Raw genomic sequence first — 72089 nt, 5'->3', positions numbered from 1 at the left:
CGACGTTTAAAAAATTCTATAGGTTGCATTTTTTGAGCTACAGAGGAGGTCTAGGGCTAGAATTATTGCTCTCGCTCTAACGATCGCGGCGATACCTCACTTGTGTGGTTTGAATACCGTTTTCATATGCGGACGCTACTCGCGTATGCGTTCGCTTCTGCGCGCGAGCTCGTCGGGACAGGGCGCTTTAAAACTTTTTCTTTTTTTTCTTATTTATTTTTATTTATTTTCTTATTTTTTTACACTGGAAATTTTTTTTTATCACTTTTATTCCTATTACAAGGAATGTAAACATCCCTAGAAAATAGAAAAAAACATGACAGGTCCTCTTAAATATGAGATCTGGGGTAAAAAAGACCTCAGATCTAATATTTAGACTTAAAAGCAAAAAAAAAAAAAAAAAATGTAAATTTTGTCATTTAAAAAAATGACAACAAAAAAATTGTCTCTTTAAGACGCTGGGCGGGACTGACGTTTTGACGTCACTTCCGCCCAGCAATGCTCTGGGGACGGGTGGGGGCCATCTTGCCCTCACTCGTATTCCCACAGAGCAGGCTGAAGCACCTGATCGCCTCCGCCGCTACCGACGGCTCCGGTAAGCCGTGGAGGGCGCGGGAGAGCGGCAGGAGGGGTGGGCCCCTCCCACCGCCGATAACGGTGATCTTGCGGCGAATCCGCCGCGGAGACCACCGTTATCTTTTACAGGATCGCTTACACTAAAGATGGATACCTCGGTTGTGGCAGCAGCTGCTGCCATTACCGAGATATCCATCTTTAAAGTGCCGCCGTAAAAAGACGTAAGGCGGTCGGCAAGTGGTTAAAAAAAAATTATGATTTTTTATTTTTTTTAATGAGTTCCAGGAGAACTCATACATGAAATGTTATTGCACATTGCATCCGCTGATGAGCATGCCATTGAATCTCCTCCACCACACATTCCTTACCTCTATATATGAGACTTGAGAATGATCTATTGAAGTTTAGGAAGTTTTTAAAAACTTTTTTATTTTTCCAAGCGTCTGGCCCTATTTAGGGTCAGACATTAGTATTGTTTTTAAGTCTTTTTTAAATTTTGTTACGTGGTTTTATGATTGTTACTGTCTACTAGAATGAGAGATCTTTTTCTGTATATGGATATGATGGTTCTATGAGCGCATCGAGGCCTTTGGGTAAAGACTGCGCTGTCAATAAGCATTTTAATAAAAAATAAAATAAATAAAATTGTAATACTACTCTACATTCTTTCCCTTCTACACAAAATACCCGAAAAAAGGGCGTCATTTTGGAACTCTGAAATGTTCTGGCTATAGTACATCTACAGACCCTTGTGTATACATTTAAATGACTTTTTACATTTATGTTTTGCAACACAAAGACAAACAACATAACAAAAAAAAAAAATCACTACTACTACTTTGAGTTAAAAAAAAATAAAAATATTGTTACTGTGGATGAAAACAATACACTAAAATGATAGAATGATGATTCTAGTACAAAGCAATGCAAATGTATTTACAAATAAAACATGTTTTTATTATTTTATTTATTTTTGAACTTTGCACTTGTTTTTAATGCAACAGTAAAATAAAATAATGGGAAAATAAAAAAAGGGCATTAATGGTTAGAAAAATAAAAAGAAGAAGAAAATAATAGTAACAGGGAGCAAAGGAAAAGTAGGTTATTTAGGCCTGAAAAGAGAAAAATTAAAGGTAAACAAGGGTTTAATACAATCACATTTTATTAAAATTTTTTTTTACTTGTCAGGTTGCTTTAATTGACATTATATGCAAATTGAAGCTCATCCTGAGAAAGGTGGTGATTTACACAGGAAACTTTTTAAAAGGGAATTCTTTTGGATATACGGATTGGGTACACAAACCCCTTCTGGTCTTAACCATCGCTAGGATCAAAATTTGTTTCATAAAAAAAAGTGGCGTTCCACCCAAAAATGGAACTTCTGCTTTTATTTAAAGTGACCCCCTGACGTGAAACATTTGGCATGTCATTTTTTTGGAGGGGGGCAGATACCCTCTTTTTAGAGGGACACAGCTCCCACTTCCTCCCGGGGCACCGCAGCACCTCTCCCCCTCCCTCCCTGCAATCTTCGGGGACATGTCACAGGTCCCACACACAGCGTGCAGCGCAGCTCACGCATGCACAGTGCACGTATGGCTGTGAAGCCACAGCCGGGTGCCCACAGTCAGAATGCCAGCCCTGTGGAGAAGTGGGGGAGAGAAGCGGGGCTTCGTACTCTCACTTTGCTGGACCGTGGGACAGGTGAGTGCCTGATCATTAAAAGTCAGCAGCTACAGTTTTTGTAGCTGCTGACTTTTATATGGGTGGAACTCTGCTTTAATTTATTATTTAACCACTTAAGGACCAGGCTTATTTTTCAAACTTTTTGTTTACAAGGTAAAAAACATTTTTTCTTTCTAGACAACTTAGAACCCCCAAACATTATGCCCGTCCATATGGGGCGCAGGGGCACCGCCCCCCTATTCCATCTGCCTGGCTCCTAATCTACATGCAGGGTGCTGAACGCATGGATTCCAATGTTTTTTTTAAAGAAGCACATGATTAGAGCCTGAAGTTCTAATTGGCTTCAAAAAAGGGTGGGGTCGGGGCCCAGAGCACTGCACCCTGAGCCCACCCAGTTGTGTGAAAATAGTTTGGCCGAGAGGACAAGCGATCCTGTTGGCCGCCTAGGAGGAGGAGATGCACGGCTGAAGCCGCCATGATCTAGGAGAGGAGGAGATGCAGGGGAAGCTGCCGCCCACCGCACAGAGGAAGTGCTTACTGCGACCTAGATGGGGTAAGTGCGGGGCTGGTGACCGAGCAACTGACCACCTGGGGGGTGTCTGTGGGTGTATTGTTTGCTGCCCCCCAACAAAAATATACCACCAGCTGCCACAGTGTGACCCACATAACTTCTATCGGAGACCCAACTTTTTGACACTGGGCCCTACATTGCACCCCAATGGCAGCTGGTGGTATATATATTTTTTTGGCTGGGGGTGGCAAACAATGCATCCACAGACACCCCCCCAAAAAATATACCATCAGCCACCACTGTGTAAGACTCCTGACCTCTGGCGGAGACCCAACTTTTTGACACTGGACCTTAAATTGCACCCCAGAATTCTTTGGTAGTCTTCAGCTTTCATAATGCCATGCAAGCAGTCAAGACATCCAATGCCTGAAGCAGCAAAGCAACCTCAAAACATTAGGTGCGTTATCCAAGGTGACCAGATTTTTTAAATGAAATTCGGGGACATATTTTTTTTATTACTAGTAAGGGCGACAATCAGCGACTCTCTGCCTGTCACCGCCCCCCGCCTCACAGCCTCTCCAGTCTTACTCTCTGGGCCCCTGGCTACTACTGGGTGGGGAGCAGAGGAAGATCACTCTCCCAGGGAAGGCAAGGAGATAGGCAGGTGGCTGGCCGGGACTTGAGCCAAGGCAGAAGAACATGCGAGCGGAGCTAAATGGGCATACACCTGAAACTGAAGACATATTCCCTCCTCTCCGACCAGCACATGATCATCAGAAAGGGGCACAGATAATGGTAAAAATACAACCCCCTAAGCTAGTAAGAGCGGCAGAGCAGGGGTGTGTAATTCAGTTTTTTTTTATTCTGCACAGACTGTCTTTGAAATTTCACCAGTCCCTGTTCAAATCCAATCCGGTGACAAAACCGGGGACAGACTTGGTCCAGGGACAGTGTCCTCAATAAGGGGACTGTCCCCGGAAACCTGGGATGTCTGGTCACCCTAGCATTTATCTGACAGTAATGCAGGGGTGGCAAGATTTTTGACTGTAGGCGCTGCTTGTTTAAACAAAAGGAAAAGAAGGGTGCACCGACTGTGCATTACCGATAGCAAGGTTTATTAAAAATGTACAGAGATATTGGCTACTCACAAACAGCTAGCATTTACACCACTCAATGGAAATGTGTGTGTGCGTGTTTACAGTCACAGGTCTAGGTCAACGCCCACCACAGGCCACCACACCCCTTATTACACAGGGGCATTCGCTTAACCCTTCTAGCCCCACTACACCATAAACCACTATTCCATCCCGACAATGGACGTTGACCTAGACCTGTGACTGCAAAAACACACACATTTATAAAGGGGATCTGGAGAGGTCTGGATGCTATTGCTTTGACTCTGAGGAAGAGGGTTCGCCCACACAAAGCGTCATCCGTATTTTATGCCGTCTGGGCTCCCCGGCGATCTGGTCCCAGTCTAAGGTGTTTGGTGACATCCATTTCCATTGATAAAATGGTGTAAGCTTTTTTTTAACTTGTTTGTGAGTAGCCAATATCTCTGTACATTTTAATTAAACCTTGCTATTGGTAATGCACAAGGTCGTGAGCCCTTTTGTTTATTTTAGCTCCAAGAATACCCATTATTCTGAGGAGGACAGCAAGACTGTTTGTCATTTACCATTCCAACAGAAGGCTCTGGTTGTACCACTGAGTGACCGAGTTCTTGAGCGCAGGAGACTTGTCTGTGGTGCTGCTTGTTTGACACCCCTCCCCTCTGTGACAGGAAAGGTATTCTTTTCTATGCCCTGCGGAGCGTGAGCTAGGGGACTCTGGGGGCCACGATCTGGATTCAGTTGCAGGTAAGGCCATCCTCACCACTAGAGGCTCTGGTGAATACCTGCTGAATCTTAGACTCCGCGCCCTGGGGAATCTTGGGCTCAAGTTTCCTCTTGTGGGCAAAGAAAGTTTTATTGTCTTTCGTTAGCTATAGGTTTTGAAATTACACCTCAGGTCAAAAGCGGTACTGCACGGTACTGTGGTGCTGCTTGTTTGATGCCCCTCCCCTCTGTGGCAGGAAAGGTATTTTTTATATGTTAATTGAATTTAATGCCTCGTACACACGACCAGTTTTCCTGTCGGGAAAACTGCCATGACAGCTTTCGGCCGGGAAAACTGGCCGTGTTTATGCTCCATGGCAGTTTTCCTTACAGGAAAACCGTCGGGAAAAATTAGAACATGTTTTCTATTTTCCCGGTGGTTTTTAACCCAGCAGTTTTCCTATGGGAAACACTGCGGTGGAGCATACACACGGCCGGGATTCCCGACCAAAGCTTTCATGGCAGTTTTCCAGTTGGGAAACCCGGCCGTGTGTAGGGGGAAAAAGTTACAGAGCAGGTTCTCGGTTTTCCCCTCGGGTTTCCTGGCGGTAAAAAGTCCACCGGGAAACCTGTACGTGTGTATGAGGCATAAGGCTGGGTTCACACTGATACTACATGACAGTGATATGACTTTCATCCTACTTTGCTCTGCGACATCAGTCCTACATTGATCCTACATTGGTCCAACATCCATCGACTTTCATGAACAGGATACTACTTTGATCCAACCTTTGTGATAGTCTGACTTGTTCTTTGACCAATCAAAACCCCAGTGTGAGATAAATTCTTTTTACTTCTGCTGTAATCACATGTCGGATGTCAAAAGTCAGATGGTAAGTACAAGGATCCTACTTTGGTCCGACTTCAATGATATTCAATGGGCTGAAGTAAAATCAAAGTCGGACCGACCGACTTGTGTTGGACCAGTTAAGATGGTGAAAAAACGTAGAACCTGTTTTAAAATTATCTGATGGTTAAAAAACCGATAGAAAAAAACGATCGTCTGTGGGCAAGTCCATCAGTTAAAAATCCATGCATGCTCAGAATTAGGGCCGGCCTTAGGTGTTCAGGCGCCCTGTGCGAGCAAAGCCTGTGGCGCCCCCCCCCCCATCTTCATCGATCGATAGATAGATAGATAATTTTGAGAAAGAAAGAAAGAGGATGAAGGAAGAAAGAAATAACAAATAGATAGGTAAAGGGAGAGAGAGAGAGAAAGAAAAGGAGGATGGATGGAGAAAGAAAGATAGAAAGAAAGAAAGAAAGAAAGAAAGAAAGAAAGAAAGAAAGAAAGAAAGAAAGAAAGAAAGAAAGAAAGGGAGGAGAAAAAAGAAACAAAGAAAGGGAGGAGAAAAAAGAAAGAAAGAAAGAAAGAAAGAAAGGGAGGAGAAAGAAAGAAAGAAAGAAAGAAAGGGAGGAGTAAGAAAGAAAGAAAGAAAGAAAGAAAGAAAGGGAGGGAGGATAAAGAAAAGAAAGAAAGGGAGGAGAAAGAGAGGAGAAAGAAAGAAAGAAAGAAAGGGAGGAGAAAGAAAGAAAGAGCGGAGAAAGAAAGAAAGAAATGGAGGGAGGAGAAAGAAAGAAAGAAAAGAAAGAAAGGGAGGAGAAAGAAAGAAAGAGAGGAGAAAGAAAGAAAGAAAGAAAGAAAGAAAGAAAGAAAGAAAGAAAGAAAGAAAGAAAGAAAGGGAGGAGAAAGAAACTAAGAGAGGAGAAAGAAAGAAAGAAAGGGTGGAGAAAGAAAGAAAGAAAGGGAGGAGAAAGAAAGAAAGAAAGAAAGGGAGGAGAAAGAAAGAAAGAAAGAAAGAAAGAAAGAAAGAAAGAAAGAAAGAAAGAAAGGAGAAAGATAGATAGATAGATAGATAGATAGATAGATCGATAATAGGGAGAGAGAGAGAGAGAGAGAGAGAGAGAGAGAGAGAGAGAGAGACGGGAATGAAGGCCACCCCTACATCAGTGTACAGTGTACTCACTCAGAGGCAGGAGGGACTGACTGGATGGATATCACCTCCTCCATCTTTCCCTTCTGTTTGCTGTGCTTAAAAATTCCCGCCCACATCCCCTGTATGCCGGGGAGAGTGGGCGGGGCAGACACAAGGAGAGGAGAGAGGAGGGGAGGAGTAAAAGCAGCTCCTCTAACTGGCTGTGCGGGCAGCAAGGGGAGGGGAGAGATGTCAGAGCTGGCTGTGATACGCCCAGCTCATCTCTCTCTCTCTGGAGCTCTGTGCTCTGATCCCCCTGCTGATCTGTCCCACTCGCAGGCGGCGCTGTGCTAGTGGCTGAGCTTGCTGCGAGCTGTGATGGCCACGCAGCGCCCCCGTTTGCTCAGGGCGCTCTGTGCGGTCGCACGGCTCGCACACCCCAAAGGCCGGCCCTGCTCAGAATCGAGTCGATGCATGCTCGGAAGCATTGAATTTCATTTTCTCAGCACGTCGTGTTTTACGTCACTGCGTTCTGACACAAACGGATTTTTAACTGATAGTGTGTAGGCAAGACTGATAAAAGTCGGCTTCATCGGATATCTGATGAAAAAATCCATCGGTCCGTTTTCATCGGATGAAGTGATCGTGTGTACGTGGCATTAGAGTTAGCTATACATTTCAGCTAATTGCCAGAAGATTAATAAATTGTAGATACTTGAGCCGTGTTCAGGAATTTTTATATACCATGTCATCACTGCAAACAGGTTAGTGATCACTTGATCGGGAATAGGTCACATATGCGTGGCAGCCCGGGACCCACCTCCATGCTACCACATATATGCACAAGATCAGAAGGAAAGTATATTACAGGGATATAGAAATAAATTACTGTTTATATACAAATCAGGATTAGATTACACATAAATTAAAAAAAAAATGATAAAAAAATATATAAAAATAATCCAACTTAAAGTTTATAAATGGAGTTAATTCATTGTAATAAGCTTAGAAGGATTGTAAAGTCAACATAAGATATATGGTACGTACTGTATGAGGAAGGAGCCAGAAAACAATAGAAAGGGCACATTTTGGAATCAGAAGATTGTTTTCCTTACAGAGATAGAGATTTAGAGATCGGCCTTCTGAGCGTCCCATGTGTTCCACCGCCCATTCTACTTGCGCTCCACTGATCCCAAACTCATGACCACAACTTATCTTGGAACCACCGATGTGAAGAATCACTGGCAGCATTTGGTGGAGTTTATCTCTACCAATCCGATGGTTCAATTTCTAAGAATCTGCCACAAAACTCTTCAAATACCAGCATTTGCTGATAAACTCAATTTAAGTCCCATGCAAACAGCAAAAGAAAATGTGATCCAACATGCCAAAGTCCTCTTTCTTTCTGGCGATACAGTCTTTTGTCTCAGTTAGAATATAACTTCCTCCGTAGAGAAAAATATAAAATCCTCCATAGAGAAGAAACACTCCCTTTCCTGGAAAAGCTGCAGCCTGCTGCTTAGGTGAAACCTGTTGGTCTTGTCAAACATTCACAGTTACTGAGACAACATTAGACATTTATTTGGTTAGCACATACAAGAAAAAGAAACAAATTTCGCAAGATGTGGGGAAATTGTGATTCTCAGCAACTGAAGACCCATAGACCGGGGCACATCTTGCCTAGAATTTTTTTTTTTTTTAATTAAAATTTTAAAATTATTATTATTTTTTTTTAAATAAAATGTAATCCTCACCCAACGCTGTCCAGGCCATCAGTGTAACTAACGCGAAGATCCAACTCATGATTCGTGCTTTCTTCGAGAACAACGTTGATTTGCCTCCTGATAGTTCTGAGTCCCAACGGCGAAATGGCTGAAACCGGAAGGAGCAGCTTTATACATCATGTGGGGGCGTGGGCGGGAAATGATGTGTTTGGAAATCCCCCACCCGTTCTAGAAGCTTCTGAGAACAAAAAAACGTCTAAAGTACTAAAGCTCCCTCTTGTGGGCAAAGAAAGTAGTTTTATTGTCTTTCGTTGGCTGTAGGTTTTGTAATTACTGTATTTTTGCTCCATAAGGCACATGATCGAATTCCGAACAAATTTTCTTTTCAAAATCAGAAATTTTGTGTGTTTTTTGATCCGATGATGCCACCATTGATTTTCGAAATTTGACCAACCAAACCTTCAATTTCACCTCCTGTTGCTACAAAAAAAAAAAAATGTGTGGCCGGGAATCTTCTTTTCTTTCCGGGAATTTTCTTTTCTTGCACTCATGTGCATTCCTTTTTCTATTAAATTTCTCACACGATTCTCCAATCATTGATTAGAAAATTGTTTGTTTTTCCAAAAATATACCCGATTACTCAAATCTGATTGCCACATGAAAATCGGCTGTTGCTGCAGCCTACTAATGGTGCGAAATTTGAGCGAAAATTCTTAAATAAGATTTTGGAAAGAAAATTATTTTTGAAATACGACCCAGCCTTATGCCACATATACACGATTGGAATTTCCGACAAGAAATGTTCGATGTGAGCTTTTGGTCGAAAATTCCGACGCGGTGCCGGCGGAAAATTTGAGAACCAGCTCTCAAATTTTCCGGGGGCAAATTTTCTTGTCGGAAATTCCGACCGTCGGTATGCAATTTCGATGCACAAAAATCATACGCATGCTCGGAATTATTGAACTTAATTTTTCTCGGCTCGTCGTAGTGTTGTACGTAACCGCGTTCTTGACGTTCGGAATTTCCAACAACATTCTGGGGTGCAATGTAAGGCCCAGTGTCAAAAAGTTGGGTCTCCGCTAGAGGTCAGGAGTCTTACACAGTGGTGGCTGATGGTATATTTTTTTTGGGGGGGGTGTCTGTGGATGCATTGTTTGCCACCCACAGCCAAAAAAAATATATACCACCAGCTGCCATTGGGGTGCAATGTAGGGCCAGTGTCAAAAAGTTGGGTCTCTGACAGAAGTCATGTGGGTCTTACACAGTGGCAGCTGGTGGTATATTTTTGTTGGGGGGCAGCAAAAAATGCACCCACAGACACCCCCCAGGCGGTCAGTTGCTCGGTCACCAGCCTCGCACTCACTCCATCTAGGTCGCAGTAAGCACTTCCTCTGTGCGTTGGGCGGCAGCTTCCCCTACATCTCCTGCTCTCCTGGATTATGGCGGCTTCAGCCGTGCATCTTCTCCCTCCTCCTCCTAGGCGGCCAAATTATTTTTGAAATACGACCTGTGTATGGCCAGCCTTATGCCGTATATACACGATTGGAATTTCCGACAAGAAATGTTCGATGTGAGCTTTTGGTTGAAAATTCCGACCCGGTGCCGTCGGAAAATTTGAGAACCAGCTCTCAAATTTTCCGGTCTGCATCGTCGGTATGCAATTTCGACACACAAAAATCATACGCATGCTCGGAATTATTGAACTTAATTTTTCTCTACTTGTCGTAGTGTTGTACGTAACCACGTTCTTGACGTTCGGAATTTCTAACAACATTTGTGTGACCGTGGGTATGCAACACAAGTTTGAGACAAAATTCAGTCGGGAAAAAATCCACGGTTTTGTTGTCGGAAATTCCGATCATGTTTACGCGGCATTAGATGCACCTAGGTTTTAGAGTAAAAAAAAAGAAAAAAAAGATTCTGAACCAAATGGTGTGCTAAAATATTTACCAGTGCCCATGAAATTCAGCCTGACCAGTGCCAATTAACCTCCCTAGAGGTAATCCCAAGTGTGGCTCATGGCTATAATTTTCAGTACCAAAAGCAATAACCTGAGCCACACTCGGGATTACATCGTAGTATCCTGATACAGCTTACTTACCATTTCCCCAGAATCCCGTAATGTCCCCCTCCCGCTGTGCCTCCGGTTTCACCGCCCGATATATTACTGTTCCGGACTCTGTTCCAGACTCTGTTCCCTGTGAGCGTTGCGGCGCATGGGGGTGGAGCCCGGTGGCAAATGTAAAAATGTACACAATACAAAACACACCTACCATAATACATTGTAATCTTACAGATTACATTACTGTATCAAATCATTTCAACTCCCTTTTTTCCATAGTAGGGATGAGCTTCGTATTCGAGTCAAACTCATGTTCGACTCGAACATCGTATGTTCGATCGTTTGTCGAAATACGAACAAAGCGGGTCGTTCGCGCCAAATTCTAGTTACGTTTCACTGCGGCATCGCTGGCTGATGATTGGCCAAGCATGCACTATGACCCGCATGCTTGGCCAATCACAGTGCGCAAAAAACGGAGAGCCGTTGTAAAAATGACAATGATCCCAAAATGGTGTCAAAAGTGTCCAATGTGTCCACCATAATGTCGCAGTCATGATAAAAATCGCTGATCGCCGCCATTACTAGTAAAAAAAAAAAAATATTACTTAAAATGCCAAAAAATATATTTTGTAGATTTTGTAGATGCTATAACTTTTGCGCAAACCAATCAATAAACGCTTATTGGAAAAAAAAAATTACCAAAAAATATGTAGAATATATATCGGACTAAACTGAGGAAAAAAAAGTTATTTATATATTTTTGGGGGATAATTATTACAGAAAAAACTCAAAAATATAGATTTTTTTTCAAATTTTTTTTTTATAGCGCAAAAAATAAAAACCGCAGAGGTGATCAAATACCACCAAAAGAAGGCTCTATTTGTGGGAAAAAAAGGATGTCACTTGTTTGGGAGCCACGACGCACGACCGCGCAATTGCCAGTTAAAACAACGCAGTGCAGAATCGCAAAAAGTGGCCTGGTCTTTGGCCAGCCAAGTGGTTCGTGGCTTAAAGGGGTTTTCCAGCCTTTTTTTAAGTTTATTAAAAGTCAGCAGCTAAAAAAAGTGTAGCTGCTGGCTTTTAATAAACAGACACTTACCTGCTCCACGGCTCCAGCGACGCGCCGGCCGGGGCTCCGCTCCTCGCCGGCCGGCGTCTTCATTCCTAGTGTGGGCACCCGGCAGTGACAGCTTTCGGCTTCACGGCCGGTCACCTACTGCGCATGCGTCCGATTGGACAGGCTCTCGCCTACAGGGAGGGGCTGTGAAAAGGCGATTAGGCTAATCGCCTTTCCAGCCCCTCGGCGGAAGGAGGAAGTGGGACAGGAAGTCCCCTTCTCCTGAAGCCCCCACTCCCCCCCCAAAAAAATTACATGCCAAATGTGGCATGTAAGGGGGCGAGGAGTGGGTTAAGCGGAAGTTCCATTTTTAGGTGGAACTCCGCTTTAAGTGATTAATATATAGAATGGCCATTAGAGGTCAGTGTTTAGGTAATGATACAGAATGTTTTGTACATTTTTTATGTTTTTAATTTGTTAGATGATAATAAACTAAAACAGAACCATCTTATGATAGATGAACGTGTTTACATTAAATATATGTGATTATGTTTGTACAAAAAATAAAGATTGCTGAGAAATCAATCGGATTGGCCCATGCAGGTTGTGAATTGTATAAAAAGGGGCTAGACGGGAAACAGCCTACGGTCTCCTTTATGGCTGCCAAACGTAAAGTGTCATGGATTATGTCTCAGGAGAAGTTGATCAGCGTTTTGCTAGACTCAAAGTTCAGTTTGAATCTATCTGGGAACCCTGGGCTCAACATATGGGTATTGCCCTCATCCCCGGGCTACAGACATAACAAACATGCATCTCTACCCCACATTCAGCTAGCATCCTGTTGATTGTCTTCTCTTCCCCTCTCTACTCTGTCCCCCCTCCCCTTCTCATATACACTATGGCCCTCTGCTACAATCAAAATGACGGTCTAGACCAAGTACCTCTAGGTCCTTGGATCAAAGGGTCCTCCCCTCAAGGCATATAGGCTAGGTACCTAATCCACTCTACCATACGCAAAACTCATTGCCTATCTATGGTAATGATCACACTCCGGGTGCTCGGGGGTGGTTTTCCGGGCACAGCATTCTCCCTTTTGGTGTGCCGGGAGAGCCTCACCGGGCTCCTGGAACCGGTATTCTAGCAGGATGCGTGTTCTGCGGAGATTGCAGTACCGCCTTAGAATTTTAAGCCTTAACATACCTTAACTGATTTTCACATCTGTGAGACTGTAGGCTCTTTCAATGCCTCATAAGAATTTTGTATTTCCTGTACAGTACCTGTCCGCGAGAATGTGTTTCCAGCACGACGGCATTGGGCTGATTCTCTGCGACAGGGTGCCGACATCTTGCACTCGCTGGAATAGGAAAAGCACATTCCAGCGAGCGCGACATAGAAGCGTCGGGGATCCAACTTGGATTCCCGCCAATTCTAGATGCAGCGTTTGGTATGAATCATGAGGGGGAACTCCACGCCAAATTTTTAATAAAAAACCGGCATGGGTTCCCCTCCAGGAGCTTACCAGGCCCTTAGGGACTGTGTTGTCATAAGAGGCCTATATAAATTGATGCGCACCGCACACCTGGCATTACAGCGGGAGGGAGCATCAAGTCAACCTTGGAAGAAAAGAAGAATGCAGAAGGCAACAAAGAAGTCGGGGCTGGCCGCCGCTAGTAAAAGAGCTTCAAAGAAAATAGCGGCGGCCAGCCCCGAAGAAGGCACCAAAGAGCGAGCGGGAGAAGAAACAGGGAGCGCCAAGACGACACCGGAGAGCGTCAAAGACGAAAGAAGACCCCCGAAGTCAGAAGAAGACCCCCGGAGAGTGGAGAAGACCCCCGGAGCTAACTAATAAATTATTTTAAAAACCTGTGTTGTGTGTTTATTTTATTGACACCTTTCCTCCAGGTGAATGGCTAGGGGTACGATGTACCCCATACTCATTCGCCTAGGGTGGGGGGGCGGTATCTGGGAGCCCCCTTATTAAAGGGGGCTCCCAGATTCCGATAAGCTCCCCACCCGCAGACCCCGACAACCAACGGCCAGGGTTGTCGGGAAGGGCCCTGTTCTTATCAACATGGGGACAGGGTGCTTTGGGGTGGGGGGGCCGCAGGGCATGCGGCCTGGTACAGCTCAGGAGGGGGGCGCACGCTCGTCCCCACTCCTTTCCTGACCGGCCGGGTGGCATGCTCGGATACGGTCTGGTATGTATTGTGGGGGAACCCCCACGCCGCTTTTTCGGCATAGGGGTTCTCCTTACAATCCATACCAGATCTAAGGGCCTGTTATGCTCCTGGATGGGAACCCATGCTGTTTTTTAAAAAAAATTGGAGTGGAGTTCCCCCTCATGATTCATACCAAATGCCACGTCTAGAATTGGCGGAAATCCAAGTCGGATCCCCGTCGCTTCTATGTCGGCTTTTTCTCATCACGGCGAGCCGGCCCGGCGCTGGCTGCCGCAACGGGGCTCGTAGGTGGTCAATCTGCTGAGAAAAGGAGCAAGATTGACACAATATTGCGGTCACATACTGTATGTCTGTTTTTAAACAAAAAAAATATTTGAAACTAAAAATGGACTATACGTAACTGAGCACATGACCCCAGATGACGTCAGACGTGGGCTGACGAAACGGCGTTGGGTGTGGTTCAAGATAACTTTTCGGTCTTTTTTTGTTTGTAAAAATAAAATGAAAAAACCCAGTGGGGGTCAAATAATACCAAAAGAAAGCTCTATTTGTGTGAAAAAAATGATATGCATTTCATTTGTGTACAGCGCTGCATAACCGCGCAAATTACCAGTTAAAATAGGACAGTGCTGAATAGAAAAAGATGGCCTAGTCATGAAGGGGGTAAAACCTTACAGAGGAAGTGGTTAAAGTTAAAGAGTGGACACACCAAATATTGATTAGATTTTTTTTTATTTTTTTTATAGTTTATATGCTTTGTGGTTATTAATTATTATATATACTGTAATTTACATGCAAATCATTTTATAGAGGTCCCGTCCAAATAATCAGAAAACTAAACAATACTTTAATTGTATAAAGGCAAATAAAAAGGGCTCATAAAAGTTAACCCATATTACAGTTTATTTTATTCCCAGTTTGTTTTCATGTATATAGTCCAGTATCCATGCGTAAAATTTTTTATTTTGTTCTGTTTCCCAGCAAACCTGTTTTTGTATTGAGATCAGGTCTAAACAAAAGTATGTAACATTTTGGAAAAAATATACAACCAAGAAGTCCAGCACTTGATGCCATTATAGCAAAAATCTCCACAGCCACCATGTCTTTCCCTTTGGTGCTCAGATAGGCCGGGATCATGGCAATCCAGACACTGCAGAACACCAGCATGCTGAAGGTGATGTACTTGGCCTCATTAAAACTGTCCGGTAATGTCCTGGCTAAAAAAGCTATAATGAAACTCACAGCTGCCAGAAGCCCCATATATCCCAGGACAGAGTAGAAGCCGATAACTGAACCCTCATTACACTGAATGATGATCTTTTCATGAAAAGAGTGAGTGTCCTTATCATGATAGGGAGGAGAAATAGACAACCAATTGACACTAATTAGTAATTGAACTATAGAACAAATGGATGTTATAGAACTGGGCAGCTTGGCTCCCATCCATTTCCTCCAGGGACTCCCAGGTTTGGTGGCTTTAAAAGCAACACACACCATGATACTTTTGGCAAGTAGAGAAGAGACAGCAACAGAGAAGATGACACCAAAAGAGGTTACACGCAGCATGCAGGTCACATCTACTGGACGGCCGAGGAACAAGAAGACACAGAGGAAGCTCAGCATGATGGAGACCAGGAGAAGATAGCTCAGGTTCTGGTTATTGGCTTTAACAATGGGAGTGTCCCGGTAAAGTAGAAAAATACCCAATATTAAACCAGTAATAAGGCAACAAAAGATGGAGACAACTGAAAATACTACAGAAATTTTATCATCAGTGTAGGAGAGAAATTCCACCACTTTTGGAACACACCGGTCCTTCTTTGTATTTGGCCATTCATCATAAGGACATTTCATGCAGTTTTCACTGTCTGTAGGTTAAGAAATAAGAAACACACATTAGTTAATGCAGCCTTCCATACAGTGGCGTCACCAGGGTTGCTGTCACCTATTGAGGTTAAACATGGTGTCACCCCCCCCCCCCCCCGGCACCGAGCAGGCTAGTGCATTGGCATGGCTCTCCCCCCTTAGCCTGCTATAGTGGATGGAGCCAGGATGGGATCAGGGGAGTGGGTGGAGCTGGGATGGGATTGGGGGAAAGGATTAAGCTAGGATGGGACCGGGGAATGGATGAAGCCGGGTTGGGATTGGGGGTATGGATGGAGGTGGGAGTGGATGGGCGGGAATTGATGGAGCCGGGAGGGGATCGGTGGGAAGAATGGAGCTGGCATGGGATGGGGGTGGATCCGGGATGGGATTAGGGGGAAGGAAAGCCAAGATAGCATTGGCGGGATGGATGGAGCCGGGATGGGATTGGGGGATGGATGGAGCTACTATGAGATCTTAGATTGGGGGGGATTAGAGAATATGTGCTTTGGCAGGATAAGGAATTGTGCTGGAGGGGTCAAACTTCAAATCTGCCCCCCCTCCTTCTAGCACAGGTCCTCTCTAACCCAAAACAAAGCACCCCCTAGCACATATCCTCTAACCTCATCCCCCTTCTTAAAATCACTCCTGGCAGCATAAATGTTACCTGCCAATGCCCCCCCCCCATAACCATGTCCCCCTCCTCTGCAAGTTTCCTGTTACTACAGACCTCAGCCCCGTGCAGATGCTGTAGTGTCCCTCTTCTTCAGCTCTTCCTCCTGGCCTGTGTACTTAAAACGTCAGAGCAGAGCAGGAGGCGGCTATAGTCCAGTCTGCAATGGGTGCAGCCGGTGGAGAGAGAGATGTTATTGTGGCGCGTGGGGGTGTGTGGGACAGTCGGACTCTGGGCACCCTGTCTGTCGCTGCCTCACTCCCTCCTCCCCACACACTGCATGAAGCTTAGGAGATTGCGGAAGTGAAAGAGGAGGGAGCCACAGCGCCCCTCTGAATCCGGTACCAGTCTGCGCCTTGTGTCACCCTCTGGCAGATGTCACCCGGGCGCGGCCGCACCCCCATAGCGATGCCACTGCTTCCTTAATCTTTTCACCCTAGAAAAAGCCTTAAAATAATTTTGAGGTATTGGGGAAACCCTTATAAAAATTCTTAAATCTAGAGCTCACAGTAAAACAGCATGATCACTAAGCTGTTGAATATTTTAAATATACGAATATGGCATACCTGGAAAATGTTACACCTATATCCAATTATTTTATAACACTGTCTTGCTCTATAAGACAACAAACATTATGAAAAAAATAATGACCATAAATTAAAGAGAGGACTGTAGTGTTTCTGTATACTGGATGACAATGGAAAATTGTAAACTTATATGCCCATTTACACTGGTGTCCATGTACATGAGCAGGGCTGCTGTTAGAAATCATGGGGCCCCATACAGCCTACCTGACAGGGCCCTCCCCCCCACCGTGAAAATATCAAAACTAATAACTAATACATAAAAAACATTATTAGTGGGCACAAACATTCCATCACACATAAAAAACATAAATTCTGTCTGGAAGTCAAAATTCTCCCCAAACAGTAATGCACATATTCCCCCAGCTCCCAGTTCAACCCCCCCCCCCCCAGCTCATTGCAGTGCGTTATTGCACATTTATTTCTTGACTATACATCACGGAACACAGAGCCTTATTTACTTAATGGGTTATGTAGTCACCACAGGTGATTGGATACTGGCAAACCCGATTAAAATTGAGTTCCTCCCCTATATAACCCCTCCCAAATGGAGATTACCTCCTTTTTTCGCCAGTGTTAAGGTGGTTGGTCACGTTCAACATGTGCTAAGAAGAAAAATGCTCTTTTGATGGTCTGGCTGCGGAGACCTAGGAGCTATAACCGGATCCATTCCTCTGGCTGATATCAAAGCCCTAAGATAGTTGGTACCCGGGCCTCGTGTAAGAAGAAACAAGGTTTGCCAGTAATGTCTCTCTGTGGAGGTCTGGGCTCTGGGATCCGGGACGTTGGTGTACTAACGCTGAGCGCTGAGGCTGCTTTCCAATTAGTCTTCCCCATACGGACCAATGAGTAGTACTTTGAGACTACATATACCATGATGCTCTAGTGACCAGGTACGCCCCCCTGAAGACGTTCAATTAACGAAACGTACGTCGGAGGCGGTACCTGGTCACGTGACGTGCTCTCCGACCTGTGGAGCTAGCAGCCGGGAACTTGTGTGTGTGCTACGGAGGTGGCGGCGATCCCCGACGACCCACTACTTACCGCATATTGGCGGTGAAGTGTCTGCAGCCCCAGTGCCGGGAGGCACTTTTACAGTAAGAGGCCATTTGGCTTTTCCTATGTTTTAAAGTTTTTTTAAATAAAAGCAATATTACGCTATTGGCTTTCCCCTGTTTTTTTCACATATCCCTATTTGGAACGCCTGGGGATGAGGTTATACATCCATTATCCTGTCAACATGTGTGCAGGCACAATCCTGCTCAAGCCTATTTGACTATCTTTTCCATTAAAGTAGTCAATTTGTTCTGGTAAGCGCATCCATTTTCTTCAGCACATTTTGGGTGCAAAGAAGATTCAAGTGTGGTGGTGGCACTTTATTTCACTTAATCAAGATTACAGCAAATAAGAAGATTGAATTACCTACTTATTACCTACTTTTATATTGGGACTTTGTGTCATAGAGGACACCTATGACATAGAGACACTATTTAGTATTTTCCTAACTAGTTCACTTTATATGATTGATTATTATATATGTATGATCACGATTATAGGGGATTTATTTGTTTTATCACCTGTGGTCTAGTGCCCTCTACTTATCCTTTCAACTATTGCAATCAGTATTGTATATGAGGAGCAGCTTTTTTTAATTTTTATTTTATATATTTGATTCATTGTTTGGCGCTGAATTTTTTAAGCCGCCAGCAACTGAGTCCAGGAGAATGGTCTTTACACCCCGACATGTTTCAAATCATATGTCAGAAATGGGAAACCCCAGATGTGGACCTGTTGGCTTCCAGGTTCAACGTAAAACTGGACAGCTTTGTGTCAAGAACAAGTGATCCCTATGCTCAAGGCTCAGATGCCCTGACAATCTCATGGGATCGGTATTCCCTGATTTATGCGTTCCCTCCAGTACCGCTCCTCATCAGACCCGAGCACCTTTCTGCATACATTTTGGGAGTCTCCGACATGCCTTTTTTTGCAAACGCAAAGCATGCCATTTTGTTTTTTGATGAAAGTAGTGGCTTTCTTCTGCCCATTCTGCCGTAAAGCCCAACTCTATGGAGCGTACGGCTTATTGTCTTCCTATGTACAGATACTCCAGTCTCTGCTGTGGAACTCTGCAGCTCCTCCAGGGTTCCCTTAGGTCTCTGTGCTCCTCTCTGATTAATGACCTCCTAGTTTTGGTGTGCAGCAGTCTCTTGGCAGGTTTGCTGTTGTGCCATGTTCTTTCCATTTATGATAGATTTGATGGTGCTCCTAGGGATCATAAAAGATTGCATATTTGTTTATAACCTAACCCTGACTTTCACTTCTCAACAACATTGTCCCTTACTTGTTTGGAGAGTTCCTTGGTCTTCGTGACAGTGTTTCGTTAGTGGTGCCTCTTGCTTAGGTGTTGCAGCCTCTGGGGCCTTTCAAAAGGGTGTGTCTATGTAATGACAGATCATGTGACACTTAGATTGCACACAGGTGGACATCATTTCACTATTTATGTGACTTCTGAGGGTAATTGGTTACACCAGAGCTTTTTATGGGCTTCATAACAAAGGGGGTGAATACATACGCACATGCCAATTAGCAGTTTTTTATTTCTGAAAAATAGTTTTATGTATATACTTTTCTAATTTTACTTCACCAACTTAGACTATTGTGTTCTGATCATCACATATAATTCACAGTAAAAAAAAAATTAACTAAAGGCTGTAATGTAAAAAAATAGTTAAAAAGCCAAGTGGGTGAATACGTTTGCAAGGCACTGTATATTGCAGTGTGTTAGTGCAGGTTTACTGCAGTATATTGCAGTGAGTTATTGCACATATATCGCAGTATATTTCAGTGCATTATTGCAGGTTTACCACATTATATTGCAGTGTAGTGAGTACTCAAGTTAAAGTGCACTAAACACCACTTTTAATTCATTAAAGTGCATCCACATCCACATTTTCCCAGATTTATTACATTTTGTTTATAAGGCCCCACCCACATCATGTCTGAGAAGCCTACAAGGGGAGGCAGACATTCCCATGGAACTGTGAGGGAACCGGTAGCATCTGTGTCCACAGACAAAGGTGGAGGTGGGTTTTGATGCATGTAGATTCCAGGTTTTGGTCCTCGGGATCACCCCACCAGGAGGCGAGCAAGCCGGGGTACAGTAGCTGATATAGCAGGTAGGGATATGCCGAGGTGTAGTTAGTAAATAAGCCATGGGTCGGTAACAAGTGGCTGCAGGTTGGGATTAAGCATAAGCATAGTTTGGGAACAAGGCAAGGGTTGGAGAGAGCACAGTAATCTGGCTGGAGAGAGCACAGTAATCTGCCAAACAGGAAGTACAAAGACATGGCTTAAATAGAAGCTCATGGGAGGAGCAAGGAGCTCAAAGTTCAACATAAACAAGGCAGGATTATCCAATGGATCAGAGAGAGTGCTAGACAAGCATTAGAGAATACAGATGTAGCGTTACCCCCATAGTAGCTGCTGGTGAATAGGTATCCCCCACCCTGTACAGTCAGGCACACCGTTTTTTTCCACAGGCTCACTGAGTGGTATAGGGGTATTACGGGATGCCCACTTGACTGGAACAAAAGTCTCTTCAGGGACACTCAGTTATATACACTCCTCTTCCTCCAGCACATCACATGCTTGCAGAAACACTCACCTGGAAGACTGTTGGGGGGATCTGACAATGCACTCTTACAGCCCCTTACAGGCAGGGACCGAGGGCCCTGCCTGTGTGTAGAAAAGTCCCAGTGTCCAGATATCTTCATGTGGCTACTGATCCCAGGACCACCTATTCAGGCACTGCCAGCCCACCTGGCTGCAGCTTGCCCCTTCCACAGCCATCCCAGACTGCTACTTCTCTCAGGCTGTCTCTCAGTCCTTCCCAACTGTCTCAATCACCAGCCACCCGGCTGTCTTCTTCCTGGAGATCTCCTGGATGTGCTCACTAGCTCCTGCAGTCCTCACACCTGCTCCTGTGCCACTGGGCAGGACTCCTCCTGCACCCAATACCCAGACCCAAGGCCACCACCCCTAGACAAGGGGGCTACCCTCAAGGTCCTCTGACAGCCTCCTCAGCACTCCATCTCCAAACTTCCACCTAAACTCCACTGCCCCTGCTTGCCTGAACCAGAATATTATAGAGGTCACTCCCCCTGCCAGCCCATTTGGTCGGGATTGGTTGGGGCCCTCATCAATACTCCAGGCAGCTCCTCCTAACCTCTCTACCATTTTTCTGGAAGTTTCTCCAAAGTTTCAGTAAGTAGGGGGAGATAACAGAGGTGCTGCCTAATGAGTCATCCAACCTCCTTAAATCACTCACCCTGATCCAGATCTAAGACACACAGGCTTGGCTACCAGTGCAGTCAGGGCTCTAATCCTGCGGGAACGCGTGGGAACGGAGTTCCTGCACTTTTTTCACAGCAGGAATGCAGTTCCCTTTGCAGGACTAAAGCAGCCGAGAGCAGCCGAGCCGCCCGAGCCAATCATTCACTAAGCGGTGATGCTCAGCTCGAGTCACTGTCAGGGGCAGGCGAACCTTAGTAATTTTTTATGTTACTGGCCGCTTCCTGTATATGGCTTCATCGGGTAGTGTGCGGGTATTCCGTCACTTCCTCGATGCCGCAATGTCTCCTGGGAGCTTTTGTCATTGTTCCCAGGAGACATTCCGGAGGTCTGCCACGAGTTATCGCAGGATTTAGAAAGAACTTGCTTAAAAAAACATGCAGTTTAGTAATTATGCATATGAGCGTATCATTTTTTTTTTTGGTGGGGGAGTGGATGTTGGGTGGGAGTTCCCACACTTTTTTCCCCAGGACTTGACCCCTGAGTGCAGTGGTCATGAGTGTGTAGCACTACCCCCGAAGGAGCTGCTGGTTTAAATTTGCTGTTACCTTACTGTTCACTATGCTTGTCCTAGGGGTCCTTCTTGAAGTTATAAATGTCCACACCAACCCTTGGTTTCCTTTGCTTCAAACGTTTTATTAACAAGTTCCTTTAGAGGGACAGAGGATTAGGAAAGATTCAGGTACCCTGCTTTGCAGGTTGCGGGTATAATCTTGGATCCAGAGGGCAACTGTCCCACACTGGATTCGGCGACCACCGGATAGGCCTCTCTCACCAGCCTAGCAGCCAGTGCGAAGCTCACTTAACAATCTCTGCCACAGACTTGATGAATACCGACGAGTCGTTACACGGTCCTCTGCCACAGGATCATGTAACTACACACATTCACTTTGCAAAGTTCCAAGAAAGATTACACAGCTCACGGTGCTAGGATCTTTCAGCCGAGCCAGCCGCACTGTGAGATAGTTTGGTCAGGACGCATCCTCTAATTGAATCCTCAACTATTCGGCTCCTTCCTGCAGTAAAGACAGCACAGGACCATCATTTGACCAGTAGGCCCCCCAGAAACTTCTGGGCCTACTTTCAGTAGCGGTGCCTCGGGCCAGCAGGCCCCGCGACCAAAAAAGGTTGCTAATACATTCCTGAGGCCGGGAGGGCCACTAGGTCAGGATCGGAAGACCTCGCCAGAACAGCGTCTGCCCCTTAAGTACCCCTCCCCAGAATGCACAGCGGCAGGGACCACGCCATTGAGCTGTCTCTGGTCAAGAGGAATCCAATACACCCAGCCCATTGCAATTCCAACCTTGACCCCTGCTGAGAGCGACACCCACAGTCAGGTGGAAGATGCGCAACACAGCCAAACTGGAAAAGAGACCCATAATTTGGCAAAAAAATCTGAGCTAAACTACAGCTCAGATAACTAAATTTACAAAATTGTGCCTACTCAACAGGAGCAGAGCGCGACAAGTGTAATATGTACAGAAGGCAAAGGTCAGACGTGTGTTATGTACAGAGTGCGGATGTCAGGCGTATGTAAACCTACAGAGCACAGGGGCCAGGAATGTGTTATGTATAGAGTGCAGAGGGTCAGGATTAAAAGTGAAGCACAGCTCAGCAATCAGTTTGCAGGGGTGGGGAGTATGTACCATACATAGTGCAGGTGTCAGGAGTATATAGTTTCAAGTGTAAGGAGGACAGAAATCAGTAAACTTTACCGGATATATTGGATATCTCTCCTTCTGGGCATGTGACACACTCATAGCAACATTTATGAATTGAGAATCCAAACTTTTTTCTGTAACCAGGTAAACAGGGATCTGAGCATCGAGATATCGGAACCTGAGGGTAAAACATTGAAGTCTATGGTAAAAAATATAAAAGTGTTATGGGGTGATTCTAAACAATGTCATGTAAGTTCAAGGAGCGTACCTCATAGACATGTGCATGATGCAAAAATTGGTTTTGTTTCGTTTAGAGTCCTTAATCAAATTATTTAGTTTTCTTAAATTCGGTTGATTTGTTCGATTTTTGCTCGTGACCCGGTTCCGAAGCTCCGTGACCACGCCCGCGGGACCCGCTGACCCGATCGCCGCCGGTGTCCCGCGATCGGTCACTGGAGCTGAAGAACAGGGAGAGATGAGTGTAAACAAACCTTCCCCATTCTTCAATGTGATAATGTCAGCGATCGTCTGTTCCCTGATATAGGGAAAGACGATCACTGACGTCACACGTCCAGCCCCGCCCCCTACAGTTAGAAACACATATGAGGTCACACATAACCCCTACAGCGCCCCCCTAGTGGTTAACTCCTAAACTGCAATTGTCATTTTCACAGTAAACAGTGCATTTGTATAGCACTTTTTGCTGTGAAAATGACAATGGTCCCAAAAATGTGTCAAAAGTGTCCGCCATAATGTGGCAGTCATGAAAAAGATCGCTGATCGCCGCCATTAGTAGTAAAAAAAAAAAATTATTAATAAAAATGCAATAAAACTATCCCCTATTTTATAAACGCTATAAATTTTGCGCAAACCAATCGATAAACACTTATTTTACCAAAAATATGTAGAAGAATACGTATCGGCCTAAACTGAGGAATAAAATAGTTTTTTTATATCTTTTTTGGGGATATTTATTATAGCAAAAAGTAAAATATATTGCATTTATCTCAAAATTGTCGCTCTATTTTTGTTTATAGCGCAAAAAATAAAAACCGCAGAGGTGATCACATACCACCAAAAGAAAGCTCTATTTGTGGGAAAAAAAGGTCGCCAAGTTTGTTTGGGAGCCACGTCGCACGACCGCGCAAATGTCAGTTAAAGTGACGCAGTGCCGAATCGCAAAAAGGGGCAAGGTCCTTAACCTGCATAATGGTCCGGGGCTTAAGTGGTTAAGTGTAACTTTCTGAGGTTTTTGTTTGAGTGTGTTCATGTTTTTTTTTTACTAAGGGTCCCTTTCACACAGCCCATCTGATCAGGTCAGTTTTTCAGGTGGACCTGATCGGACGTTCCATTCACTCCTATGGAGCAGCAGATGTCAGCGGTGACATGTCTGCTATCCGATCCGATCCTGTCCACTAAATCCGAATGTTGGTCCATCTGGCAGATCGGATGAAATCAGACAGACGGTCCGTTTTCATCCAATCTCCCCATAGAGGAGAGCAGGACTCTGACAGGTCTGTCTCTTTACAGTGAGCGGAGACGGACCTGTCATCTGCCTGCTCAGCGGGGATCAGCGGATCGATCCGCAAACAGAGTCCATCAAGCGGACAAGCCTGTGTGAAAGGACCCAACGCTGTATTGTATAGATAACTGTTGTTTTGAAGTTGTATGTTAAATTGCATTGTCAGATATTTTAAAATGCTTGGGGTAGATTCAGGTAAAGTCGCGCACTGATACGGCGGCGCAGCGTATCGTCTTTACGCTACGCCGCCGTAAATTACAGGAGCAAGCGCTGTATTCACGAAGCACTTGCTCCGTAAGTTGCGGCGGCGTAGCGTAAAAGGGGCCGGCGTAAGCGCGCGTAATTCAAATGATCCGGTAGGGGGCGTGGATCATTTAAATTAGGCGCATTCCCGCGCCGAACGTACTGCGCATGCGCCGTCCCTAAAATTTCCCGACGTGCATTGCGGTAAATGACACCGCAAGGACGTCATTGGTTTCAAAGTGAACGTAAATGGCGTCCAGCGCCTTTCACAGACGACTTACACAAACGACGTAAAATTTTCAAATCGCGACGCGGGAACGACATCCATACTTAACATTGGCTGCGCCTCCTAATAGCAGGAGCAGCCTTACGCCGAAAAAGCCTTAACGCAAACGACGTAAAAAACGAATGCCGGGCGCACGTACATTTGTGAATCGGCGTATCTAAGAAATTAGCATATTCTACGCCGACAACAACGGAAGCGCCCCTAGCGGCCAAAGTTATATTGCACACAATTCTATGCCGCCGCAATCAAGTTACGTCGGTGGAGGAAGCCTATTTTTTCAGCGTAACTGCCTTTGTGAATCGGCGTAACGCTACGCGGGCGCGGAATTCAAATTACGGCGGCGTATCTGGAGATACGCCGCCACAAAAGGTGAATGAATATACCCCCTTCTGTATTACACTGGCGGAAAACATTGCTCCAATGAAACCTGAAAAAATCTAAATTGGAATGGTAGCTAAGCAAATACAGTATCTCACAAAAGTGAGTACACCCCTCACATTTTTGTAAATATTTTATCATATCTTTTCATGTGACAACACTGAAGAAATGACACTTTGCTACAATGTAAAGAAGTGAGTGTACAGCTTGTATAACAGTGTAAATAACTCAACACACAGCCATTAATGTCTAAACCGCTGGCAACAAAAGTGAGTACACCCCTAAGAGAAAATGTCCAAATTGGGCCCAGTGTCAATATTTTGTGTGGCCACCAATTATTAGTTATCACTGGAGTCCTCTTCCACTCCTCCATGACGACATCACAGAGCTGGTGGATGTTGGAGACCTTGCGCTCCTCCACCTTCTGTTTGAGGATGCCTCTCAGATGATCAATAGGGTTTAGGTCTGGAGACATGCTTGGCCGGTCCATCACCTTTACCCTCAGCTACTTTAGCAAGGCAGTGGTCATCTTGGAGGTGTGTTTGGGGTCGTTATCATGTTGGAATACTGGCCTGTGGCCCAGTCTCTGAAGGGAGGGGATCAGGCTCTGCTTCAGTATGTCACAGTACATGTTGGTATTCCTGGTCCCCTCAATAAACTGTAGCTCCCCAGTGCCTGCAGTACTCATTCAGCTCCAGACCATGACACTCCCACCACCACGCTTGACTTTAGGCAAGACACACTTGTCTTTGTTCCCCTCACCTGGTTGCCGCCACAAATGCTTGATGCCATCTGAACCAAATACGTTTATCTTGGTCTCATCAGACCACAGGACACGGTTCCAGTAATCCATGTCCTTAGTCTGCTTGTCTTCAGCAAACTGTGTGGCAGGCTTTCTTGTGCATCATCTTTAGAAGAGGCTTCCTTCTGGGACGACAGCCATGCAGACCAATTTGATGCAGTGTGCGGCGTATGGTCTGAGCACTGACAGACTTACCCCTTCAACCTCTGCAGCAATGCTGGCAGCACTCATACGTCTGTAGCGGGGTCACACTGTCATGGACTACGATAGTGTGAATCCCCACTGGAGCTCTAGTTATACTTGTATATACATGTTGACACCTGTTTAGAAGCCATGCATTGTGGGATCGGAAGTACTGGAAGATATGGACTCCATTGACACTTAGTAGAAAGAGACTACATTTCCCACAATGCCCTGCCTTTATGGAGCACATGACACCTCCGCACAGACTTATGGTGGAGGTTACTTAAAGGGAAGGAGGAGCTGTTTTCTCTCTCTCAGGACCTGCATCTTCTCCTCTGCGGAGCTGTGGGGAACAGCACAGCCGTGCTGCTAGGCCTGAAGCCTGGGCCTGCATCCACTGGAAGATCAACCATCCGGAGGGAAGCAAGACCAAGAGCGCCCAGCTCGTTTTCCAGGAGACCGGAGAAGCTTGCCAGCTGATGCCCAAACAAGTGGGGAGCCTGATACCGGAGACCGCGTGTTGCGGAGCAGTGATGATCGGCGCGTCTTTGTAAAAAACTAAAGTGGATCGGCCTGTTCGGGTGAGAGGGCACAAGCCCAAACCTCCAACCACACTTCAGCTGATAACTTAAGGCCTCGTACACACGACCGAGTTTCTCGGCAAAAACCAGCAAGAAACTTGCTAGGAGATATTTTTTTGCCGAGGAAACTGGTTGTGTGTACATTTTCGTCGAGGAAACTGTCGAGAAACTCGACGAGCCAAAAAGAGAGCAAGTTCTCTATTTCCTTGACGGGAATGGAGAAAATTGGATTGTCGAGTTCCTCGACAGCCTAACAAGGAACTCGACGAGCAAAACGATGTGTTTCGCCCGTCGAGTTCCTCGGTCGTGTGTACGAGGCTTAAGTGTCACTCCATGAATAGGAGCCACCTGTTTGATCTCTGACAGAATCAGAGAGGCCTAACAAGCTGAGGGTTATACCCACAGAGTTGACAGACGCTGACTGGAAATCAGTTCATCAGCATGGTTATTCGTCCTACCCTGTTTGATTGAGACTATTCCCTCTTTTTACCCTTTTGGATTACAGTTTAAAAGTGCACCAACGGCCGCAACATAAACTTTATTCTTAGGAGACATTTGGGAGCTGTTTGAGCCAGGCCTGGCCAAGAGTTCTTCATTAGCTGTTCTGCAGGACTGCCCACTAGGGGAGCTCGTGAGCATAGACTATTAAAAGTTCATTATAACATTTCTTTTGCTGTTCGCTGACTCTCGCAAGGGCCCTTGCAGAGTCATTGTGTGATAATACTTGTGATTAATTGATTTGTTATTCCAACCCCTCTATTTTCTTTACGATATGCAAAGTAAAGTTATTCTCTTGGTTTGAATATAATAATTGTGTGACGTGTGTTTACTCTTGGGAGCTGCCAACAAGAAAAAGGTACCAATAGTATTGTATTACCATTTCATGTTTTTGTAAGCTATTGTGGCCTCAGCCAAGTAGGGGTCACAATACTATTGCACTCATCCGGTGTGCCAAGGGAGGGTTTGAGCCAGTTAAAGGGGCGGATTCATTAATTTCTTTAGTGTTGTCACATGAAAAGATAGAATAAAATATTTGCAAAAAATTGAGGGATGTACTTACTTTTGTGAGATACTGTATAAGTCATGTACAGGGGTTTTTGGTCTTCAATGTATTTCGTAAATCTATTAGTGAAATTTACATTGGCTGTATCTTTTGCCTATTATTATGACATGGTCTCACCTTGTTAGTAAATTTCCATGTTATGGCTTCGGGGTTGACATGAAGCTGGAGATCCTCTGGAGCCCAGGGTGTAAAGTTCCCTACTTCCTTATAAATTGCAGTATCATCCTCCTGCAGTATCCAATTCGTTATTCTGTAGTGATAAACAAATTCTCCGTATTCATTAAACAATGGCACTGGCTCAGCCGAATCAAAGGGGAACTGAATTTTCTTTAGTTGGTAGCGCAACTTAAAAATAAAAAGAACAAAATAAACATGTTATAAAAACCTGTACGATGGAACAAATTATATTTATCAGATGATCCCGACTAGGGGTGCAACGGATCAAAAAACTCACGGTTCGGATCGTTCCTCAGGTCAGGAGTCACGGATCGGATCATTTTTCAGATCGGCAAAAAAAATAAAAAAATCTCCCCCACTGTAATATACACATCTCCCCCCCCCCACTGTAATATACACATCTCCCCCCCCCCCACTGTAATATACACATCTCCCCCCCCCACTGTAATATACACATCTCCCCCCCACTGTTCACCCCCCACAAACTATAGTACCCCCTCGGTGAAAACACCCCCCCTCCTCTCAGTACAAGAGACCCCCCCTCCTCTCAGTACAAGAGACCCCCCTCCTCTCGGGGCAAGAGACCCCCCCTCCTCTCGGGGCAAGAGACCCCCCCTCTTCTAGGGGCAAGAGACCCTCCCTCCTCTAGGGGCAAGAGACCCTCCCTCCTCTAGGGGCAAGAGACCCTCCCTCCTCTAGGGGCAAGAGACCCTCCCTCCTCTAGGGGCAAGAGACCCCCCCTCCTCTAGGGGCAAGAGACCCCCCTCCTCTAGGGGCAAGAGACCCCCCTCCTCTAGGGGCAAGAGACCCCCCCCCGGGCAGTACAGACACTCCCAGCGTGTGCTTCTTCCCCACGAGTGCGGGCTCCTCCTCTTCGGGTGAAAAACAGAGGAGGGCCGCCGCCGGGTGTGCCAAGATGGCCGCGGCTCTGGAGGTAGGCCGAAGCCGCGGCCATAACGTTAGGAAAGACCGCGGCTTCGGCCTAGCTTCGGAGCCGCGGACATAACATTAGGTGTGTTCCGATCCGAAGGGGGTGACCCGTTCGGATCACGGATCAACTGTGATCCGTTGCACCCCTAATCCCGACATTTCATAACTCTGCGCTCAAAATGCAAGCTTTGTTATAGTCAAGCTCATCCTTCTGTATCACTGCAAGTTACCAGACTTATGCTGCCAGTGAAGTTAAATTCACTTCTATCACTTTGCTTTACATTTTATTTTAATTATAAAAGTTTTTTAACTTTATATACTTTTTATAATTGGTATTTCCCCGTGATTTTCATGCATAACAGCTAGAGTGGTGCCTAGGGATGCGTAAACCAATCTAGTCAGGGTGCTTTAACTTCTTGGAGCCTGGGCCATTGACATATGACGGCCACAAGGTGGCTCTACAGGTCCGGGAGGCCGTCTTTTTTACGGCCTCGGCTCCTCAGGCCACTGGAGGGGCGCGCGCGCGCTGCTGGTGGCGCACGCGTGCCCGGCGCGTCACTGAGATGCCGATGCGCGTGCCTGGAGGACGCAATGTCCGCCATGTACCCGCGATTGCCCGTTACGCAGCCAAGGAAATGGATCTCTGTTTGTAAACACAGAGATCCACGTCCTGTCAGGGAGAGGAGAGCGATGCTGTGTCCCTTGTACATAGGGACACAGATCGGTCTCCTCCCCCAGTCAGTCCCCTCCCCCCACAGTAAGAATCACTCCCTAGGGAACACATTTAACCCCTTTCCTCGCCCCTAGTGTTAACCCCTTCCCTGCCAGTCACATTTATACAGTAATCAGTGCATATTTATAGCACTATTTGCTGTATAAATGTGAATGGTCCCAAAATAGTGTCAAAAGTGTCCGATATGTCCGCCGCAATATCGCAGTCCAGACAAGAATCGCAGATAACCGCCATTACTAGTAAAAAAAAAAAATATATAAAAAAAAAAATGTTAGAATTATATCCCCTATTTTGTAGCTGCTAGAACTTTTGCGCAAACCAAACACTATACGCTTATTGCATTTTTTTTTTTTACCAAAAATATGTAGAAGAATACGTATCGGCCTAAACTGAGAAAAAAAAAATAGTTAAAAAAAATATGGGATATTTATTATAGCAAAAAGTAAAAAATATTGGACCGGATTCACAAAGCACTTGCGCCGATGTATCTCCAAATACGCTGCGTAAGTGCAAATATGGGCGCATATTTATGCTGGATGCATGTTGCGCTCCCATTGATTTTCTATTCAAATATGCAAATGAGGGAGATACGCCGATTCACGATCGTACATGCGCCCGACGCAGGCTACGACTGGTGCGCGTAAGTTGTACATCCGGCGTAAAGTTAAGCCCCATAAAGGAGGTGTAACTCAGCAGAAGACATGGAAAGGTCTGCACCAGGAAACTGAAGCCGACGTATTTTATGTAGTTTACGTTGGACGTGAATATGACTAGGCGTAGGTTACGTTCACGCCATACGCAGTGATCCGGCGTATCTTAGGCAGTTGTTCCGATGTGTTTGTGAGCATGCGCACTGAGATGCGTCCACGGGACGGCGCATGCGCCGTTCGTTATACGTATCAGTCTGGCGCTCGGCCCATCATTTGCATGGGGTCACACCTCATTTGCATGGCTCACGCCCACTTCCACCTACGCCGGCTTACGCCTAGGAAACCCAGCACAGTTTTGGGAGGAAGTGCTTTGTGAATTCAATGCTTGCCTCTCTGCGCTGCGTCGGCGTAGCGTAAAGGAGATACGCTACGGCGGCATAAATATGCGCCAATGTCTGTGAATCCGGGCCATTGTGTTTTTTTCAAAATTGTCGCTCTTTTTTGTTTATAGCGCAAAAAAAAAAAACGCAGAGGTGATCAAATACCACCAAAAGAAATCTCTATGTGTGGGAAAAAAAGGACGTCAATTTTGTTTGGGAGCCACGTCGCACGACCGCGCAATTTTCATTCAAAGCGCGACAGTACCGAAAGCTGAAATTTCGCCTGGGCAGGAAGGGGATATAGTGCCCAGTAAGCAAGTGGTTAAAGTAGCTGTAAAGGCAGAATTTTTTTTATCTTAAAGTGGTAGTAAACTTTGTACTACCACTTTTACCTACAGGCAAGTCTATAATAAGGCCTATAATAAGACTTACCCGTAGGTATAAAGAATATCTCCTAAACCTGTACGGTTTAGGAGATATTCCCCTCGCAATGCGCCGCTGACTGCAGCGGCGCATGCGCAGCTAGGATCCTCGGCAGCAGCCAGACCTTGCCAGAAACAAGTCTCCCGCGCGCATGCCCGTGGAGTGACGGCATCGCCGCTCCAGCCAATCACATCGCTGGAGCGGCGATACCCGGAAGACACGCCGAGGCAAGATGACATCTCCCTCGGCGTGGACCAGGTAAGTTCCCCACACCTTGTTCCAAAGTAAGTATTTCATAATGAGCTAGTATGCGGTGCATACTAGCTCATTATGGCTTTTGCTTTTCAGGTATATAAAAAAAAAAAAAACAGCAGCGGGTTTACTACCGCTTAAATACATTCTATGTATTAAGATAAAAAACCTTCTGTGTGTAGCAGCAACCCCTAATTACCTACCTGAGCCCTCTCTCTCTCCAGCAATGTCCACGATCCCCTTAGCCATCCAGTACACTCCTCCTAATTGGCTGAGACAGAGCGACGGCGCCATTGGCTCCCACGGCTGTCAATCAACGTCAGTCAGCCAATCAGGGTAGACATGGGGCAGGGCCAGGTCGGGGCTCCATGTCTGAATGGTTATACACAGAGATCTGACTCGGCTTGGGTGCCTTCTGTAGCAAGACGCTGGCTAAGGGGCACTCGTCAGGAGGGAGGGGCTAGGAGCAGCAAAGAGGGACCCGAGAAGAGGAGGATGTGGGCTGCTCTGTGCAAAACCAACTGCACAGAGGAGGTAAGTATAACATGTTTGACATGTTTGTTATTTTAAAAAAAAGCCCTTACAATCACTTTAAAGCAGAGTTCCACCCAAAAATGGAACTTTTGCTTTTCGGAACCCCCCCCCCCTCCGGTGTCACATTTGGCACCTTTCAGGGGCTGCAGATACCTATCTAAGACAGGTATTTGCACCCACTTACGGGCATAGACTCCCCTGGGAGTCACGCCACTTCCCGTCCCCCCCACTGTCTCCTGGAAACACACTGTTCCCAGGAGAGAGCGGGGACCAGAGGACGAGCCTCGCCGCTCGCGCATGCACAGTTGGGAACCGGCAGTAAAGCCGCAATGCTTCACTTCCTGATTGCCTCGCCGAGGATGGTGGCGGGGGCAGCCGAGAGACGAGCAATGCTTGGCCTCGGCTGCCGACATCGTGGGCGCGCTGGACAGGTAAGTCCATTTTTTTTAAAGTCAGCAGCTGCAGTATTTGTAGCTGCTGGGTTTTAAAAAAAAAATTCAGGTGGACCTCCGCTTTAACCACTTAAGGACCGCCTCCTGCACATTTACGTCGGCAGAATGGCACGGCCGGGCACAGGCACGTACCTGTACGTTGCCTTTAAGAGCCCACCCGTGGGTCGCGGGCGTGACCCGTTTCGAAGCTCCGCGACATCGCCCACATGACCCGCGGACCCGATCTCCGCCGGAGTCCCGCGATCGGTCACAGGAGCTGAAGAACGGGGAGAGGTGAGTGTAAACACACCTTCCCCGTTCTTCACTGTGGCAGTGACACTGATCGTCTGTTCCCTGATATAGGTAAGTCCAGCCACACCCCCCTACAGTAAGAATCACTCCCTTAGGGCACACTTAACCCCTTAGCGCCACCTAGTGGTTAACCCCTTCACTTCCAGTGTCATTTTCACAGTAATTAGTGCATTTTTATAGCACTTTTCGCTGTGAAAATGACAATGGTCCCAAAAATGTGTCAAAAGTGTCCGCCATAATGTCGCAGTCACGAAAAAAAACGCCGATCGCCACCATTAGTAGTAAAAAAAAATTATTACAAAAAATGCCATAAAACTATCCCCTATTTTGTAAACGCTATAAATTTTGCGCAAACCAATCAATAAACGCTTATTGCAATTTCTTTACCAAAAATAGGAGGGAAAAAAAATGTTTTTTTTTTATCTTTTTTGGGGGATATTTATTACAGCAAAAAGTAAAACATATTGAATTTTTTTCAAAATTGTTGCTCTATTTTTGTTTATAGCACAAAAAAAAACAAAAAAAAAACGCAGAGGTGATAATATACCACCAAAAGAAAACTCTATTTGTGGGAAAAAAAGGACGCCAATTTTGTTTGGGAGCCACGTCGCACGACCGCGCAATTGTCAGTTAAAGCGACGCAGTGCCGAATCGCAAAAAAGGGGCCAGGTCCTTTACCTGCATAATGGTCCGGGTCTTAAGTGGTTAAGGATCAGACTGCTTTGTGTTGATTCTCACAGAAGATCAATGACTCATGCCACCACGATTCATGTCAATTTAACCACTTAAGGACCGAGCCTCTTTATGAGATTTGGTGTTTACAAGTTAAAAACACTTTTGTTTGCTAGAAAATTACTTAGAACCCCCAAACATTATATATATTTTTTCTAACACCCTAGAGAATAAAGTGGCGGTCATTGCAATACTTTTTGTCACACCGTATTTGTGCAGCGGTCTTAAAAGCGCACTTTTATTGGAAAAAAAATCACTTTTTTTAATTAAAAAATAAGACAACAGTAAAGTTAGCCCAATTTTTTTTAGATTGTGAAAGATAATGTTATGCCGAGTAAATTGATACCCAACATGCCACGCTTCAAAGACAAAAAAAGACAAACTTTTACCCTTAAAAATCTCCATAGGCGACATTTAAAAAATTCTACAGGTTGCATGTTTTGAGTTAAAGAGGAGGTATTGGGCTAGAATTATTGCTCTCGCTCTAACGATTGCGGTGATACCTCACATGTGTGGTTTGAACACTGTTTTCATATGTGGGCGCTGCTCACGTATGTGTTCGCTTCTGTCGGGAACGGGGTGCTTTATAAAAATATTTTTTTACTTAATTGTTTTACTTTATTTTATTTTTATTTTGACACTGTTTAAAAAAAAAAAAAAAAAAGCATGACAGGTCTCCGATGGAGTTCCACACAGATGATCGGATTTTTCTATAATTTTTTTTTTTCCATAGGAAAAATGTAAAACATGTCCTATTTGTTTTTTCACCGATGGAAAAAAGACCGATGGGGACCACACACGATCGGTTTGTCCAATGAAAACAGTCCATCGGTCTGTTTTCATCAGACAAACCGATCGTGTGTACATGGCTTAAGATGGAAAAGGGTCTGAAGTAAGCCAAAAACCTTAGACCAGAACCCCACCAGTCCTGGGCAGGACCACCAGGTATGTATGACATCACCCCGCCACAGTGTTGCCAACCTACCAGATTGAAATTTACTGACAAGACACCCAAAATGTACTGGCACAGACAAGTTTTTACTAGCAAGTACAAAAGTTATAAAATTACAGTTTTAGTTTCAAATTCCAGTATTTAGGCTATGTGACGGTATTACAATGATATCCCCGTCAACGTTCCCTTCTTCCCATAACGAAAATCACCCCAATATTCCACAAGGAGGAATATTCCTGGAGTCGCCCCAAAAAGCCACACATGAGACAAGCTTACTGCTGGAACAAGACAGACTTTAATGGTTTTCTTCTCAGCTTTTTATACAGTCCAAGACATTGAAGCAACAATGAAATCTCCACCCCCCCTAATCACACAGTGGGGGCTCTTCATACAGAGGACAGGCAGACATCTCGGTGCCGATTCTTGAAGACACATTTCTTTAGACAATGACATCAGTGACGCTAATTACTAGTTGTACTGAATACATTAACTAGACAGCTCGACCCCGCATATAGAGAGATAATTACCACAATGGAGCAATCAGAATAATTAACACAAGCCACTTAAACACAGATCTCCTTCACACAACACAATAGATCAATTAACCTTTAGAAATAGTGAGGGGACATTAGCACTTCAATAACCTGTTAGCCGAGGACTGAATCACACATGGCAAGCAGGGAGAATTAAACTGAGACATATATGCAAATGCATCACAGGCTACAATATGCAATTAGAAATGTGATGTAAGGTAGATGTTAAAGGGGTTTTAACCCCACTTCTATTTATTGAGGTGAAAAACCTCCTGTAATGCTGCAGCACCCCCCCCCCCAAGCCCTCATTTTATTTACCTGTACCCCCTCTATCTCACGCCGGGCACGAGAACACCAGCAAAAGCCAGTGTTTTGGGTCCTGATTGGATGGATTGATAGCAGCGCAGTCATTGGCTCCCGCTGCTGTCAATCAAATCCAATGAAGTGGGTGGGGCCAAGTCCAGCTTTCTGTGTCAATAGACGCAGAAGCAGGACTCGGGAGCGTGCCCGCATGGGTGTCCCAAAGGAGATCGCTTCTCTGACAGGGCACTTGAGAAGAGAGGAGCTACTAGCACCGATGAGGGACCCCAGAAGACGAGGATCGGGGCCACTCTGTGCAAAACCAACTGCACAAACGAGGTAAGTATGAGATGTTTGTTATTTTAAAAAAAACTGAGGCAAAAAGCATATTTCTTATTTTATTTTCGATTTAGTAAGTAAGTAGCTAAGGGAGAGGACTCTGGAGGGCAATACATTAGAATGGGCAATGCACTCATGAAATTGACTCTCACAGTGATACTGACAGTAGTGTGCAGCAGCACAGATGATGCTGACACCTTACCGACACGACACATCCCCACCTAAGTCATAGTGACAGTCTCTCTCCATGCCAGGTGGTCCCTTCAGTCCCCTCCAGTCCAAACAGCACTCACAGTCCCGCCCCTGGCTTGCCTTACTCCTGTCCTGCAGACCCAGGAGGCTCCAGCCACTCCGCTCGGCTCCCTTGCACCATGACATCACACAACACATTTAGACACCGCCTCCACCAGGCCTGCCCCTCCTCCCTGCACCACCCGAACACACTGGGCCAGATTCTCGTAGATCGGCGTATCTTTGTTCCGGCGTAGCGTATCCTATTTACGCTACGCCTTCGCAACTTAGACGGGCAAGTGCTGTATTCTCAAAGCACTTGCTCCGTAAGTTGCGGCGGCGTAGCGTAAATAGGCCGGCGTAAGCCCGCCTAATTCAAATGTGGAACAGGGGGGCATGTTTTATGTAAATAACTTGTGACCCGACGTGATTGACGTTTTTCACGAATATCCCAGTGTGCATTGCTCCAAAGTACGCTGCAAGGACGTATTGGTTTCGACGTGAACGTAAATGACGTCCAGCCCCATTCACGGACGACTTACGCAAACGGCGTAAAATTTTCAAAATTCGACGCGGGAACGACGGCCATACTTAACATTGGTACGCCGCATGTACGCCACTATATAGCAGGGGTAACTTTACGCCGCAAAAAGCCTAACATAAACGGCGTATCTGTACTGCGGCGGCCGGGCGTACATTCGTGAATTCGCGTATCTAGCTGATTTACATATTTTTAGGCGGAAATCAGCGTACACGCCCCTAGCGGCCAGCGTAAATATGCAGTTAAGATCCGACGGCGTAACAGACTTACGCCGGTCGGATCTAATAGAAATCTATGCGTAACTGATTCTAAGAATCAGGCGCATAGATACGACCGCCCAGACTCAAAGGCCCCGTACACACGACCAGTTTCCTCGGCAGAATTCAGCTTTCGACCGAGTTTCTGGCTGAATTCTGCCGAGAAACCCAGCCGTGTGTACACTTTCGGCCGAGGAAGCCGACGAGGACCTCGGCGAGGAAATAGAGAACATGTTCTCTATTTCCTCGTTGTTCTATGGGAGAACTCGGCCCGCCGAGGTCCTCGGCGGCTCCAGGACTGAACTGGCCGAGGAACTCGATGTGTTTGGCACGTCGAGTTCCTCGGCCGTGTGTACGGGGCCAAAGATACGACGGCGTATCTCCTTTGAGAATCTGGGCCACTGTAGCAGGCACTTGGATGGTCTTAGCTGGCTCCGGACCCAAGCTGCATATGCACAGATCCGAGCCAAGTGTCACAGCCATATTTTTTACTGGCAACCCTTTCCTCTTACTGGCATTTACTGGCAGGAGAAAAGTTCCCATTTTTTACTGGCTGCCAGTGAAAATACTGGCGGTTGGCAACACTGCCCCGCTGTCTACAGTTGCGGAAACACCTACCAGTACTCCCCGGGAAAGCAGGAGCTGTGTGGTGCCGGGGCCCAGTACCATCGGCAAGACTTTTTTTTATTTCCCTGCACATGATTGGGTATTCAAATTGAACACATCTGCACTTTGATATTTGAACAATCTCCACTCTAGAAGTGATATCATTATTACTTTGCGTAATCCAAGGAGCGTAATCCAGTGTACTCTACCTCATGTTTATAATAATGATTTTGCTTATCATCAGATTTTCCGTCAATGAATAGAAGCATATTATGAATTGCTTTAGCCAAGGCTTCTACTGCGTAGTAAATGCGTGGCGCCACCCCTTGATTCAGAAATCTGTCTATATTTGGGTAAAATTCATGATGCACGGAATAATTATATTGTATTCTGCATACTATTTCCCTTTTTCCTCTGTTTTCAGACAAGCACTTTGCAATCGTTAAAAAATATTTGGAACCTGGTGAATTATTTGTGCTATTCATCTTGTCGATCCCATCAAAGAAATGCTCTTTATCTGGAAAAAACAGCGGGTATAATTCCACCGCCAAACTACCATTAATGCCAACCATTGCCAACAAATGCACTGATGAGCTGGAAACCCAAACAGGAGGAAAAATAAATGTTTTATCATAAATAGCACCAACATAAAGAGCGAAAACGGTGTTGATGTAGACATAAGATCCACACACTACGATGATTCTGGAAGTCGATTTTTGAATAATAGCAATGTTTTCCTGGACAATTTTTTCAAGGGACTTATCTTCATTCAACGTGCCTACTCCAAATAAAATTTTATACTCAACGCAGATTCCATTGCTACTCATATACTTTGTTAAAGTGTCTGTTTCTTTCTCACCGGCATCATCCTTTGTTGTGAATATTCCAACCCAGGTCCAGCCAAAATGTTTCATCAACTTAACTGTGGCCGACAAATAGGCATGGTCATTCTGAACTGTACGGAACACATGAGGATAAAGAGCTCTATCTGTAAGGGAATAGTCTGTAGCTCCATAACTGATCTGTGAATCAAAATAATTATATTTGGAATGGCGCCAAACTCCGGTACTTAAATTTTTTTTTTTTTAAAGGTTACCAGTTTAGAGTTACAGAGGAGGTCTAGTGCTAGAATTGCTGCACACGCTCTAACGCACGCAACGATACCTCACATGTGTGGCTTGAACGGCGTTTACATATGTGGGTCGGCATAGGCTTGCGCACAGGGTGTGCCGGGTGTGCCTGGGCACACCCTAATCACCCCGTGTGCATTAGCATTATCCAGGGGTGGCACCAGGTGGGGGGTTGGGGTCCCAGTGGCCAGTGTAAATGCCCCCAATTATATTAAAGGCTAGGTTCAACTGTAGGAACACATTACACCTATACGTAGGATGTAACAAAATATGCTCCCAATCAACTGTCTCCCACCGACAGAGCCTTCTCCCTGTGACAGCAGGTGGCACCCATGTGTGTCTGAGCTTTGGGGTGCAAACCCTAATACTATAGGCTGTGCACACCTATGTGGGTCGGACTTACGCGTGTGTTCGCTTTTGAGCGCAAGCTACTGGGGATGGGGACATTTACATTTTTTTTTTTTACTTAATTTTTTTTATTTTTACACTTTTTTTACATATTTTTCTTTGATCACTTTTATTCCTATTACAAGGAATGTAAACATCCCTTGTAATAGGAATGGTGTGTGACAGGTCCTCTCTATGGAGAGATGCGGGGTCAATAAGACCCCGCATCTCTCCTCCAGGCTGGAAAGCATGAGATTGTGAAAAAAAAATCACGATCTCATGGCGACTGCCGCAATCGCGGCTTTGTTTACTTCCGGGTACCCTGGCGTGACTTCATAACGCCGCACTCGGGCCTCCGACGGTCATAGAGATGACTGGTGACCATCTGGTCACCGGAAATCTCTATCGTCGTGAGCCGGCGCCGGCCAATTCGTTCTCCGGGCCCCCGATGGCACGGGAGAGCCCACAGAAGCACCGGATGGCGGTGGGAGGGGGGGAACGTCCCCTCCTGTCGCTTATAAGAACGATCAAGCGGCAGAACTGCCGCTATGATCATTCTTATGGTGCGCAGAATATCCGGCTAAAAAGATGGATATCTGAATGATGCCTGTAGCTGCATCCATCATTCAGAGTGAGTAACTTGTATAGCGCTGCAAATGCAAACTAAATCACCTCAAGGTGCTTATTTCCATCCAGTGTTGTCCTGATCTTTCAGAAGAGGTGGGTCTTAAGTTTTTTCCTGAAGGCCAAATGGTTTTCCTCCATGTGGATGTTTGTGGGTAGAGCGTTTCATAGCCGAGGTTCAAATTCAGATATCCTCCCCCCCCCGAAATTCCAGGATGTCATATGACGTCCAGGGGTAGGGAAGTGGTTAAAAAAAATGTCCCCTGGTGAAGATCTATCGTCAATCACGATGACCGCCACCACCGTATTATGTCCACTAGATGGAACTTGTGTTCCCAGGAAATAAACATAATGGCCCGGATTCACGTAGCACTTACGCCGACGTATCTCGAGATACGCCACGTAAGTGCACATATGCGCCGTCGTATCTATGCGCCTGACTCTGAAAGCAAGATACGCCTGAAACTGGGCTTCATCCGACTGACGTAAGTTTCCCACGCCGTCGTATCGTGGGTGCATATTTACGCTGGCCGCAAGGGGCGCTCCCATTGATTAGAATATGCAAATGAGTGAGATACGCCGATTCACAAACGTACTTGCGCCCAGCGCATTAATATACACGGTTTACGCAAGACTTACGTCCGGCGTAAAGTTATTCCCCATCTATGAGGCACAACTCATACAAAGGTATGGACCAGGGAACAGCCGTCGTATTTTACGTCGTTTACGTAGTAGTACGTGAATATGGATGGGCGTAGGTTACGTTCACGTCGTAGGCAATGATTCGACGTATCTTAGGCGTTCGTTCAACGTGATTCTGAGCATGCGCACTGGGATACGTCCATGAGCTGGCGCATGCGCCGTTCGTTATTCATATCTTGATGGCGCTCGGCCCATCATTTACATGGGGTCACGCCTCATTAGCATGGCTCACGCCCACTGCCACTTACGACAAGTTACGCCGAGGGAACCCAGCGTAGATTTGGGAGCAAGTGCTTTGTGAATACTGTGCTCGCCGCTCTGCGCTACGTCGGCGTAACGTATATTCGATATGCTACGCCGGCATAACTATGCGCCGCTGTATGTGAATCCGGGCCATTATACTCAATACTTAGGGTATTCATACTTAGATTTTTTTTTTCATAAATAGGCACCTAGAACTTAACCTCTTCCATACAGGGCAGTTATACACACTTCCATACCAGGCCTATTCTGGCACTTCTCTCCTACATGTACAAATCATAATTTCTTTGCTAGAAAATTACGCAGAACCCCCAAACATTATATATGTTTTTTTAGCAGACACCCTAGGGAATAAAACGACGGTCATTGAAACCTTTTATCTTGCACGGTATTTGCGCAATAATTTTTCAAACGCCTTTTTTGGGGAAAAAAATTGTTTCATGAATTAAAAAAATAAAAAAACAGTAAAGTTAGCCCAATTTTTTTGTAAAATAGGAAAGATGATGTTACACCGAGTAAATAGATACCTAACATGTCACGCTTTAAAATTGCGCACACTCATGGAATGTCGCCAAACTTTGGTACTTAAAAATCTCCATAGGCAACGATTTGAAAATTTTTACAGGTTACCAGTTTAGATTTACAGAGGAGATCTAGTGCTAGAATTGTTGCTCGCACTCTAACGCACGCGGCGATACCTCACATATGTGGTTTAAACGGCGTTTACATATGTCGGCGGGACTTGCGTGTGCGTTTGCTTCTGCGCGCAAGCTACCGGGGACAGGGGCGTTAAAAAAATACATTTTATTTCTTTTTTTTTTTTATATATATTTATTTCTTTTTTTACACTTTTTTTTTTATTTTTATTTTTTTTGATCACTTTTATTCCTATTACAAGGAATGTAAACATCCCTTGTAATAGGAATGTGTGTGACAGGTACTCTTTATGGAGAGATGCGGGGTCAATAAGACCCCACATCTCTCCTCCAGGCTGGAAAGCATGAAATCGGTGAAAAAAAATTCACCGATCTCATGCTTGCTGTTGCTTAGCAGCCGCAATCGCGGCTTTGTTTACTTACGGGGACCCGGGCGTGACGTCATCACATCGCGCCCGGGTCCTCCGACGGTCATAGAGATGACTGGTGACCATCTGGTCACCAGTCATCTCTATGCTTCCTGCGAGCGCCGGACGATTCGTTCTCCGGGCCCCCGATGGCACGGGAGAGCCCGGAGAGGCACCGGATGGCGGCGGGAGGGGGGGGATGTCCCCTCCCGCCGCCTGTAAGAACGATCTAGCGGCGGAACCGCCGCTATGATCATTCTTACGTTGTGCAGAATCGCCGGCACAAGAGAAGGATATCTGAATGATGCCTCTAGCTGCAGGCATCATTCAGATATCCCCCCCACAAAGCCCAGGACGTCATATGACGTCCACTCTGAACGGCAGAGGTTCTTTGTGGACATCATTTTACTATGGGCCGGTAGGGAAGTGGTTAAAACATTTCATACCATTTCCTACTGACACAGGAGGTAAAGAGCAAATTTGTTTAGATTATATACAGAAAACTGGTTATTACACTCTAGGGGGATTTACCAAAACTGTGAAATGCTAAATTTGATGCAGCTCTGCGTAGAAACCAATCAGCTTCCAGGTTGTATTGTCAAAGCTTCTTTGAACAAGCTAAAGTTAGAAGCTAATTGGCTACCATGCCCAGCGTCACCAGATTCTGAGTGCTACAGTTTTTGTAAATCTCACCCACTGTCATCTAACACTTTAAAGCCAGGTTCACATATATGTGGCTGCGGTTCACCGGTCTGGTGCGTTTCTGTTTACCGCTACAGGTGTGGTTTAGGTACAAATTTTGGTCTGAATTCACACCTAACCCGGACCTAAAGACGCACAGGACCCTTTTTTTTTAAATCTGGACCCGCGGCCGCCCTGGACATGTGTGAACCGGCTCTATTGATAGCCGGCCACACTCACATGTCCTGTGAATTGGATGAGGGAAAACCCACATCCAATTTACATCTATGTGAACCCAACCTTACTCCTTCTTCCTTATCCCAATCAAGAGGAGAATTCTTGGTTAGGAAAGGGATAAAAGATACTGGCTCATAACAATTAAAGGGGTTGTAAAGGTACAATTTGTTTTCCTAAATAGCTTCCTTTACCTTAGTGCAGTCCTCCTTCACTTACCTCATCCTTCCATTTTGCTTTTAAATGTCCTTATTTCTTCTGAGAAATCCTCACTTCCTGTTCTTCTGTCTGTAACTCACCACCGTAATTCGGGACTTTCTCCCTGGTGTGGAGAAAGCCTCTTGAGGGGGGAGGCGGTGAGCAGGAGTGTCAAGACGCCCACTAACACACAGCTCCTTTCTCTATCTGCAAAGTAGAGAGTGTCCTGACTTGCCTGCTTGCCCCCTCCCCCCTCAGGAGGCTTTCTCCACACCAGGGAGAAAGCCTCGCATTACTGTGTGGAGTTACAGACAGAAGAACAGGAAGTGAGGATTTCTCAGAAGAAATAAGGACATTTAAAAGCAAAATGGAAGGATGAGGTAAGTGAAAGGTAAAGAAAGCTATTTAGGATTTTTTTTTACCTTTACAACCCCTTTAAAAGAAAAACTTACTGACTTTACATTACGACCTTTTCTAATTGGTTGTATGGTGCGACACGAGGATATACATATAATAAACACACTTACCTGCGTATATCCGTAGACTCCCAGTATTTGTGCCATTGGAAAAGTTGTCACTGAATAATGGTCTCCAATAAAACCCACCAACTTGGCTTTTGCAGAACATGAGTAATTAGGGACTGTCCTTTGTGGTCCAGATAAAATTTGTAGAACATTTCTTACAGCCACACTGGTATCTAAAGAGGAGTCCGTGATATGATATCCCAATGTAATATTGGGTAAAATTTCTGTATTCTGGTTAATTTTGTGTATAGCAAAACGAAACATCAAAATATTTAAGATTGATCGCAGATCGTCACTGTGGGGGCAGTAAAATGTTTTTCACAAGAAGGGGAATCTATGAGATTGTAAAGTAGACCTATACTTTAAATGTAAATTTTCATTGACCAACAGGGATTTATTTCCATAGTTGAATGTGACACAGCAAACAGTAAATCAATGTACCTTTAGTATATGATTTCCAAATAGAAGAACATGTGATAGTGCCTAAGTACCCATTGTTTTTTTTAACTCATGGGACCACCAAACTATGGGCTGCAGGCAAAACATGACCCTTCCCTGGCCTGGCACTCGGGTCACTATTCCTTCCAATGATAACAATGAAGGAGCACTATTATTTCTACTGATCCCAATGATGGGGCGCTATTCCTTCACTGATCCCAATGATGGGGCGCTATTCCTTCACTGATCCCAATGATGAGCCACTGTTCCTTCCACTGATCCCAATGATGGGGCGCTATTCCTTCACTGATCCCAATGATGAGCCACTGTTCCTTCCACTGATCCCAATGATGGGGCGCTATTCCTTCACTGATCCCAATGATGAGCCACTGTTCCTTCCACTGATCCCAATGATGGGGCGCTATTCCTTCACTGATTCCAATGATGGGCCACTGTTCCTTCCACTGATCCCAATGATGGGGCGCTATTCCTCCCACTGATAACAATTATGATGCCAAGTACACACAACCGTTTTTCATGACGAGAACACTGCAATTTTTTAGATCCATCGGTCACGAAAACCGGTCGTGTGTAGGCTCCATAGCAGTTTTCTCGACAAGAAACCTAACCTGCAAAAAAAAATTAGAACCTGCTCTATTTTTTCTCGTCGTTTTTCCCGTCGTTCTTTTTCTCGTTGCAAAAAAAACCACTTGTGTGTATGCTTTTCCAAGGGGGAAAAAAAACGCACATGCTCAGAAGCAAGTTATGAGACGGGAGCGCTCGTTCTGGTAAAACTAGCGTTTGTAATGGAGATAGCACATTTGTCATGCTGTAACGGACTGAAAAGCACAAAGACTGAAAAGCGCAAATCGTCTCTCACCAAAACTTTTACTAACACGAGGATCAGCAAAAGCAGCCCAAAGGGTGGAGCCATTCGAACGGAACTTCCCCTTTATAGTGCTGTCGTACGTGTTTTCTACGTCTCCTCACTTTGCTTGAGCGTTTTTTTCATGAACGGATGTATGCAAGGCAGCCTTGAGAGGAATCATGTCGATAAAAACTTCGTTTTTTTGCATGACAGGAAAAACGGTCGTGTGTACGCGGCATTAGACACTATTCTTCCCACTGATAACAATGATGGGGCACTATTCCCCCTACTCATACCCATGATAGAGCACTATTCTTTACACTGGGACCAATGATGGAGCACTATTGATCTTTTATTGAAAATAATCAAGCAACCAATTTTATACAAAAGTAAAAAACAAAACCACAGTACAAAACTTTAACAGAAATCAAAAGAATACACATCCATGTTCGGAATATTTACAATATATACATAGTCCACTACCAAAACATTTTTAGAAAACTATTTACATAAAGCAGCAGAGAGTGCCTTAGAGGCACAACCCGTCACCTATGTACGCAGCCATTTATCAAAAATTAATAATAAAAAAAAATAATAATAATCTAAGGTGATAAGAGACAGACAGCCACACCCGGGAAAGAGACTCCTGGCAGTCAGGGAGGCTTGATACCCCTCCACGCCTTCAACCAAGCCCCCTGACCCCGCTTGTCTCTCTCAAGCTCCCGAATCTTCCCCACCTTATGCAAAATGTCATACACCAGCACCTCAACAGGAAGGATTTAATGCCGAATGCTGACCTGACACTGCGTGTTCCAGGTGAAAAAACGGACTACTAGGCTAACTAAAAAAAGTGTATCCAAACAAAAAACTCCCCCAGTATTGAATGCTCTGTACACCCACTCAGCACAACCCAGCCTGGAGAGGAAAGGAACATTGAGGGCCCGCCCCACCTGTTTGTACACTTCTATGTTAAAGGGGCAACAAAGCAGAAAATGGTCCATAGTCTCCTCCTCATCTGCACACTCCTACCGAGGACAGCTACGATCCATCCCACTGCGGAATTTCAAATTGCCCCAAACATAGAGCCTCCCATGGAAGCACAACCAGGCCGGATCCTTAAATTTAGGGGGTACTCTATCCAAATTAATCAGTCTTAACCCTGCCCTCAAAACTGGGCCTGGGCAATCCCTTAAGGCCAGTGGGTCAGGAAAGACTTTGCTCAAGAATCGACTCATAAGGGCTTTCCTTGGAACCGATCTGAAATCTTCAGCCAACAATCGCCACTGCCGCAGTAACTTCAGGCACGGAGAGACATAGGCTGGTAGCTGACCACAATGACCCCTGCGATTCTTCACTTGGCCACCTTCTTCCCAAAGTCATAAAAAAAGGCCTAAACCAAGATCTAAATATGCCTACCCATCCAGGGGGTTCCACTGCAAGCATATTACCAATGTTACATTTGAGAAATAGCAGTGAAAAGAAAAGAACTGGGTTGACCATACCAAAGCCACCCTCCCTCCTGGATAGATAGGTGACATTCCTTTTGATGGGGTTCAGTCTGAATGATAGAGCACTATCCCTTCCACTGACACCAATGATGGAGCACTATCCCTTCCAGTGACACCAATGATGGAGCACTATCCCTTCCACTGACACCAATGATGGAGCAATATCCCTTCCAGTGACACCAATGATGGAGCACTATCCCTTCCACTGACACCAATGATGGAGCACTATACCTTCCACTGACACCAATAATGTAGCACTATCCCTTCCACTGACACCAATGATTGAGCACTATTCCTCCCACTGACACCAATGATGGAGCACTATTCCTCCCACTGACACCAATGATGGAGCACTATCCCTTCCACTGACACCAATGATTGAGCACTATCCCTTCCACTGACACCAATGATGGAGCACTATTCCTCCCACTGACACCAATGATGGAGCACTATTCCTCCCATTGACATCAATGATGGAGCACTATTCCTCCCATTGACACCAATGATGGAGCACTATTGATCTTTTATTGAAAATAATCAAGCAACCAATTTTATACAAAAGTAAAAAACAAAACCATAGTACAAAACTTCAACAGAAATCAAAGGAATACACATCCATGTTCAGAATATATACAATATATACATAGTCCACTACCGAAACATTTCTAGAAAACTATTTACATAAAGCAGCAGAGAGGGCACAACCCGTCACCTATGTATGCAGCCATTTATCAAAAATGACCATTTATCGTAAAGACCGGTCTTTCCCAGTGACGTACGAGGGTGCGTCAGAGGGGGCGGGATCACGTGACGGGTGGCCGCTTCCCCTATATAAGAAATGTCACAGCTCCAGCGCGTCATTCCGCTGGGCTGTGTCCAGCGGAGAGTGGAGCTCACCTGCTGTGCTCTAGACGGATGGATCTTCTCATCGCTGAACCGGACCGGTGATCACCCGTCCGTCGCTGGAGAGATCATCCGTCGCAGGATAGAAGACAACGTTGGAGCGGGGCCCGGGCCGAGAGTGGATTCACATCGTTGGATTTTTTTTTATTAATAAAGGATTTTTTTCTACGGTGTCTGTGTGTATTTTAACTATTTACACTTCCTTCGTGAAATGGTAGAGGTACAGTGTACCCCATTACCAATTCACATAGGGGGGGGGGGCCGCATCTGGGGGTCCCCTTTGTTAAAGGGGTTTTCCAGATTCTGATAAGCCCCCCGCCCGCAGACCCCCACAACCACCGGGCAAGGGTTGTGGGGATGAGGCCCTTGTCCCCATCAACATGGGGACATCCTCCACATGTTGAGGGCATGTGGCCTGGTGCGGTTCAGGAGAGGGGGGGGGCGAATTCTGTCCCCCCCTCTTTTCTGCGGCCAGCCAGGTTAACGTGCTCGGATAAGGGTCTGGTGTGGATTTTTGGGGGAACTTCACGCCATTTTTTTTTAAATTTGGGGTGGAGTTCCCCTTAAAATCCACACCAGACCTGAAGGGTCTGGTATGGATATTTGGGGGGAACCCCACGTCATTTTTTTTTTTAATTGACGGCGGCGTCAATTAATATCCATATCCATATCATATCCATATCAGACCTGAAGGGCCTGTTAATGGAATTTGGGGGGACCCCCAGCTTTTTTATTTTTATTTTTTATGAATGAATCATCTCTGTAATTGCCAGAGCCAACAATTCATTAGAGCCGCAAAGCCGGTTTTAAATGCCTTTTTTCCTTTCAGAAATGACACTTTGTGCAGGGACAGTTCTATGTACGGGAAACATGCGCTTTTTCACATGCTGACTTTACACCCCCCCTAGGTACGAAATTTAAAGTTATATTACACTTTTATTGTTTCACTTTTAGCATTATTAAATTCACTGCTCCCGGAAAAACGTCCGTTTTTAAAACTTTTTTTTGCATTGATACATGTTTCCTGGGACAGGACCCAGGTCCCCAAACACTTTTTAGGACAATAACTTGCATATTAGCCTTTAAAATTAACACTTTAGATTTCAAATGTTCGAGTCCCATAGACTTTAATGGGGTTCTAAAGTTCACACGAACATTTGGTGTGTTCGCAAGTTCTGATGCGAACCGAACAGGGGGGTGTTCGGCTCATCCTTACTTACAAGTTAAAAATCTGTATATTTTTCCAAGAAATTTACTTGGAACCCCCAAACATTATATATATATATATGTTTAGCAGAGACCCTAGAGCACAGGTGTCAAAGACAAGGCCCGCAGGCTGAATCCGGCCCTCCAGGCCATTTCATGTGGTTCTCGCACCTCTCCTGCAGCAGCAGGAGAGCTCCAGCCCTCCTCTGGTCCTCCTCCAGACCCCTACTTTCTGCTTTCAAGCAATTCATCCAGCTTCTTCCCAGCAGCAGCATAAGGAAAGGGGGTGCACTGTGATGTAAGGGAGAGTGGGGGGGACACAACTTCTGGTGGTGGGGTGACTCTTGACATCTAATGTAAGGGAAGGGGATGCGCTGGACATCTAATCTTACAGATACAACCGGCCCTTTTGAGAGCAATCATAATGCTGATGCGGCCCACAATGAAATTGAGTTTGACACCCCCCGCCCTAGAGAATAAAATGGCGGTTGTTGCAATATTTTATGTCACACTGTATTTGCGCAGCAGCCTTTCAAAGCAATTTTTGTTGAAAAAATACACTACAATAAATAAAAAATTAAAGAAACAATAAAGTACCGTATATACTCGAGTATAAGCCGACCCGAATATAAGCAGAGGCGCCTAATTTTACCACAAAAAAATGGGAAAACGTATTGACTCGAGTATAAGCCTAGGGTGTCCATCTGCATGCCTCACTCTGCCTCACTTTGCCTCACTGTGTCCATGCCTCACTGTGCCCATGCCTCACTGTGCCTCACTGTGTCCATGTACATGCCTCACTGTGCCCATGCCTCACTGTGTCCATGCCTTACTGTGCCCAGGGCCGTCTTAATAGCATCATGGGCCCCTGAGCAAAGTAATGCTCTGGGGCCCCTACAGTGATGACAGTGCAGGTAAACAGACATCAAGTAGGTAGGAGGCAGACTGCCTTGCCTGTGTATCTATCACTCTCAGTGCCACCAAGGGACCCCCAATTTCGGGGCAGCGTGGGCTCAAGGACCAGCTGCTTTGGGGATAGTGCAGGGGCCCCCATGCAGCTGGGGCCCCTGGACAGTGCCCAGGTGTGCCCTCTCATTAAGACAGCCCTGACTGTGCCCATGCCTCGCTGTGTCCATGCCTCACTGTGTCCATAACTAGACTTACGTTTAACACAGGAGTATATAAAAGTGGTGTCCGGCTTTGAAAAATCAGTGTTCCCTGGCCGTAGGGGGACTTACGGCCGTCCGGTACCAGGTCCCCAAATTTAGCGGAGAAATTACCGTTTAACATGGGAGTCTATGGAAGGGGTGCCCGACTTTGAAAAATTGGTGCTCCCCAACTGTAGGTCCCCCGGACAACAAACTTTGCACAAGTGTGCCAAGTTTGGGGTCCAGGCGGCCGGTACCAGGTCCCCAAAGTCCGGGAGATCAGGCGCAAAAAAGTGACTTGTGATCTTTATACTAAGCAAAAAAAAAATTGTGATTCTCATTTTATCCAGAATCGTGAAGCTCTAAACTACATTAATATATATATATATGTTTTTTTTTTATTATTATTATCAAAGGAAAGTTGACACAAAATAGTAAAAAAGTATATACATATATATATATATATATATATATATATATACACATATATATATATATATATATATATATATATATATATATATATATATATATATATATATATATATATATATATATATATGTATATACTTTTTTACTATTTTGTGTCAACTTTCCTTTGATAATAATAATAAAAAAAAAAAAACATGAGATGTTACCACCAATTGAAAGCCCAATTTGTCCTGAAAAAAACAGATTTATTTCACCTGGATACACGAAATAGTTGCTATAATATGTACATTTTTACCAACATATATCATTTAAATAATAATTAAAATTTGTTATGAAGGGGTTATGTTTTTGCAACTGGATATACATAAAACCTTGGTTTGCGAGAATAAGTCATTCCAGAAACATGCTTGTAATCCAAAGCACTTGTATATCAAAGCATTTTTTTTACAGGATATAAAAGAGAAGAGAGGCACCTCTAAGGCCTCGTACACACGACGGGACATCTCTGAAGAAAACGGTCCGCGGACCGTTTTCTTCGGACATGTCCGCTGGCAGATTTTGGTCTGATGGCTGTACACACCATCAGACCAAATTTCCCGTGGACAGCGAACGCGGTGACGTGACCGCGCCATCGCCGCGACAATGACGCGGCGACGTGCGCGACCCTGGAAGGTCAATGCTTCCACGCATGCGTCGAATCACTTCGACGCATGCGAGGGCTTTCGGCCGAGCAGACATGTCCGGTGAGTTGTACAGACGACCGAACATGTCCGACGGACAGGCTTCCAGCGGACATGTTTCTTAGCATGCTAAGAAACATTTGTCCGCTGGAAACCTGTCCGATCCGCCGGAAAATTGTCCGGTCGGCCGTACAGACGACCGAACATGTCCACGGAAACTGGTCCGCGGACCAGTTTCAGCAGACATGTTCGGTCGTGTGTACGAGGCCTAAAGGCTCATACACACGGTAGGACATCCAACAAAATTTCCCTTGGATTTTTGTCTTAATTGATTTGTCCGATCACACCCATAGCATACACACGCTCGGACTTTTCTGCAAACTTTTCTAACACTTTCCCAACATCACGTGGTTTTACTTGCTCTTTACCGCCACCCTTTGGTTAACTTCTGCTATTGTTGGTTGAGTTTAACATTGGTTCTGAGCATGCGCATTTGTACTTTGTCCAAAAGTCCGATGGTTTGCTGTACACACGGTCGCACTTTGCACAATCGGACTTTTCGGAACAGAAAGTTGGTCCGTTCACAGACCCAACTTTTTGTCCGATTGAAGCCAAAAAAGTTGGTCCGATGGAACGTACACACGGTCGGACAAATACGAAAAGTGCCGGATTTTGAAGTTGGTTGGGCAAAAGTCCGACCGTGTGTACGGGGCTTAAGTGTAGCAAGAAGTTGCTAAATGTTGTACCTTCATTAAATGTAACCATATTGCTACACTTATGTCGCATACACACAATCATTTTTCGGGGTTGTAAAAAATGACGTTTTTTTTAATGTCATTAAAAATAATTGTGTGTGGGCTTCAGAGCATTTTTCGGGTTCTGAAAAACGGGCAATTTTTTTTCTGAACATGCTCTATTTTTTTACAACGTTTTTAACGTTGTCGTTTTTTGGGTTGTAAAAAATGGTCGTGTGTGGGCTTTAACGACGTGAAAAATCCGCGCGTGCTCAGAATCAAGTTATGAGACGGGAGCGCTCATTCTGGTAAAACTAGCGTTCGTAATGAAGTAAGCACATTAATCACGCTGTAACAGACAGAAAAGCGCGAATCATCTTTTACTAACACAGAATCAGCTAAAGCAGCCCCAAGGGTGGTGTCATCCGAATGTAACTTCCCCTTTATAGTGCCGTCGTACGTGTTGTACGTCACCACGCTTTGCTAGAGCATTTTTTTTTCACGATCGTGTGTAGGCAAGGCCGTTTTAATGATCAAGTTGGAAAAAACGTCGTTTTTTCTAGAGCCTGAAAAACGTCGTTTTTTACAACCCGAAAAATTATCGTGTGTACACGGCATTAGAGGCTCCTCTCTTCTTTTTTATACCGTATTTATCGGGGTATTGCGCGCTCCGGCGTATAGCACGCACCCCTAATTTTGACCCTAAAATCCTGTAAGAAAACATTTTATTACATTTTACTACTTACAGTTTTGGTGTCTTGCCCGGCATCCATCGGCGGCCTCATCCGGCGTCCGTCTGCGGCCTCGGTGGTGTCCTCCCGGCTTCTCCCGTGCTGTCTTCATGTCCCGCGCTCAGTTCGAAGCCTCCGCCAATGTATGCCGAGCGCAGTACACTTGGGTATATTCGGCCAGGCTCGGCTTCTCACGCATAAACGTCACAGAGCGCGACTACGAGCGAAGCCGAGCCTGGCCGAATGTACCCGAGTGTACTGCGCTCGGTATATGTCGGCGCAGGCATTCAAACACGGCGCAGGAAGCGGGTATCGGCGTATATCGCGCACCCACGATTTTGCCCTGATTTTCAGGGCAAAAAAGTGCGTGATATACGCCGATAAATACGGTACTCAGTTGTGACATGACGCTACTCTTATATCAAGACATCGCTTGTATATCAAGGCAAAATGTATTAAAACATTTTTCTTGTCTTGCAAAATTCTCTCAAAGCAAGTTACTCTCAAACCAAGGTTTTACTGTATAATTTTTTTTTACTATTTTGTGTCAATTTTCCTTTGATAATAATAAAAAACAAAAAACTAAAAAAAACATGAGATGTTCATTACCTTTTACCACCAATTGAAAGCCCAATTTGTCCTGAAAAAGGGGTATATTTCACCTGAATACACTAAGTAGTTGCTATAATATGTAAATTTTTACCAACAAATATCAAAGTTGCAAAACTGTGTTCAGTTGTTAAAATTTGTCATGAAGGGGTTATATTTTTGCGACTGGATATACCTTAACCACTTAAGGACCCGCTCACGTACATATACGTCGGCACTTTAAAGATGGATATCTCGGTAACGGCAGCAGCTGCTGCCACAACCGAGATATCCATCTTTTCCGTGAGAGGTCCTGTAACCGATAATGGTGGTCGCTACGGCGGATTCGCCGCAAGATCACCATTATCGGCGGTGGGAGAGGCCAAGCCCCCGGCGGAGGCGATCGGGTCCTGTTCAATGCTGGATATGGAGACGAGTGAGGGAAAGATGGCCCCCACCCGTCTCCATACCATAGCAGGGCAGAAGCGGCGTCAAAACGTCACTTCCGCCTATACGTCTTAAGGCTGCATTCACACCTGAGCGTTTTGTCACCTGAAGCGCGACGCTCAAATACGCTAGAGGGGGAAAAAATACATTATTCCCTATGGAGATGGTTCACATCTGCACACCAATACGACTGACGCCGAACGCCTGAAGCTCAAACAAGTTCCGGACCCTTTTTTGTCGCGTATCGGGCGGTTTGGGCGTATTTGTGCGTTTACAATTCCCATAGAAAGTAATGGAAATGCTCGATTCAAGCGACTTGCGCGACACCGAGCGTTTGCTACGGGCGTTTCGTCGCTTTAATCAATAGAACTTTTCACCAACATAGCAACAAGTGATGAAAAGTGATGAAAAGAAGATCATTTTTCCTATTGGCTAAAATAAAAAACGTTGAAGTACAAAAACGTTGGACGACGCTGTATGCAAACGCGCAAATAAGCATGAATACGCACGAAAAAAACGCCGGAAAAAACGACCGATGCTCAGGTGTGAATGCAGCTTAAAGGGGAGTTCCGGCCACAATTTCACTTTTTAAATATAAATACCCCTGTAATACACAAGCTTAATGTATTCTAGTAAAGTTAGTCTGTAAACTAAGGTCCGTTTTGTTAGGTTGTTACAGCATTTAGATAGTTTATAATCTAGAAATAGACAGTGGGCATCATGAAGCCAGACTGTATGACTTCCTGGATTTCAGCTTTGCATATCTCGCACATGCTCAGTGCACAAGCAATGTAATAGGTTTCAGTCAGGTTTGCAAGGACTACTGGGAAACATAATGCCTATCCCAGAAACCCTTGCAAATAGCCTAGGCAAATAAGGAGGAGGAAGTAATGAAGGACTACAAAATAAAGGTATTTACAAGCAACAAATGAAATAAAAATTGTCCATTCTGAACACTATGAGATTAGAGCATGCAGCACAGACAAACATAAAAAAATGGGTGGAACTCCACTTTAAAGGCATATTTTTTTGTTGTCATTTTTTCAAATGACAAATTTTCTTTTTTTATTGCATTTTAGTGTAAATATGAGATCCGAGGTCTTTTTGACCCCAAATCTCATATCTTTTTTCTATTACAAGGGATGTTTACATTCCTTGTAATAGGAATAAAAGTGATCCGTTTTTTTTATTCTTTTAAAACTGTTTAAAAATAAATAAAATCAAGTAAAATAAATGAGAAAACCAAAAAAATATTTTTTAAAGTGCCCCGTCCCGACAAGCTTGCACGCAGAAGCGAACGCATACTTGAGCAGCGCCCGCATATGAAAACAGTGTTCAAACCACACAAGTGAGGTATCGCCGCAATCGTTAGAGCGAGAGCAATAATTCTAGCCCTAGACCTCCTCTGTAACTGAAAAGATGCAACCTATAGAATTTTTTAAACTATGGAGATTTTTAAGGGTAAAAGTTTGACGCCATTCCACGAGCGGGCACAATTTTGAAGCGTGACATGTTGGGTATCAATTAACTTGGCGTAACATTATCTTTGACAATATATTAAAAAAAATTGGGCTAATTTTACTGTTGTCTTATTTTTTAATTCAAAAAAGTATTTTTTTTTTTCAAAAAAAGTGTTTTTTTTTTTCAAAAAAAATTGCGCTTGTAAGACCGCTGCGCAAATACGGTGTGACAAAAAGTATTACAATGACCAGCATTTTATTCTCTAGGGTGTCAGAAAAAAAAACAACAATATATAATGTTTGGGGGTTATAAGTAGTTTTCGAGCAAAAAAACATTTTTTAACTACTTCCGGACCGCCGCATGTACATATACATCGGCAGAATGGCACGGACAGGCACATTGGCGTACCTGTACGTCCCTGCCTAGACGTGGGTCCGATCGGGACCCCCCCGGTACATGTGGCGGTTTCCGTGGCTTCAGGAGCGATCCGGGACGAGGGCGCGGCTATTCGTTTCTAGCCGCCCCCTCGCGATCGCTCCCCGGAGCTGAAGAATGGGGAGAGCCGTATGTAAACACGGCTTCCCCGTGCTTCACTGTGGCGGCGCATCGATCGAGTGATCCCTTTTATAGGGAGACTCGATCGATGACGTCAGTCCTACAGCCACACCCCCCTACAGTTGTAAACACACACTAGGTGAACCCTAACTCCTACAGCGCCCCCTGTGGTTAACTCCCAAACTGCAACTGTCATTTTCACAATAAACAATGCAATTTAAATGCATTTTTTGCTGTGAAAATGACAATGATCCCAAAAATGTGCCAAAATTGTCCGAAGTGTCCGCCATAATGTCGCAGTCACGAAAAAAATCGCTGATCGCTGCCATTAGTAGTAAAAAAAATAAAATAATAAAACTATCCCCTATTTTGTAAACGCTATACATTTTGCGCAAACCAATCGATAAACGCTTATTGCGATTTTTTTTACCAAAAATAGGAAGAAGAATACGTATCGGCCTAAACTGAGAAAATAAACATTTGTTATATATGTTTTTGGGGGATATTTATTATAGCAAAATTAAAAAATATAGCATTTTTTTCAAAATTGTCGCTCTATTTTTGTTTATAGCGCAAAAATAAAAACCGCAGAGGCGATCAAATACCACCAAAAGAAATCTCTATTTGTGGGGGGAAAAAAGGACGCCAATTTTGTTTGGGAGCCACGTCGCACGACCGCGCAATTGTCTGTTAATGCGACGCAGTGCCGAATTGTAAAAACCCCTTAGGGTCGTTTAGCAGCATATTGGTCCGGTCCTTAAGTGGTTAAACTTGTAAACACAGAGTCGGAAAAACAGTCAACGTCCTTAAGTGGTTAATTTCCTGATAATTACACAGTTACCTGAATTTCCTGATAATTACACAGCTACCTAATATTTCAAGGAACTACATTTCTCATAGGAAAAAAAACAACAACACAATTGGCATTGAAATTCAAAATGTTACTTACTCTATAGAGTAGAATGCTTTGGTGTATGATTTCGTTAACCTTAGATTTGTAGTACCGGCACGTATAGTGAACACTCCTCCGATGAGGAGATCACCCTCTTGATAAAATCCAAATTCTTCATCTACATCTTTTATCCTGAGATCACAGACCGATGAAGAGCCAGAAGAGGTGTGTGCGCAAAATGACATCCACAGGACAATCCAATAAAGCGAGACTTTATGTAAAGGAAATTCAGCTATAGCTTTAATCTTTATGATGATAGACAACAAGGAAGCTTCTAATAATGAGAATACCCCATAGTATCTATAATATTCCGTGCTATGATGCAGCACGCGGATCAGTGACATCTCTACAGCATAGGACAGTGCTATTATCTCTTCTCTCGGCTCTCTTTTTTATACAGTTCAGCGTGACACCTTTCTAATGTTCCTGAATATAGATCCATTATTCTGGATCTACTTCTAGCTGTCCCTAAACTGAGATTTTTCTAAGAGAAATACAAAATGTAAAATACGATTCGAAGGAAAAGTAAAAAAAGAGAATACATTTTATTATAACTACACCTAATAAAGCAATGTTTTAAATAAACACAAGCAGTTTTATTTCTGAACTAGCTTCTTAAGAAAAAAATAAAACCAAAGAAAGAAAAAAAAAAGAAAAAAAAATATGAAAACATAAGTTATCAGGGATTGATTCACTAAAGACAAATAAGATTGTTAAAAAAGAGACAGATTTTTATTATATGTAGCACAACCCCCGAAGGAGCTGCTGAATATTTTTGGGTGACACGTTACCTCTATCTTCTTGCCGTCCAGGGTGAAGTCAAAGTCTGAAGAATTTCACTGTCCACACAATGCACTTCTTTTTCAGGGATTTATTTGTAGAACTTCAACAGAAAGAAGTGGGAAGGGGTGTAGAGGTAGGTAGGTTCAGGTGTATAATCACAAATAGGGAAACACTCCTGCTTCCAGCAACCAGTTCTCATCGCCACTCTAGCCAAAGTGGGTATTGCTCACCCGGATAGGTCCCTCTCACTGGCCTAGCAGCCGGGATGGTGCACGGAATAAAGTACAGTCTCTGCCACGGCCCTTCCTTTATGAGGAGACACTTTTGGTCCAGAATCCCCTGCCTCAGGATTCAGCACCCGGATCTCTCCAGCTTAGCTTCAGTAAAACTTTAGACCCTCCAGACGACACTGTCAAGCCTCTCAGTGCATGGTGCATCCTTCGATGAAGTTTCCAGGACTTCTCCCAAGATACCAGCTTCTTGCATGGCCCTCTCCAGGATAGGTCCTTCCCTGGCTTCCTTCATCAAGTGGCTTCCACCCGCAGGATGGACAGCACAGGATCACCTCTAAAAAAAGAGCAGGCCCCAGTATGACTACTGGGCCTACTATGCGAAGCCGCGACACTGGACCAATGTGGTCCCAGAGCCAGGATTCAGGACACGCACCTCAGGCCAGGCGGGGCCACGAACAACGAACAACGGACCCCGCATCAATGCCGTCTGTCCCTTAAGTACCCCTCCCCAGCATGCACAGCAGGGCGACAACTGATTCGCTGCTGAGGGGGACACCCAATACACCCTGGCCTTGCTGCTGCCACCCTTGGCCTGGAGGGGTAATGCCCCCCAGGCGAACAATAGTGGGAACTCCCAGCACAGCCATGGCTGGAACAGAGGCTAAATTTGCCATTAATCACTAGCCTGGGCCAAAAAACAGCTCAGACCCCACTAAATTTAATGCAGCGCCTGTTCGGCAGGAGCAGGCCGCTACATATAACTACATCTAACAAAACTATTTATCAAAAGAACATGAGTAGTTTTATTACTGAACGAAGTTCATTAACCACTTGCTGACTGGGCACTTAAACCCCCCTCCTGCCCAGACCAATTTTCAGCTTTCAGCACTGATGCACTTTGAATGACAATTGCGCGGTCATACAACAATGTACCCTATAGAGGTACTCTTGATGAAAGCAAGAATTGGCCTTGCTGTCAAAAATAGAAATTATATGCCTCGGTTAAACAGTGGTGGAAAAGCCTTCACACCGTAACTGCCATGTACATCGTGGCGGAGCCTGACGTGCAAAAGGAGGCCTCTCGTACAGTCCCAACTCAAGAACCTGATATTGCGACAGTGGTGCCCATGTGATCTCTCTGCTGGGTGAAGAGAAGAGTGGTAGATTTGTCACCAGAGCTGGAAAGTAAGCTTGAACTGAAGGCAGCAGACAGCGGATCCCTGGTTGGTAGATAACAGCAGCAGTAGCGACTGGATGCATAGTCGGACAAGCCAGGTCAGTAACAAATGCAGGCATAAACAGTAGGCACAAAGCTGTCAGGGTACAGACAAGATTCGGACCAGTCAAATATCAGCAGGCAGAGCAAAGTCCACAACAAACCAAGGTCAATGTAGGTAGCGATCAAGCAAAGTCAGAGGCAATCTGGGTCAAACACAGGAATCAACAGGATAAGATGCAGGGATACAGGAACAGCTGCAGATAAAACGGAAAATTACTGCATGCGCATGTGCAGTGGCGCACGTCTATTCACAGCTGGATGGGTAGCATTCAGTCCATGCCTGCACACTCCTGTGCATCTCACGATCACTGCAGTGTCATGACCAGTACATTCCTGACAGTAACCCTATAGAGGTACTTTTGATGAAAGCAAGAATTGGCCTTGCTATCAAAAATTAAAATGATATGCACTTGTCAAACAGGTGTGGAAAAATTGGTCCTTGGGTGTTAATTGTGCCCATGAAACCTTTACCAAAAATGTTCTTCCAGATAAAATGAACACCCACAAAGCTAGGCAGCATAGACAGTCTTGCAGAGATTCCAGATCCAGAAAATCGTTGACATCAGCATCAAGGGCTTGGGGCAAGGGATAGCTGCTGGTAGTCTAGGACTGATTCATTTTGATAAATGTCAGCCAGTCAATGGAGTCTGTGGACAGATGCGCTTCCATATCCGTCATAAAACCCCTGACAGCACCGAATGCCTGTTCAGAAAGCACATTGCAGCTTATTTGCATACTGCCCAAGTTCTGCCCAGTGGTCTATTTTCATGACCCAGTTACTCAGTGGATCGCCAACTGGAAAGCTCTCCATGTCTGTTTTCACCCCTAGATAATCTCCCACTAATGATGCAGAAGCTGCCAATGCAATGTAAAGCTGACCTGGGCACAGAGGACAATTTTTTTTAAATGCATCACCCCTTTTCCACCGCTCCTCTCTTGACCGATAGAAGCCTTTAAAACTAGCTTTTCCATGAGACTGTAATCTACCAGTCTCAAAGGCATTACATAAACTCCTTTTTAGGCTGGGTACACACCTATGCAAATTGGATGTAGGTTTCCCTGTATTCAATTTGCATGACAGGAGAATGTGACCAACTCTCTATGGAGCTGGAGAAACACAAATACTGCGCTGTCTATAGAACAGATTATCAGCCTGCACAGCAGTAGATCAAATTGCTAATGTAGTGGCCTGCTCCTGTTGGGCGGGGGCTGCTTTAAATTTAGAGGGGGTCTGAGTTCTTAATTGACTCAGGCGAATATGATTGTGGGCAATTTAGCCTCTGTTCCAGCCATGGCTGTGCTGGGAGTAACCACCATTGTTCGCCTGGGGGTGTTATTACCATCACAGGCCAAGGGTGGCAGCAGCAAAGTCAGGGTGTATTGGGTGTTCCCCTCGGCAGCGAATCATTGGAGTGATCGTCCCATTATGCATGCTGGGGAGGGGTACTTAAGGGACAGACGCCATTGGACCGGGGTCGTCAGTCTGTCGCCCCACCACCTCATGGCCAGCCTGGCTGGGGGTGCGTGCTCCTGAGTTCTGGCTCTGAGACCATGTTGGCCCGGGGTTGTGGTTTATCTAAGTAGGCCCAGTAGTCAGACCGGGGCCTGCATTTTCAAGGTGATCCTGTGCTGTCTGTCCTGGAGGGAAGAAGCTGCTTGATGAAGGAAGCCAGGGGAGGACCTATCCTGGAGAGGACCAGGCAAGAGGCTGGGAGAATGAATGAATGAATGAATGAATGAATGAAAAACTTATATAGCGCGGCACATGCGAACTGAATCGCCTCAGGGCGCTTGATGTTTCGTGTCTCATGACATCAAAAGAGCAGAGTTTTTATCCGTCTTCTGAAAGTCAGGTGGTTTTCCTCCAACCGAATGCTGGTTGGTAAAGCGTTCCATAGTCTCGGACCTTGAAAAGCAAACCTTCTTTCTCCTTTGGACTTGTATTTGGTTTTTGGAACCTTGACCAGATTTTGGTCAGTGGATCGCAGAACGCGATTAGAATTGTGAGGCTCTATCTTGTCGCAAAGATATTGTGGAGCCTTCCCATGGACGCACTTATGTGTTAGGCAGAGTGCTTTGAATGCAATTCTGTCCTTTACTGGCAACCAGTGAAGGGTTCTCAGCGAAGGTGAGATTGATTCCCATGTCCTTTTCCCAGTCACCAGTCTGGCGGCCGTATTCTGTACGACTTGCAGACGAGCGATTTGGTACTTTGGGAGCCCGAGGTAAAGGGCATTTGCATAGTCCAGTCTGGAATTCACGATTGTTCCCACCACGACTGCTACGTCTTCTTTGGGGATAAATGGAATAAGTCTGCGTAGTAGGCGCAACAAATGGTGCGATCCGCTGACTACTGACCCTATTTGTGCGTCCATTGTCATGAAGGTGTCAAAAATGACTCCTAGACTTTTGACTTTGGAGCTAGGGGTGATGATTTGGCCCAGAATGGGCGGCGGTGTCCAGGTTGTTGCCAGTTGACTCTTTCGGCTGGCGTGAAACATAAGAAGTTCTGTTTTGGAACTATTGAGTTTGAGATAACTCTTAGTCATCCAGTTTTCTATCGAAGAGAGACATTTCTCTAAACTGAGATGATGATCCTTTTTTTGCAGATGCGAAAATACAGTTGCGTATCGTCTGCATAAGAGTGATAAAGTAGTTCTTGGCTACTGATAATATCAAAGAGAGGGCGAAGATAGATGTTGAACAGCACCGGTGACAGGGGGGATCCTTGGGGGACTCCACATGGCACCGTGCGTTTTTCCGACGTGAAAGATCCCAGTTTCACTGTTTGTGATCGGTTTTCAAGAACCTACCTCGGCCAGTCGCATCAGTAACATTTTGTGGTCTACTGTGTCAAAGGCTGCGCTTAGGTCCAGCAGAACCAGGAGACAGGATTCTCCCTCGTCTGCGGCCTCGAGGGCATCGTCCCATATTTTGAGTAAGGCCGTTTCTGTCCCGTGTCCGGGACGGAAACCTGATTGAAATGGATCCAGTAAATTGTGGGTATCCAGATGCTGTTGCAGCTGTTGTACCACTATTTTCTCCATTATCTTGGAGAGAATATTTAGGCCTGTTATGGGGCGGCGGTGAGTTGGGTCCTTGGGATCCAGGTTAGGTTTTTTCAAGATGGGCTGGATTGTGCCCTCTTTCAGCAGGGATGGCACTATGCCTTCCTTAAATGACTGATTTATAAGCTGTGTGATGGGAGGCGCCAGGATGTCGGCACATTCCTTCAGCAGCTTGGTGGGAATGATGTCATTAAGTGCTGTGCTGTTCCGCAACGCACCAATGATATTTTTGGTGGTGTCGATGGAGATGGGTTCCAGAGTGAACTTAGTTGATTGTAGAAGGTTTCTGTTGGTGTTTTGTTGGTGTTTTGTAGTTGATTGAAGGGGGGGCTGAGGGGGGTATTATTTTGCAGAATACTTACCCGGATTCTTTCGATTTTGTCGATGAATCCGATAGTTCATTACAGAACTCTTGGGTGTCTGAATTGGGGACTTCAAGACATCCCGGATTCATGGTCTGGGTGACCATCTTGAAGAGTTCTCGGGGGCGGTTCATGGCGCTGTTAATCGTCATAGAAAAATGATGTTTCTTGGCTTTGAAGATTTCTTTATGATATCGTGTTGTTATTGCCTTGTAGATGATGAGGTGATCTTCTGAAGGGCTTCTTTTCCAGTAGGGACAGCTGGTTGTTGAACCAGCCGGACTTTTTTTTCCGAATGCGGACTTTGCGTTTCGGTGCTACTAAGTCGGCTGATTGTAGCAGAGCTGCATTTATGGCATCCAGTGTATCTGAGGCTGCTAACTGAGGATAAATAGTTTTGATTCGGTTTCCCAAGGTAGATTTGAAGAGTTCCGAATGGAGCTTTTTTTGAGATCTAGCCCAGTGTATTGTCACCGGCTTGGGTGCTTTTATAACTGGTGGATTTTTGGAAATTATGAAACTAATTGCATCGTGGTCGGTCCATGGCAAGGGTTCATTTCCCAAAATGTTTATTTTCAGATTTTGTCTGAAAATTAGGTCGAGTGTGTGACCTGAAGCATGCGTGGGCCCGCATATAAGTTGCTGTAGCCCTAATCCTTCCAGGTGATCGATGCAGGCGTCCGCAATGGGATCCTGTGAGGAGTTGGCCCACAGATTGAAGTCCCCGAGCAGCAAAAGATGTTTGCTGTTAAGGGTATAAGTGGATATGAACTCCGTTAATGATGGTAGAAGCTGCGATTTTGGCCCAGGTGGCCTATAGCAGAGGAGAATGTGAACAGTCTCCTGGGGGTTAGTTTGAAGTTGAAGGCCTGGAAACTTCATCGGGGGATGCACCGTACACTGAGAGGCTTGATGGTGATCCCCTGTCAGATCTGAGCTTTACAGAAGCTAGTCTGGAGAGTTACGGGTGCTGAATTCTGTGTCAAGGGATTCTGGACCGAAAGTGTCTCCTCATAAGGGAAGGCCCATAGCAGAGTCTGTACTTTATTCCGTGTGCCATTCCGGCTGCTGGGCCAGTGAGGGGGATCTATCCGGGTGAGCAATGCCCACTCTGGCTGGAGTGGCAACAAGAACTGTTTGCTGGAAGCAGGAGTGTTTCCTAATTGAGATCATGCACCTGAACCTATCTACCTATTACCCTTCCACCTCCTTCAACCACTTCTTCTTTCTTACCAAGTTCTGCAAATAAATCTTAGAAAAATAAGTCTTGAGTGTGGACATTGAACTTTTTCAACTCTCTTCTACTACCCTGGATGGCGAGGAAATAGAGGTAAAATGCCGCCCAAAATACTCAGCAGCTCCTGTAGCTCCTGTAGTGTAGCACTACCCCCGCGGGTAGTGCTACACTAAAATTTAAAACATTTTGAAAAAGGGCAGTGCTCACATATAAACCAGTTTCAGGAATAAGCTAAAATCATAGTTGTGAAAAAAATTTGAATAGACTAGAGACATAAACTCAATACACAAAACACAAGAAAAGGTCCATATGGAGCCAGTTCACATATCTCTGGGGCGGCTGTGGAGCAGCTTGCACAGAAGCGATGGGAATCTTTGGCTCAGTTTCAGAGCAAAACCTGGTCCTGAAGCCAAAAAACTGAGAGAGCGCTCCTTGCGGCTGAGTGTTCGGTGCTTCTAAGGCCCCGTACACACGACCAGTTTCCTCGGCAGAATTCAGCTTCCGACCGAGTTTCTGGCTGAATTCTGCCGAGAAACCCGGCCGTGTGTACACTTTCGGCCGAGGAAGCCGACGAGGAGCTCGACGAGGAAATAGAGAACATGTTCTCTATTTCCTCGTTGTTCTATGGGAGCTCTCGGCCCGCCGAGCTCCTCGGCGGCTTCAGGGCTGAACTGGCCGAGGAACTCGATGTGTTTGGCACGTCGAGTTCCTCGGCCGTGTGTACGGGGCCTAAAGGTGATAACAGGGGACACAAAGCCCAAAAAAGCAGGGGTTGCCATCTGTGCCACAGATGAGAGATGGTGGCATTGAAATCTCTCTGCGGGTGAATCCCAGATGAGGTGTGCAGTAGGACCCAGGAGAGCTGTAGGTGGTGCAGACTGCACACAGAAGGAAGCAGGTTGCAATGGTAAGTGCTACAGGCTGGAGAAACAAGTTAGTACTGTAGATAGGTACTTCAGGCTTGGTACAGCAGGTAGGCACCAAGGTGGATCACAGCAGACAGGGCACAGCAGAAGGCATAGTAAAAGACAATAGAAGAGGTCAGGAAGCCAGTGGTCAGCAGATCAGGTATCAGAATAGTGGCTAGGCAAGCTGGGGTCATCATACACAGTACAGTTGATAGGAGAAGATCCGTGGGAAATCTGAGGTCAGAGCTGGGAGTGAGACAAGAGGTATCCAAGGGCAAGCTGGGTTGGTAACAGGTGATCAGAAACAGCAGCAAACACAGGAACAGGAAACAGCAAGCTGAAGACCACAGTCATCCTTTTACAAGCCTGAGGGCGCCAGGGTTTGATGTAAATTGCCATGGCGAGCGTGCATTCACAATACGTGTACATGTATTTGTGCGGGTGCGACCATATTGGGAATGGCCTACTTATTGTTTATTGAATATTTTTGTTAAGCGTTAAATCACATAAGTATCAAAACGCTACCCGGCGATGGGACCAGGTGCCATTCGCCGTACATACAACAACAACAGTAAAATCACAGACATCAAAGCCGTTGAAACATAGAAACATTTAGGCCCCATGCACATGAGACGCTGGTAAACTCGAGTTCAGAGGCATTTGGGCATTTTTTCCAACTGCCCCTGAACACGTAATGTTATCCTATGTGTCCATGCACACATTCACGTTTTTTTGCGTTTTAAAGCAGTTGGGTTTAGGCTCGTTTTTTCAGACGCAAAATTTTGGGTTCAGACGCAAACGTTTTTGCGTTTCAAAGCTTTGGGAGGGTCTACAATGTCTTTGTTATGAACGCTGATAGCCGCAAACGCGGTAAAATGCAGCTAAAGGCGGCAAAACGCCGCAAAATTTGCGGCAAAAACTGGCGTTTTAAACGCCGGTTTTTGCCTTTGAAAACTTGAGTTTACATGTGTTTGCATTTGCTTCTCGTGTGCATGGGGCCTAATACATTAAAAAGAAATAGCATAAATCAGATAAAAATTGAAAATGCCTACTATGCCAGGTCTGCAGATAACTATCCTCCGCCTTGTTGCCTGAGGCCCCGTACACACGAGAGGATCGATCCGCTGAAATTGATCCGCGGATCGGTTTCAGCGGATAGATCCGCTGGTGTGTACGATCCAGCGGATATTTATCCGCGGATATATTTCGGGCCGATCGATTTCCAGCGGATAAAAATTTCTTAGCATGCTAAGAAATCTGTCCGCTGGAATCGGCTCCAGCGGATCGATCCGGTGGTCTGTACAGACTCACCGGATCGATCCGTCCGAACCCATCCCTCGCATGCGTCGTAATGATTCGACGCATGCATGGAATTCCTTATATGACAGTGTCGCGCACGTCGCCGCGTCATCATCGCGGCGACGGCGCGACACGTCATCGCGGATCCGCGGATAAATCCTCTTGTGTGTACTAGGCATGACAGTTGCCAACCAATAGTAATCCTTCTCCTTGGATCAGGATGACAAAATAAGTCAATAGTAACAAAATGCATTGCTTTATTTTTATTTGCTCTGGTTTAAAAGAAGTTTCTCCCCCAAAAAATCTTTGCTGGCAATGAACAGCTGACTTTCAACTCCTGTACATTGCTGAGTAATAGCATGGAACAAATGGGAAAAATAGAAATCACACTCATTGCTGAAAAATGTAATTGATTAGTTGTCATGGCTAAAAGCTCCTTTTTGTTTTAGCACAGCAAATAACAAACAAAAGAAAAAAGCTAAAAGTGATCGTATTAACACAGCCATTTATTTTTAAAAAAGTCCAGCCTGTTAACGTTGCTCACATATAGAGATGGCCTGGCGGTTCGCCCGGCGGTCGTTTGGCGGCAAACTTTGCTCGTTCGCGGTTCACCAAACAGGCGGACATCTGGCGATATTCGCCGCGGTCCGCCATTTTACATTGAGAAGAACTTTCACCCATGACATATCCATCAGGTGGTGCAGGACAGGCAATTGAGACATTTCAGCACATGGACATACCCCCTACCTTATAAATAAACCTGATCTGGTGGCCATCTTACATTCTGCTTTTTGTCAGTGTAGGGAGAGGTTGGTGTTTGGAGCAGGGACAGGCTGTATTCAATCAAATAGCTATCTAAAAGGTCCACAAAAGTCCTTTTAAGGACTGGTATATGTGTGTGACGAGATCCTTTCTCGCCCAGTTCTGCTCTCCCGACACTCCTCTGCTACCAGTGAGTCAGCTTGCAGATTGCAACGTCTGATGGTCCAGTCATCCAAGGTTCCGGGATCCAAACTACAGCTATGTGCCGTTCAGACCCATTAAGAACAAACACCAGGCAGGCTGTATGTAAGTTCAAACAGGACTCTTTATTTTCAAGTACACAGCACACTTTTATACAGAATTTTGGAACATCCCACTCCCAACAACCGCTTTCCTATTGGTCAATTGTAAAGTATGCAGTCTTCACTCAGGTCCTCCTTGACCATGCAAATGAGGACTTGAAATAGTCAACAGGGATTGGTCCAATAGCTTGGATAGAAAGACTTGTGTATTGAGACAGAAGCCCCAGGGGGTAATCAATGTACACAATAACCCGGTCTACTTAATTACTACCTCTGAGAGGTTACATTCCTTTTAGACAATAGAATGCTAATTCAATACAGCTGACAGGCTTCTGACCTTTAGAACAATACAAAGTCCCTTAGCGTAAACACATACATCTTCAAACATACATAATAGATTCAATTAACCTTCAATCCCCAATTCTAGCCAGACGGACTGTCTCCGACACCCGCTCTTAACCTGCAGAACACAATAAAAGGTATTTCACAAGCTGGTTCCACTTAGCATTTCAAAAGCCGGTGTCCTTGCATTGAATGTCCCTCTCCTGTGTAACAGATGTCAAGTAGAAACACTTTAATATCTCAAGATCCATGACATTACTTCCCCTGGGAAACAGTCCAACAGCCGCAGTGGGACCCCAACGGGTCAACTCGAGGATGTTGGAAAAGTAGTCTTAAAGTTCCAGGACTGTCTGCTGGGATGACCCATCTGCCTTCCTGTTTTAAAGGTCCTGGCCCATAATCGGACGGCAAGAGGCTTGCATTAAGTCCTCTCCAAAAGCCCCTGTCCCGGCTAGGTCTGTCACACATCTCACCCTTTGGCAGGAGACTAACACCGGGAGAGACCCCAATTCCAGGACCCACCCAGTACCCCAGATAACTTGTCCCAAACAGAGCATTACTCACCCAGCCAATCTCTGCCTCTCTCAGAGAACACGCCTGCCGCTGGGGAGAGGCCTGGACTGGCCCTTCTCCCTGGAGTCCTTTCAGCCGCTGGAGAGAAGACAGGCTGGCTGGGCTCAGTTCATCATGCTGTTGGGGATCTGGGCCAACTGGCCACCATTCCTGGGGTATACCAGTGGAGACTGAAGTCCCATCCACTGATGCTGGGTGAAAATCCCCCGGTGCTTGCAAAGCAAAGCCGACATCCTCCTGTCTCAGTGCCGCACCATTTTCTGGGGTTGTGTCAGTGGAGATCGGAGTCCCATCCACTACCACAGGAACCCCCTCTTCTGTTAGTTGAGAGCAGAGGCCCGGGGCACTCTGCTCTGTTGCCAGCTCTTCCGCTGGGCTGCTGTGAGTGGAGACCACAGTCCCATCCACCGATATCTGCTCAAGCTGTAGTGGTGTGCAGCAGCCAGTAGCATCCTGCCCTGCTGCCAGTGATTCAGCTGGGAGTAACAGCTTTACTACCTCAGCTTGTTGCTGGGGAGGGGAGCCAACCGCCCCGGCTCCCTGGAACTCCACAGTTGGTCCCAGTGCTGGGCAGAGATGGCTAGCATTCTGCCCTGTTGCCAGCACTTCTGCTGGGGGTGCATAATCCATAACATCCTCTGAACAGTCCATACATTCTGTAATCTGTGGCTGGGGAGTGATCGCCATCTTCTCACCCTGAGCCTCCGGAACTGCCACGGGGGTGGGGTAGAGGTCTTGATCCCTCTGTCCGGTGACCAGCGCTTCAGCTGGGGAAGTTCCTTGTAACTCCACAAATACTGCCCTTGGTGCTGGGCAGAGCACAGTGAAGTTTGGCCTTATACCAGCTCTTCTGCTGGAGGCTCCCCAGGTTGTTCTTCCTCGGCAGAAAAGTCTATCAAATCCCCTGTCTCTACAACTGGTGTCTGGGGATAGAGGTTCATCATCTCCTGTCCATGGAACCCAGAAGATGCTATGGGTACTGAGCAGAGGTTAGCAGAGCTCGGCCCTGCGGTCAGTACTTCAGCTTTGGGAATGGTAAGCTCCCGATTTTCCACTGCTGATTCATCAGCCAGGATTTCAGCGTTGTCAGCTGATATTTCCTCATAGTCCCAGGTAAAGGGAACCTCACCCTGCTCACCATGGTGGCTATGATGACCAGTTAGATCGTCTGCCCCCACGAGTGACAGATCAGGTAATTAGCCACTCAGGGCATGTTCCGTTGGATCAACGTACACAAAGACCCAATCCGGCTTCCGCCCAAAATCCGGTCCTCACCCAAAATAGATTTCGAATCTTGTCTCAAAATCAGGATGATATCTCGGAGGGGGATGTGGGTGCATCTTGGCTGCCAAGCCAACCCAATGAACATGCCACTGGATCTAATTTAGAACAACCAAGACCCCTGCTAAATCCAAATATGGATGATCGGTCTCGTTTTTTTCAATTGGCCACGCTTCGAGACAAAAGGGGTCAAAAGGAAGGAGAGGCTCTAGAGGGGGCAGTAGGATACAGGCAAGGAAAAAAGAAACTATAAATATCAGTGGAGTATTTAACCTGAGCAACATACAGCTATCAAAAGGCGAACAATATGTGTTGAATCAGGGTTTAAAATTTGCACCTCCACACAAACTTAATAAGTTTGAAACGTTCATAGATGCCCACAAATTCATAAGAAAAATGAGCATAAAAAGGCATTTCCTTCTTAATCCCATTGGAAATTCCAATAGGATTATTCCAAGTGTGGCTCTGCAAAACATTGTGGTAGCCCCAAGCCCTCCTAATGATCCCTGTATCGTATCCGAGGTTGCACCAGAGACCTCTTGTCCTAATTCTCCTCCAGTTTGCAATGTTACCTAAATAAAACATACTCAACTTGCCAATGCGTCTACATTTAATCCCCCTGGTTTTATGGCACCGTCCATTCAAGTTTTTAAGGAGATGGTTCTGAAGGATATTGTTGCGCTGAAGGCCCCAAGGTTTCGAAACTGTCAAGATTTTCAAAATAACCTTAAATCTATTTGTGACAGAAACGAAATAGTAATCCGCCAGGCCGACAAAGGGGGGGGGGGGGGAGTCATCCTCAACAAAGATGACTACCTGATAGAAATGAAGAGGCTACTGGCCGATGAAGCCACTTATGGTAGGTTGGCTAACAATCCTACACATAAGTATAAAATAGCCTTGACAGAATTACTTGATGAGGGATCAGCTTTAGGTATATTGAGCAAAAAAGAGGGCTTTTTTGATTCCATCTGCCCCTAGGGTCCCTATCATGTATTATCTGCCTAAAATACATAAGGGCTTGACTAATCCTCCTGGCCGCCCAATAATAAGTGGGATTGATTCTATCACATCGAGAATCGGAAAATATATTGACGAATTTCTCCAGCCATTGGTTGTTCAAACTCCCTCTTATCTCAGAGATTCCGTACAAGTCCTTAATCTCTTGGCCGAATTACAGTGGAAAGAGGGTTATATTATGGCCACGACAGACGTAAATTCACTTTATACGATCATTTCTCATGAACACGGCTTGGAAGCAGTACGATTTTATCTCCAAGATGACCCATCATTGGGCATTTTACAGAAGGATTTTATTATTAACCCTATTATTTTTGCAACCCATCATAATTATTTTTGGTTTGATGGCAATTTCTTTTTACAAAAATGTGGTGTTGCAATGGGGGCCAAATTTGCCCCAAGCCTGGCAAACCTATTCATGGCCCATTGGGAAAGAGAGGTCATAGATCTGAATCCGCCCAAGGAATTGCGTCTATGGAAGCGGTACATAGACGATATCCTGATCCTCTGGGAAGGAGACCTCACTTCCCTTGAATTGTTCATCTCTTCTCTTAACACTAATAATAGAGGAATATGTCTTACATCAGAAGCCAGTGATAAGGAAATACACTTTCTTGATCTTAATATCTGTATTAAGGATGGAGCTTTTTCTACCAGTACTTTTTTTAAAGAGACGGATAGAAATGCCTTCATTCCTTTAACGAGTTGCCACCATCCTACATGGCTTAATGCTGTCCCTAAGGGACAATTTCAAAGAATCCGGCGGAATTGCACCAATGTCGATGACTATCACAAGCAGGCCCTAGTTCTGAAGGCTAGATTCCTAGAAAAAGGATACAAAGAGTCTAATATAGACGACACCATTAGACAAGTGGCCAACATTGATAGAAAGACCATGCTTACTAAACAGGGCCAACCAGGTCGTATACGTGACAATCGTTTTGGTTGCTCTATGATTACCGGCTTTTCCAATCAGTATTTCTCGGTAAAAAAGATTTTCAATAAATATTGGAATATCCTTAAGAACGACCGAATACTTGGACCAGCCATTCCGGACAAACCAGTAGTTTTGTTCAGAGGAGCACCATCCTTACGCCACAAGTTGGCACCAAATGTCATTTCCTTCTTTCAAACCATGAAGGGCTTCTTCCCTTGCAGGAAGTGCAATATTTGCAAGGTGAACCAATTTCAGGGTCGTAGAATTGAGTCATTTCAGTCCACTCAGACTCTTAAATCTTATCCCATCGACTCCTTCATCACCTGCTCTAGTGACCATGTCATCTACTTAATTCAGTGTCCGTGTACTAAACAGTATATCGGACGGACAAAAAGGGAAGTACATTTACGACTTGAGGAACATGTAGGCAATATCAGGCGGGGCTACCCTAAGCACCACCTGTCCAAGCACTACGACTTATGTCATAAAAGAAATTTGGAAGGAACTCTGTTTGTTCCCATTGTCAAATTACAGCCACACTGGCGGGGCATTAACAAGGTACGCTCTATTTCTAGGATAGAGACCCAGCTCATTTTTAATATGAAAAGTTACATCCCACATGGACTTAATGTCGAGTGGGATGTGAACAGTTTCATAAATAATTCTTAGTGATCCTTACTTCTAAGGATTTCTTAAAGTCTTCCAGACATATTTCGTGTGTTGCTATTCATTTTAAGGTATCCATGTGAGATTGAGTTCCCCTAGGATATATATATATATATTTTTTATTATTATTAGAATTTTTCTAAAATTCTAACTCTTTACCTTGTATCCCCAAAGAGTCCAAACATTGTGGGTTTTTTTTAAATTATTTTTAAATTATTTTTATACTATTTCTTAAATAAAATAAGTATTTTTTATGTATATTCAAGATTTGTATATTTCTCAGCGTCTCTTCCTGGTTCTCCCAATATTGTCATGCTCCATTATTATAATTATTATAATTTTTAAACTATTGTCTTCTCCCGTTTGGCCACATGATGGCAGTACCTATCCCCGCTGTCTCTCATTTAGGTTTCAGCATGTTATGCCCAGTTTTGCCACATGATGGCAGTACTCTTCCTCGGCTGTCTCTCATTTGGCCCTTGGTATATTATACTCAATTGTGCCGGCCCCCGTAGCCCTCTCTGTGCTATTCCCTTTCTCTCAGCTATGGTGAGTGGGAATTGAGAAGGGCAGCATCGATCCCGTCTTTTTCCCTTCCTTAAGATGGCGGATCGGTGGCATATAAGGGCGGACGTGAGGTCAGGAGCGCCGCAGCCAATCCCCGAAGACGTCAATCTCTGACGAAACGCGTAGGCGTGGCTAGCGTTCTGACATCATCACGTCCAACTACATGAGCAGAGACAGCGGGAGAATGTGTGGAGGAGACGCCGAGACCTGACGCTTTGCAGCCAGTTGCTCTGGTTCCTATGTGCATGCTAATTCAACCCAAATGTGAGTGTACACAGTTTCATATTTTCAATAAATACTGCCAGTTGAAACGATATCACGCTATGGGGGATTTTTCTTGTACCTTTTCCCTTTGAGCTGAATTCTCGAGGCAACAGTGCGGGACCCATTCAGGATTCCCTACCATCCAGTCTCAGTGGGAGACTTTAATTATTAACCTGAGTCCATTCCGACCGCTGTAGCGGTCATACAGTGTGGTAAGCGGACTACATTACCTTAACACCTGGGTGTCTTCTTTCTGGTGGAGAGTCTGTTCAGAATATATCTGGTGTCACACTTTGAATATTGTTTAACAGCGCCTTACTGGACTATTACTTGTGGACTTTTTTTCACCTTATCATACGGCACCACAACTACAAAAGATTTTTTTTTAAAAATACAAAAAAAAAAAAAAAAAAAAAATTTTTTTTGATTTATGTCTATTTTGGCACAAATGTTTGTTAAATTCACTTTTGCACTTTTTTAAGATCTTTCAATGATATGTCACATATATTGGTTTATTTCTCATATATTATTTCCATATTATTGATCATATTTAATTGATTGTTTTTTAGTGTTCATTTATTTATTACCCCCTATATTAACCTGCGCTTCCCGTGCAGGTTTTCAATTCACATTTAGTTTTATTGCGCTGTACCTTTTCCTTTTCAC

The 72089-nt window shown here is 45.1% G+C and overlaps 1 protein-coding gene and 1 long non-coding RNA gene across 2 annotated transcripts; both read right to left on the bottom strand.

The window, feature by feature from the left end:
• Window positions 1-7281: 7281 nt before the first annotated feature.
• On the bottom strand, window positions 7282-8450 carry LOC120924583. Its single transcript, XR_005746386.1, has 2 exons — window positions 8315-8450; window positions 7282-8090 (listed from the first exon to the last, which is right to left on the bottom strand). It is a non-coding gene; the product is annotated as an uncharacterized LOC120924583 (long non-coding RNA).
• A 6093-nt stretch (window positions 8451-14543) lies between these two features.
• LOC120944435 (vomeronasal type-2 receptor 26-like) lies at window positions 14544-46632 on the bottom strand. Its single transcript, XM_040358498.1, has 6 exons — window positions 46601-46632; window positions 42893-43010; window positions 37295-38107; window positions 27890-28117; window positions 22769-22913; window positions 14544-15451 (listed from the first exon to the last, which is right to left on the bottom strand). The coding sequence occupies exons 1-6, from the start codon at window positions 46630-46632 to the stop codon at window positions 14544-14546; spliced, it is 2244 nt and encodes a 747-aa protein (XP_040214432.1).
• Window positions 46633-72089: the final 25457 nt, after the last annotated feature.

Source organism: Rana temporaria, chromosome 1 (assembly GCF_905171775.1).
Source record: "Rana temporaria chromosome 1, aRanTem1.1, whole genome shotgun sequence".
NCBI lineage: Eukaryota > Metazoa > Chordata > Amphibia > Anura > Ranidae > Rana > Rana temporaria.
This window is presented reverse-complemented; position numbering and strand designations above follow the sequence as displayed.

Excerpts from the sequence above, each read along its gene's own strand:
- LOC120944435 (XM_040358498.1), bottom strand. The coding sequence starts at position 46,632 with ATGAGAAGATCCATCCGTCTAGAGCACAGCAG. Across the intron at positions 43,011-46,600 it reads ATCCGTCTAGAGCACAGCAG|GACAGTCCCTAATTACTCAT; the intron begins GTGAGCTCCACT and ends TGGACCACAAAG. Across the intron at positions 38,108-42,892 it reads GAGTCTACGGATATACGCAG|ATCAGTTATGGAGCTACAGA; the intron begins GTAAGTGTGTTT and ends TTTGATTCACAG.